Genomic DNA, 72,089 nt, shown 5'->3' with positions numbered 1-72,089 from the left:
TAGCCTGCTTGAACCAGTCGTTGGTTGACTAGCCTTCTGGATACAGGCACATTTGTCAGTTGATGGCACTCAGCCCTACGCCGATTAGCTGACTTGGTACGGCCATTGCAGACTAACCGGTGCAGCTGGCGATCATCTCTCCTTGTGGTTCTGCGTGGACGTCCTGGCCTCGGTATTGGAGTAGGGACACCCCTCTGCGCATTTCGTTTCAGGAAATTCTTTGACACCTGACCTTGAGTGATGCCATACTGCTGAGCAATAGCACGCTGTTTCATGCCAGAATTTCGTAAAGCCACCACTCCATGACAAACAGCGTTGTCAAGTTGACGGACCATCTCCAGAGGAAGCGGCAATAACTTTTGTAGACGTGCAGCAGTTGTTTTCCACTAATACAGAACGCAACAACCCTTGTATACCCGATTGTGAAGCCAATCGTCAAATGTACCTGTCCTTACATTTTGTCACGCCACCTGTGATATAATCCTGTTATTGACTTCTTGCTGCGAAAGACATTCAGTGACATGGTTCTTTCAACCAAGACATCACCGAAGGGTAAACAAAAACTCACCAGATTGATATACTGAGTTCAGAAAGTAAACCCAAGTCAAGAAAAAATAAATATTCCATATTAAATGCCAAGTCTGTATGTGACGCTCCACAGGATACAAGACACCGCAGCTGTGGTGGGGGTTTAGTGGCTAATTTTGATTCAATGTTCAATGTCCAGGGTCCAGATGCAAATCATCCCCCTTCTCTTTGCTCCTTTGGATGATGGTATTAAGTCCTCCATCGTCAAGATTCTGCCACTTCCAAGAATTGCGTGTGGATTTACAAGGGGCAAACAGGCAGTCCATGGTGTCTCAAAGTTTCACACAACCTGAAACAGAAAAATATTTCATCTGTTAAGGAAGTTATCAGAATGTTGTTCACATAAAACGTGAAACAGAACATTATTTATTGGGTTAAGGAAGTTAGCAGAATGTTAACAGAAGTTATAGCCGAATAGCTACTTCACCATATAAAACCAGCGGCCATCTTGGATTATGGTTTCCTAGTGTGAGGTATCTCGACAGACTACGATCGATTGTAGCACACGTTTATTGACTCTCCCGATACAGGCCCGATTCACCGCAGCGCCATCCGAGCTGGGGCGTAACTTCCAGAAAAACTAAAATAAACCCGCGGTCACAGTGTAGGGATACAACGGTGAATATTTGCAGCTTCATACATGACATCCTCCCCTTTAAGTCCAAAATTACCAAGAGCAATACATGCTAGATTTCCAAAATTGACATTTCAAAAGCAACATTTCCAAAACATGTGAAAATATGTGTGCAAACGATTATGAGAATAATGAAAATACGTGAAAATAGAACATGTGTCACCGTGAGAATAGAACGTGTGTCATCGTGAAAATAGAACATGTGTCAACGTGAAAATAGAACATGTGTCAACGTGAAAATAGAACATGTGTCAACGTGAAAATAGAACATATGTCAACATGAAAATAGAACATGTGTCAACGTGAAAATAGAACATGTTCAAAGATTCAAACGGTCGGGTGCTTTTCTCTCGCACATTGAGCTTTGGACCAGTGGATACAGAGTCTGAGGTGATTCCTTTGGTCTCCACGAAGGGTGTAGCGTTCGCAGAGGTTTTCGGGGCATCCGAGCCGGCTGGAGCGGCCACGACGATCTCCGGCAGTGGCGGGTCGAACTGTTGTTCTGACTGTGACGATGCTGCAGGCTCTATCGACTGACAGTGACGGTAGGTTATGTAGTCCCGATGTCGACGAATTTTGCGGCCGTCCTGCAGGCGAATCACGCAGGACAGTGGATCTGGCTTCACGATGATGTCCCCCGGTAGCCACGTCGCACCTGCACCAAAATTTCGGGCAAACACTGGATCTCCGATGTTGATACAGCGACTGTTGGACGACTTATCGTGCACCAACTTTATATTAAGCTGGCTCTAATAAACGTTTGATGATATGTCTGGTTTGAGATTGTCAAGTGTCGATCTCAAGTGTCGTTTCATCAATAACTCAGACAGAGCTGCACCGGTTGTTGATTGTGGCGTGATGCGGTATTTGAACAGGAGACGAGAAAGCTTTGTTTCCAGGTTTCCCTCCTGAAGTTTCTGCAATCCGGATTTGATGATTCCCACGGATCGTTCGGCCAAGCCATTTGAAGCCTGGTGATGTGGGCTGACAAACTTATGTTTGATGCTGTTCCGACGTGTGAACTCGGCGAACTCGGACCTGGAAAAACATGAACCGTTTTCACACGATCATCCTGGGCAGACCATGAGTGGTGAAACAGCGTCTGAGTCTTTCGATGACAATGGCTGACGTAGTACCACGCGTCACATAGGCATTGATCCATTTTGTGTGCGCATCGGTGATGATTAGAATCATGCTGCCGTTAATAGGCCCGGCATAATCGAGATGTAGGCGATGCCACGGTTCGCTGGGCCATTCCCAGGGATGCAGTGGCGCTTTCGCAGGTGTATTCCGGGTGCTCTGGCAGGGGTAACAATGTCGAACATGATGTTCGATATCAGCATCAAGATTCAGCCACCACACATACTTTCTGGCGAGTGACTTCATCTTCACAATCCCGGGGTGACAGTCATGGATTTCATCCATGACCCTGGAACGCAGATTTTCCGTGATCACGACACGACATCCCCAGAGTAGGCAACCATTTTCCACGCTGAGTTCGTTTTTACGTGCTTTAAAAGCCGCAAAAGCTGGGTCACCCTCAGGAAGCAATTGCCATCCAAGCTGTACAGCCTGGACAGTTCTGGACAGAACGGGGTCTCATTGAGTATGAGTGCGGATCTGGCCGGAATTGACAGCACAATTGTCCAGATGATCCATCAGTGCGATAAAGGATCCTGGTGCAGGCGAATCATCAATGGATTCTGGAAGGGGTAACCGACTCATGGCATCTGCATTTGTGATAGACGAACCGGGCTTATAACATATGGTGTAGTCATAAGCAGCGAGAAACAGGGACCAGCGGATGATCCTGGGTGGTAGTGTGTCAGATGTCGCCTTAGTTGGACCAAACAGACTGATCAGCAGCTTGTGATCAGTGCGAATCGTGAAATGATGTCCAAGAAGGTACTGGCGAAATTTGCTGATGCCGAAAACGATTCCCAATCCTTCCTTGTCAAGTTGGGAATAGTTCTTCTCTGCCGGGGACAACGTTCTGGATGCAAATGCAACAGGTCTTTCCATACCATCAGGCATCACGTGTGATAATACACTCCCCACTCCATACCGACAGGCATCGCATGTCAGCACAAGATCCTTCTCTGGATCAAAATGAACGAGAACATTGGACCATTTGAGCAGATCCTTGGAGGTCTGGAATGCTGATTGTTAAGTGGACCCCCAGCTCCAGGAGACTCCTTTCCTCAAAAGCCGATAAAGGGGGTCCAAAACGTCGGTCACATTCAGGATGTAACGACCATAGAACTGAAGCAAACCAAGGTATGACTTCAATTCGGTTATGTCTCGTGGAGCAGGAGCATCCTTGATAGCTCAGACCTTCTCATCTGTCGGTGTAGACCCTCGGCATCAATCGTATGACCCAGGTACGTGACTGATGGCACCATAAACTTGCACTTGTCTCGACGCAAACGTAGGCCGGAGTCCGAAATCTTCTTCAGAACTCTATCCAGGTTTTGTTGGTGTTCCGCGTCCGTACGACCAGTAACCAGAATATCATCCTGGTAACAAACGACGTTGCGTTCGGCGGCAAACAAACTGTCCATGACACGCTGATAAATTCCAGGTGCAGATTTCACTCCAAAACTGAGTCGGTAGTACCTGTACAACCCACGATGTGTGTTGATGGTAAGATACTGTTTCGAATTCTCGTCCAAGCGGAGCTGTAGATAGGCGGGTTTGAGATAGAGTTCAGTAAAAGTCTTGCCTCTCGTGAGACGAGCGTAGAGGTCTTCGATCCTCGGGATTGGATATTTATCCAATGCAGAACACTTGTCCATGGTCATTTTATAATCTCCACATATGCGGATGGACTGGTCCGATTTTATGACCGGAATGATGGGCGCCGCCCATTCGGCATACTGGATTTGCTCGATGATGCCCAGATTTTCAAGATGATCCAGTTCCTTGTCAATCCGCTCCCGCAGGGCGAAAGGGACTGGGCAAGCTCTGCAAAATATAGGATTGGCATCCCGGTCAACACTGAGTTTAGCCGTATGTCCTTTCAAGGTTCCAAGCTCATCCTTGAAGACATCCGGGTACGTATCCAGCACATTTTTGATTGTGTATGCTGCGGTAGGAGAAACGTTGGCTGCCCGGAGTTGATGAATGCTTTTCCACTTCAGTTGAATTATGCTCAACCAGTTCCTGCCGAGTAAGGAAGGGCCCTTTCCAGGAATGACGATCAGGGGTAGGTGAAACTCATGGGTATCGTAGCCCACCTGTCCATGACACACATGTACCGCAGGTCACATGTACCGCAGGGAACAATCTTCTCACCTGTGTAGGTGGAGAGTCCATAGGTAGTAGGTTTCAGATGGGGTCGGTCAGCATCACTCCACAGGTTTGTGAAGACAGCATGGCTGATGAGCGAGACGGCCGCATCAGTGTCGACCTCCATTTGCAATGGTCGATTGTTGATGACAACAGTGGCAAGAAGAGGGTCCCGCTTATCGTGAGAATCAATACAAAGCAGGTCATACGATTCTGAGTTGTCGGAAACAGAGCTCACCTGGTCAAGCTCAGTTTCCTCCGAACCGATAAACTGATGAATCTTCTTGTCAGCAGCTTTCCCTTTTCTCGTTTTGCGAGTGATGCAAGCTGGAGCAATATGGCCAGTTTTCGTACAGAAATGGCAGGTTGCATCTTTGAACCGACACGTTTCCGGAGGGTGCTTTCCGTTGCACCGAAAACATTTGTTGTGTGTTTGAGACTGCACTGGCGTCTGACGAGGAGACCTGGTACCAGTCGAGCGAGTGGCACCGATGCTTGTAGCGTTGCGTTCAGCACTTTCCATGGAAATGGCGGTGTCTCTGGCATTTTGGAACATCTACGAGTACGTCAGTCTACGAGTGCGGTCATCGGACATGCCAACCACCAGCAAATCACGGAGCATGTCATCAATCGTGTCCCCAAACTCACACAGATGTGACAGTTTTTTGAGGTGTGCAATGAAGTCTGCGATCGACTGACCTTGATGCTGTCTCCACATGTAAAAATTAAACCGACACAGGATCAGGATGACTGAAGGAGATGGATTACAATGTTCCTTCAAAGCGGCCTTGAGCTCTGCATACGTGAGCTCCTGGATTGTCCGAGGCCGAATCAGGTTTTTAACGAGTGTGAACGTCTCACCCCCGCAAACGGACAAGAAGACGGCCTTTATCTGGGCTTCGGTCGCGATGCCGTTCGCCTCCAAGTAGAAAGACAACCGCTCAGAATACGTGTCATATTCTCCCTCATGAGGGTCGAATTCATCGATATGGCCGAAAGAAGTCTTTAGCTCTTTCACGAGCCTCGATTCAGTATACAAAAAAAAAAAAAAAAGTCATGGTCTAGATGTTTATCCTCGTTGCCATGTAAGGTATCTCGACAAACTATTGTAGCACACGTTTATTGACTCTCCCGATGCAGGCCCCGATTCGCCGCAGCGCCATCCGAGCTGGGCCGTAACTTCCAGAAAAACGGAAATAAACCCGCGGTCACGGTGTAGGGATACAACGGTGAATATTTGCAGCTTCATACATGACACCTAGCAACATGAAAACCATAATTTTAGCCTTTCATTGCCTCTGCCATATGGGAAAACCTATGAGTAGATACCAAAATCAACCTTCTAGCATGATTCTATCAGAAGTTATGGCCGATTAGCTATATCGCCAAATCAAAACAGCGGCCATCTTGGATTATGTTTGTCTAGCAACATCAAAAACTTTTTTTGACACTTTCATTGCATCCGCCATGTGTGAAAACCTATGTGTAGGTACCAAAAATCATCCTTCTAGCTTAATTCTATCAAAAGTTATTGCTGATTTTCTATTTGAACCAAGGTCGGTGGCCTCCATCTTGGATTTATGCAAACTACGGAAGTTCCCCAAAGTTGCTGCAGCGGCAAGAGGTGGTTCTGTCATAGATACCCCTTAACCTTTACAAATCCACCAAAAAAACTTATAGTACCAACAATTTCCGGGTTCACATAGGGTTTATCATAGGTGGCAACTGGACTAAAACAGCAACAAGTACACATACATTCAAAGTACACCGCCCCCATGCCAAATAATTAAATATCCTACAGAGCGGCATTGCCGGGGCGCCCCCGGCAATACCGCAGTGCAGCTCATTGAGGCTGCATTGGGAGGGAGAGGTGTACACTAATTGATTGATTAATTGTATAATTAAAATCAATAAAAGATTATCACAAAATATTTTCATAATCAATTGGCTAATAGCATAACTAAACCACCAGTGCTTCATCCGAAGATGTATCTTTCAGAAATGTAATTAAATAAGTCATTAATAAAAAATTAAATAATTAATTGATTACTCAATAAATAATTAATCGATTAATCAATAAATAATTAATCGATTAAATGATTAATCAATAAATCAAAAATATCCTTGATAGCCACATCACTTGGTCACTCATGTCCAAATATTAGCTTCCCAGCTCAAAAGGTGCCTGAGATATTGGCCAAATGAGAAAGAAAATAAATAAATGATTAATAATGAAAATAAATAAATAATAATCATAAAAAAATTAAATTATTAATCAATTTGGTCAGAGAACACATAAACTACCACTATTTCATCAGAATCTGTAACTTAAAAAAAAAAAATTTTTTTGTCATTAATCGAATAATTAAATAATTAATCGATTAATTGATTAATTAATAAATCAAAAATATCCTTTGCAGCCAAATCACCTGGTCATTGGCATGTCCAAATGTCAGCTTCCTAACTCAAAAGGTGCCTGAGTTAATGGTCAGAAGAGAAAGGAAATTTGATTAATTAAATAAGTACTTAATTAATCGCTAATAATTAAATAACTCCTCAATTTATTGATTAATCAAAAAAAAAAATACCGTTTTTGACAAAAGACTTGCTCACTATTGTGCCGAAATTTCAGCTTCCTAGCTCAAAGGATGGCTGAGATATCGCCCGGACAAACAAGAAAGAAAGAAAACAAGTACACATACATTCAAAGTACACCGCCCCATGTCAAATAATTAAATATGCTGCAGCGCGGCATTCCCGGGGCGCCTCCGGCGCCCGGCAATACCGCAGTGCAGCTCATTGAGGCTGCATTGGGAGGGAGAGGTGTACACTAATTGATTGATTAATTGTATAATTTAAATCAATAAAAGATTATCACAAAATATTTTCATAATCAATTGGCTAATCGCATAACTAAACCACAAGTGCTTCATCCGAAGATGTATCTTTTAGAAATTTAATTAAATAAGTCATTTATAAAAAATTAAATAATTAATTGATTACTCAATAAATAATTAATCGATTAATCAATAAATAATTAATAGATGAAATGATTAATCAATAAATCAAAAATATCCTTGATAGCCACATCACTTGGTCACTCATGTCCAAATATTAGCTTCCCAGCTCAAAAGGTGCCTGAGATATTGGCCAAATGAGAAAGAAAATAAATAAATGATTAATAATGAAAATAAATAAATAATAATCATAAAAAAATTAAATTATTAATCAATTTGGTCAGAGAACACATAAACTACCACTATTTCATCAGAATCTGTAACTTTAAAAAAAATAATTTTTTTGTCATTAATCGAATAATTAAATAATTAATCGATTAATTGATTAATTAATAAATCAAAAATATCCTTTGCAGCCAAATCACCTGGTCATTGGCATGTCCAAATATCAGCTTCCTAACTCAAAAGGTGCCTGAGTTAATGGTCAGAAGAGAAAGGAAATTTGATTAATTAAATAAGTACTTAATTAATCGCTAATAATTAAATAACTCCTCAATTTATTGATTAATAAAAATAAAAAAATACCGTTTTTGACAAAGGACTTGCTCACTCTTGTGCCGAAATTTCAGCTTCCTAGCTCAAAGGATGGCTGAGATATCGTCTGGACAACCAAGAAAGAAAACAAACAAGAAAAGAAGAAAACAAACAAGAAACCAGAGTGAAAACTGAGTACTCTCTTTCAGCGTGCGTCACTGCCGAGCCCCCTTTGGTGCCCGGCAATGACGATTTGCAATGCCTGGAGATGGCATAGGAAAGGAGCGGTGTACAACAAGTACACATACATTCAAAGTACACCGCCCCCATGCCAAATAATTAAATATCCGACAGAGCGGCATTGCCGGGCCGCCTCCGGCGCCCGGCAATACCGCAGTGCAGCTCATTGAGGCTGCATTGGGAGGGAGAGGTGTACATTAATTGATTGATTAATTGTATAATTAAAATCAATAAAAGATTATCACAAAATATTTTCATAATCAATTGGCTAATAGCACAACTAAACCACTAGTGCTTCATACGAAGATGTATCTTTCAGAAATTTAATTAAATAAGTCATTAATAAAAAATTAAATAATTAATTGATTACTCAATAAATAATTAATCGATTAATCAATAAATAATTAATCGATTAAATGATTAATCAATAAATCAAAAATATCCTTGATAGCCACATCACTTGGTCACTCATGTCCAAATATTAGCTTCCCAGCTCAAAAGGTGCCTGAGATATTGGCCAAATGAGAAAGAAAATAAATAAATGATTAATAATGAAAATAAATAAATAATAATCATAAAAAAATTAAATTATTAATCAATTTGGTCAGAGAACACATAAACTACCACTATTTCATCAGAATCTGTAACTTAAAAAAAATTTTTTTTTTGTCATTAATCGAATAATTAAATAATTAATCGATTAATTGATTAATTAATAAATCAAAAATATCCTTTGCAGCCTAATCACCTGGTCATTGGCATGTCCAAATGTCAGCTTCCTAACTCAAAAGGTGCCTGAGTTAATGGTCAGAAGAGAAAGGAAATTTGATTAATTAAATAAGTACTTAATTAATCGCTAATAATTAAATAACTCCTCAATTTATTGATTAATCAAAAAAAAAAAATACCGTTTTTGACAAAAGACTTGCTCACTATTGTGCCGAAATTTCAGCTTCCTATCTCAAAGGATGGCTGAGATATCGCCCGGACAAACAAGAAAGAAAGAAAACAAGTACACATACATTCAAAGTACACCGCCCCATGCCAAATAATTAAATATGCTGCAGCGCGGCATTGCCGGGGCGCCTCCGGCGCCCGGCAATACCGCAGTGCAGCTCATTGAGGCTGCATTGGGAGGGAGAGGTGTACACTAATTGATTGATTAATTGTATAATTAAAATCAATAAAAGATTATCACAAAATATTTTCATAATCAATTGGCTAATCGCATAACTAAACCAGTAGTGCTTCATCCGAAGATGTATCTTTTAGAAATTTAATTAAATAAGTCATTTATAAAAAATTAAATAATTAATTGATTACTCAATAAATAATTAATCGATTAATCAATAAATACTTAATAGATGAAATGATTAATCAATAAATCAAAAATATCCTTGATAGCCACATCACTTGGTCACTCATGTCCAAATATTAGCTTCCCAGCTCAAAAGGTGCCTGAGATATTGGCCAAATGAGAAAGAAAATAAATAAATGATTAATAATGAAAATAAATAAATAATAATCATAAAAAAATTAAATTATTAATCAATTTGGTCAGAGAACACATAAACTACCACTATTTCATCAGAATCTGTAACTTAAAAAAAAAAAATTTTTTTGTCATTAATCGAATAATTAAATAATTAATCGATTAATTGATTAATTAATAAATCAAAAATATCCTTTGCAGCCAAATCACCTGGTCATTGGCATGTCCAAATATCAGCTTCCTAACTCAAAAGGTGCCTGAGTTAATAATGGTCAGAAGATAAATGAAATTTAATTAATTAAATAAGTACTTAATTAAACGCTAATAATTAAATAACTCCTCAATTAATTGATTATTCAAAAAACAAAAAATACCGTATTTGACAAAGGACTTGCTCACTACTGTGCCGAAATTTCAGCTTCCTAGCTCAAAGGATGGCTGAGATATCGTCCGGACAACCAAGAAAGAAAACAAACAAACAAGAAAACAAGTACACATACATTCAAAGTACACCGCCCCCATGCCAAATAATTAAATATCCTACAGCGCGGCATTGCCGGGGCACCTCTGGCGCCCGGCAATACCGCAGTGCAGCTCATAGAGGCTGCATTGGGAGGGAGAGGTGTCCACTAATTGATTGATTAATTGTATAATTAAAATCAATAAAAGATTATCACAAAATATTTTCTTAATCAATTGGCTAATACCATAACAAAACCACTCGTGCTTCATCCGAAGATGTATCTTTTAGAAATTTAATCAAATAAGTCATTAATAAAAAATTTAATAATTAATTGATTAATCAATAAGTAATTCATCGATTAATCAATAAATAATGAATCGATTAAATGATTAATCAATTAATCAAAAATATCCTTGATAGCCACATCACTTGGTCACTGTCATGTCCAAATATTAGCTTCCCAGCTCAAAAGGTGCCTGAGATATTGGCCAAATGAGAAAGAAAATAAATCAATGATTAATAATGAAAATAAATAAATAATAATCATTAAAAAATTAAATTATCAATCAATTCGGTCACAGAACACATAAAGCACCACCATTTCATCAGAATGTGTAACTGGGGGCAAAAATTTTTTTTTAGTAATTTATCGAATAATTAAATAATTAATCGATACATTGATTAATTGATTAATCAATAAATCAAAAATATCCTTGATAGCCACATCACTTGGTCACTCATGTCCAAATATTAGCTTCTGAGCTCAAAAGGTGCCTGAGATATTGGCCAAATGAGAAAGAAGATAAATAAATGATTAATAATGAAAATAAATAAATAATAATCATAAATAAATTAAATTATTAATCAATTCGGTCAGAGAACACATAAACCATCACTATTTCATCAGAATCTGTAAGTTAAAAAAAATTTTTTTTTTTGTCATTAATCAAATAATTAAATAATTAATCGATTAATTGATTAATTAATTAATTAATAAATCAAAAATAGCCTTTGCAGCCAAATCACCTGGTCATTGGCATGTCCAAATATCAGCTTCCTAACTCAAAAGGTGCCTGAGTTAATGGTCAGAAGAGAAATGAAATTTAATTAATTAAATAAGTACTTAATTAATCGCTAATAATTAAATAACTCATCAATTAATTGATTAATCAAAAAACAAAAAATACCGTTTATGACAAAGGACTTGCTCACTATTGTGCCGAAATTTCAGCTTCCTAGCTCAAAGGATGGCTGAGATATCGTCCGGACAACCAAGAAAGCAAACAAGAAAGAAAACAAACAAGAAAACAAACAAGTACACATACATTCAAAGTACACCGCCCCATGCCAAATAATTAAATATGCTGCAGCGCGGCATTGCCGGGGCGCCTCCGGCGCCCGGCAATACCGCAGTGCAGCTCATTAAGGCTGCATTGGGAGGGAGAGGTGTACACTAATTGATTGATTAATTGTATAATTAAAATCAATAAAAGATTATCACAAAATATTTTCATAATCAATTGGCTAATCGCATAACTAAACCACTAGTGCTTCATCCGAAGATGTATCTTTTAGAAATTTAATTAAATAAGTCATTTATAAAAAATTAAATAATTAATTGATTACTCAATAAATAATTAATCGATTAATCAATAAATAATTAATAGATGAAATGATTAATCAATAAATCAAAAATATCCTTGATAGCCACATCACTTGGTCACTCATGTCCAAATATTAGCTTCCCAGCTCAAAAGGTGCCTGAGATATTGGCCAAATGAGAAAGAAAATAAATAAATGATTAATAATGAAAATAAATAAATAATAATCATAAAAAAATTAAATTATTAATCAATTTGGTCAGAGAACACATAAACTACCACTATTTCATCAGAATCTGTAACTTTAAAAAAAAAAATTTTTTTGTCATTAATCGAATAATTAAATAATTAATCGATTAATTGATTAATTAATAAATCAAAAATATCCTTTGCAGCCAAATCACCTGGTCATTGGCATGTCCAAATATCAGCTTCCTAACTCAAAAGGTGCCTGAGTTAATAATGGTCAGAAGAGAAATGAAATTTAATTAATTAAATAAGTACTTAATTAAACGCTAATAATTAAATAACTCCTCAATTAATTGATTATTCAAAAAACAAAAAATACCGTATTTGACAAAGGACTTGCTCACTACTGTGCCGAAATTTCAGCTTCCTAGCTCAAAGGATGGCTGAGATATCGCCCGGACAACCAAGAAAACAAACAAACAAGAAACCAGAGTGAAAACTGAGTACTCTCTTTCAGCGTGCGTCACTGCCGAGCCCCCTTTGGTGCCCGGCAATGACGATTTGCAATGCCTGGAGATGGCATAGGAAAGGAGCGGTGTACAACAAACAAGAAAGAAACCAGAGTGAAAACTGAGTACTCTCTTTCAGCGTGCGTCACTGCCGAGCCCCCTTTGGTGCCCGGCAATGACGATTTGCAATGCCTGGAGATGGCATAGGAAAGGAGCGGTGTACAACAAACAAGTACACATACATTCAAAGTACACCGCCCCATGCCAAATAAATAAATATGCTGCAGCGCGGCATTGCCGGGGCGCCTCCGGCGCCCGGCAATACCGCAGTGCAGCTCATTAAGGCTGCATTGGGAGGGAGAGGTGTACACTAATTGATTGATTAATTGTATAATTAAAATCAATAAAAGATTATCACAAAATATTTTCATAATCAATTGGCTAATCGCATAACTAAACCACTAGTGCTTCATCCGAAGATGTATCTTTTAGAAATTTAATTAAATAAGTCATTTATAAAAAATTAAATAATTAATTGATTACTCAATAAATAATTAATCGATTAATCAATAAATAATTAATAGATGAAATGATTAATCAATAAATCAAAAATATCCTTGATAGCCACATCACTTGGTCACTTATGTCCAAATATTAGCTTCCCAGCTCAAAAGGTGCCTGAGATATTGGCCAAATGAGAAAGAAAATAAATAAATGATTAATAATGAAAATAAATAAATAATAATCATAAAAAAATTAAATTGGTAATCAATTTGGTCAGAGAACACATAAACTACCACTATTTCATCAGAATCTGTAACTTAAAAAAAAATTTTTTTTGGGTCATTAATCGAATAATTAAATAATTAATCGATTAATTGATTAATTAATAAATCAAAAATATCCTTTGCAGCCAAATCACCTGGTCATTGGCATGTCCAAATATCAGCTTCCTAACTCAAAAGGTGCCTGAGTTAATAATGGTCAGAAGAGAAATGAAATTTAATTAATTAAATAAGTACTTAATTAAACGCTAATAATTAAATAACTCCTCAATTAATTGATTATTCAAAAAACAAAAAATACCGTATTTGACAAAGGACTTGCTCACGACTGTGCCGAAATTTCAGCTTCCTAGCTCAAAGGATGGCTGAGATATCGTCCGGACAACCAAGAAAGAAAACAAACAAGAAAACAACCAAGAAAACAAACAAACAAGTACAGATACATTCAAAGTACACCGCCCCATGCCAAATAATTAAATATGCTGCAGCGCGGCATTGCCGGGGCCCTCCGGCACCCGGCAATACCGCAGTGCAGCTCATTGAGGCTGCATTGGGAGGGAGAGGTGTACACTAATTGATTGATTAATTGTATAATTAAAATCAATAAAAGCTTATCACAAAATATTTTCATAATCAATTGGCTAATCGCATAACTAAACCAGTAGTGTGCTTCATCCGAAGATGTATCTTTTAGAAATTTAATTAAATAAGTCATTTATAAAAAATTAAATAATTAATTGATTACTCAATAAATAATTATTAATCGATTAATCAATAAATACTTAATAGATGAAATGATTAATCAATAAATCAAAAATATCCTTGATAGCCACATCACTTGGTCACTCATGTCCAAATATTAGCTTCCCAGCTCAAAAGGTGCCTGAGATATTGGCCAAATGAGAAAGAAAATAAATAAATGATTAATAATGAAAATAAATAAATAATAATCATAAAAAAATTAAATTATTAATCAATTTGGTCAGAGAACACATAAACTACCACTATTTCATCAGAATCTGTAACTTAAAAAAAAAAATTTTTTTTGTCATTAATCGAATAATTAAATAATTAATCGATTAATTGATTAATTAATAAATCAAAAATATCCTTTGCAGCCAAATCACCTGGTCATTGGCATGTCCAAATATCAGCTTCCTAACTCAAAAGGTGCCTGAGTTAATAATGGTCAGAAGATAAATGAAATTTAATTAATTAAATAAGTACTTAATTAAACGCTAATAATTAAATAACTCCTCAATTAATTGATTATTCAAAAAACAAAAAATACCGTATTTGACAAAGGACTTGCTCACTACTGTGCCGAAATTTCAGCTTCCTAGCTCAAAGGATGGCTGAGATATCGCCCGGACAAACAAGAAAGAAAGAAAACAAGTACACATACATTCAAAGTACACCGCCCCATGTCAAATAATTAAATATGCTGCAGCGCGGCATTCCCGGGGCGCCTCCGGCGCCCGGCAATACCGCAGTGCAGCTCATTGAGGCTGCATTGGGAGGGAGAGGTGTACACTAATTGATTGATTAATTGTATAATTTAAATCAATAAAAGATTATCACAAAATATTTTCATAATCAATTGGCTAATCGCATAACTAAACCACAAGTGCTTCATCCGAAGATGTATCTTTTAGAAATTTAATTAAATAAGTCATTTATAAAAAATTAAATAATTAATTGATTACTCAATAAATAATTAATCGATTAATCAATAAATAATTAATAGATGAAATGATTAATCAATAAATCAAAAATATCCTTGATAGCCACATCACTTGGTCACTCATGTCCAAATATTAGCTTCCCAGCTCAAAAGGTGCCTGAGATATTGGCCAAATGAGAAAGAAAATAAATAAATGATTAATAATGAAAATAAATAAATAATAATCATAAAAAAATTAAATTATTAATCAATTTGGTCAGAGAACACATAAACTACCACTATTTCATCAGAATCTGTAACTTTAAAAAAAATAATTTTTTTGTCATTAATCGAATAATTAAATAATTAATCGATTAATTGATTAATTAATAAATCAAAAATATCCTTTGCAGCCAAATCACCTGGTCATTGGCATGTCCAAATATCAGCTTCCTAACTCAAAAGGTGCCTGAGTTAATGGTCAGAAGAGAAAGGAAATTTGATTAATTAAATAAGTACTTAATTAATCGCTAATAATTAAATAACTCCTCAATTTATTGATTAATAAAAATAAAAAAATACCGTTTTTGACAAAGGACTTGCTCACTCTTGTGCCGAAATTTCAGCTTCCTAGCTCAAAGGATGGCTGAGATATCGTCTGGACAACCAAGAAAGAAAACAAACAAGAAAAGAAGAAAACAAACAAGAAACCAGAGTGAAAACTGAGTACTCTCTTTCAGCGTGCGTCACTGCCGAGCCCCCTTTGGTGCCCGGCAATGACGATTTGCAATGCCTGGAGATGGCATAGGAAAGGAGCGGTGTACAACAAGTACACATACATTCAAAGTACACCGCCCCCATGCCAAATAATTAAATATCCGACAGAGCGGCATTGCCGGGCCGCCTCCGGCGCCCGGCAATACCGCAGTGCAGCTCATTGAGGCTGCATTGGGAGGGAGAGGTGTACATTAATTGATTGATTAATTGTATAATTAAAATCAATAAAAGATTATCACAAAATATTTTCATAATCAATTGGCTAATAGCACAACTAAACCACTAGTGCTTCATACGAAGATGTATCTTTCAGAAATTTAATTAAATAAGTCATTAATAAAAAATTAAATAATTAATTGATTACTCAATAAATAATTTATCGATTAATCAATAAATAATTAATCGATTAAATGATTAATCAATAAATCAAAAATATCCTTGATAGCCACATCACTTGGTCACTCATGTCCAAATATTAGCTTCCCAGCTCAAAAGGTGCCTGAGATATTGGCCAAATGAGAAAGAAAATAAATAAATGATTAATAATGAAAATAAATAAATAATAATCATAAAAAAATTAAATTATTAATCAATTTGGTCAGAGAACACATAAACTACCACTATTTCATCAGAATCTGTAACTTAAAAAAAATTTTTTTTTTGTCATTAATCGAATAATTAAATAATTAATCGATTAATTGATTAATTAATAAATCAAAAATATCCTTTGCAGCCTAATCACCTGGTCATTGGCATGTCCAAATGTCAGCTTCCTAACTCAAAAGGTGCCTGAGTTAATGGTCAGAAGAGAAAGGAAATTTGATTAATTAAATAAGTACTTAATTAATCGCTAATAATTAAATAACTCCTCAATTTATTGATTAATCAAAAAAAAAAAATACCGTTTTTGACAAAAGACTTGCTCACTATTGTGCCGAAATTTCAGCTTCCTATCTCAAAGGATGGCTGAGATATCGCCCGGACAAACAAGAAAGAAAGAAAACAAGTACACATACATTCAAAGTACACCGCCCCATGCCAAATAATTAAATATGCTGCAGCGCGGCATTGCCGGGGCGCCTCCGGCGCCCGGCAATACCGCAGTGCAGCTCATTGAGGCTGCATTGGGAGGGAGAGGTGTACACTAATTGATTGATTAATTGTATAATTAAAATCAATAAAAGATTATCACAAAATATTTTCATAATCAATTGGCTAATCGCATAACTAAACCAGTAGTGCTTCATCCGAAGATGTATCTTTTAGAAATTTAATTAAATAAGTCATTTATAAAAAATTAAATAATTAATTGATTACTCAATAAATAATTAATCGATTAATCAATAAATACTTAATAGATGAAATGATTAATCAATAAATCAAAAATATCCTTGATAGCCACATCACTTGGTCACTCATGTCCAAATATTAGCTTCCCAGCTCAAAAGGTGCCTGAGATATTGGCCAAATGAGAAAGAAAATAAATAAATGATTAATAATGAAAATAAATAAATAATAATCATAAAAAAATTAAATTATTAATCAATTTGGTCAGAGAACACATAAACTACCACTATTTCATCAGAATCTGTAACTTAAAAAAAAAAAATTTTTTTGTCATTAATCGAATAATTAAATAATTAATCGATTAATTGATTAATTAATAAATCAAAAATATCCTTTGCAGCCAAATCACCTGGTCATTGGCATGTCCAAATATCAGCTTCCTAACTCAAAAGGTGCCTGAGTTAATAATGGTCAGAAGATAAATGAAATTTAATTAATTAAATAAGTACTTAATTAAACGCTAATAATTAAATAACTCCTCAATTAATTGATTATTCAAAAAACAAAAAATACCGTATTTGACAAAGGACTTGCTCACTACTGTGCCGAAATTTCAGCTTCCTAGCTCAAAGGATGGCTGAGATATCGTCCGGACAACCAAGAAAGAAAACAAACAAACAAGAAAACAAGTACACATACATTCAAAGTACACCGCCCCCATGCCAAATAATTAAATATCCTACAGCGCGGCATTGCCGGGGCACCTCTGGCGCCCGGCAATACCGCAGTGCAGCTCATAGAGGCTGCATTGGGAGGGAGAGGTGTCCACTAATTGATTGATTAATTGTATAATTAAAATCAATAAAAGATTATCACAAAATATTTTCTTAATCAATTGGCTAATACCATAACAAAACCACTCGTGCTTCATCCGAAGATGTATCTTTTAGAAATTTAATCAAATAAGTCATTAATAAAAAATTTAATAATTAATTGATTAATCAATAAGTAATTCATCGATTAATCAATAAATAATGAATCGATTAAATGATTAATCAATTAATCAAAAATATCCTTGATAGCCACATCACTTGGTCACTGTCATGTCCAAATATTAGCTTCCCAGCTCAAAAGGTGCCTGAGATATTGGCCAAATGAGAAAGAAAATAAATCAATGATTAATAATGAAAATAAATAAATAATAATCATTAAAAAATTAAATTATCAATCAATTCGGTCACAGAACACATAAAGCACCACCATTTCATCAGAATGTGTAACTGGGGGCAAAAATTTTTTTTTAGTAATTTATCGAATAATTAAATAATTAATCGATACATTGATTAATTGATTAATCAATAAATCAAAAATATCCTTGATAGCCACATCACTTGGTCACTCATGTCCAAATATTAGCTTCTGAGCTCAAAAGGTGCCTGAGATATTGGCCAAATGAGAAAGAAGATAAATAAATGATTAATAATGAAAATAAATAAATAATAATCATAAATAAATTAAATTATTAATCAATTCGGTCAGAGAACACATAAACCATCACTATTTCATCAGAATCTGTAAGTTAAAAAAAATTTTTTTTTTTGTCATTAATCAAATAATTAAATAATTAATCGATTAATTGATTAATTAATTAATTAATAAATCAAAAATAGCCTTTGCAGCCAAATCACCTGGCCATTGGCATGTCCAAATATCAGCTTCCTAACTCAAAAGGTGCCTGAGTTAATGGTCAGAAGAGAAATGAAATTTAATTAATTAAATAAGTACTTAATTAATCGCTAATAATTAAATAACTCATCAATTAATTGATTAATCAAAAAACAAAAAATACCGTTTATGACAAAGGACTTGCTCACTATTGTGCCGAAATTTCAGCTTCCTAGCTCAAAGGATGGCTGAGATATCGTCCGGACAACCAAGAAAGCAAACAAGAAAGAAAACAAACAAGAAAACAAACAAGTACACATACATTCAAAGTACACCGCCCCATGCCAAATAATTAAATATGCTGCAGCGCGGCATTGCCGGGGCGCCTCCGGCGCCCGGCAATACCGCAGTGCAGCTCATTAAGGCTGCATTGGGAGGGAGAGGTGTACACTAATTGATTGATTAATTGTATAATTAAAATCAATAAAAGATTATCACAAAATATTTTCATAATCAATTGGCTAATCGCATAACTAAACCACTAGTGCTTCATCCGAAGATGTATCTTTTAGAAATTTAATTAAATAAGTCATTTATAAAAAATTAAATAATTAATTGATTACTCAATAAATAATTAATCGATTAATCAATAAATAATTAATAGATGAAATGATTAATCAATAAATCAAAAATATCCTTGATAGCCACATCACTTGGTCACTCATGTCCAAATATTAGCTTCCCAGCTCAAAAGGTGCCTGAGATATTGGCCAAATGAGAAAGAAAATAAATAAATGATTAATAATGAAAATAAATAAATAATAATCATAAAAAAATTAAATTATTAATCAATTTGGTCAGAGAACACATAAACTACCACTATTTCATCAGAATCTGTAACTTTAAAAAAAAAAATTTTTTTGTCATTAATCGAATAATTAAATAATTAATCGATTAATTGATTAATTAATAAATCAAAAATATCCTTTGCAGCCAAATCACCTGGTCATTGGCATGTCCAAATATCAGCTTCCTAACTCAAAAGGTGCCTGAGTTAATAATGGTCAGAAGAGAAATGAAATTTAATTAATTAAATAAGTACTTAATTAAACGCTAATAATTAAATAACTCCTCAATTAATTGATTATTCAAAAAACAAAAAATACCGTATTTGACAAAGGACTTGCTCACTACTGTGCCGAAATTTCAGCTTCCTAGCTCAAAGGATGGCTGAGATATCGCCCGGACAACCAAGAAAACAAACAAACAAGAAACCAGAGTGAAAACTGAGTACTCTCTTTCAGCGTGCGTCACTGCCGAGCCCCCTTTGGTGCCCGGCAATGACGATTTGCAATGCCTGGAGATGGCATAGGAAAGGAGCGGTGTACAACAAACAAGAAAGAAACCAGAGTGAAAACTGAGTACTCTCTTTCAGCGTGCGTCACTGCCGAGCCCCCTTTGGTGCCCGGCAATGACGATTTGCAATGCCTGGAGATGGCATAGGAAAGGAGCGGTGTACAACAAACAAGTACACATACATTCAAAGTACACCGCCCCATGCCAAATAAATAAATATGCTGCAGCGCGGCATTGCCGGGGCGCCTCCGGCGCCCGGCAATACCGCAGTGCAGCTCATTAAGGCTGCATTGGGAGGGAGAGGTGTACACTAATTGATTGATTAATTGTATAATTAAAATCAATAAAAGATTATCACAAAATATTTTCATAATCAATTGGCTAATCGCATAACTAAACCACTAGTGCTTCATCCGAAGATGTATCTTTTAGAAATTTAATTAAATAAGTCATTTATAAAAAATTAAATAATTAATTGATTACTCAATAAATAATTAATCGATTAATCAATAAATAATTAATAGATGAAATGATTAATCAATAAATCAAAAATATCCTTGATAGCCACATCACTTGGTCACTTATGTCCAAATATTAGCTTCCCAGCTCAAAAGGTGCCTGAGATATTGGCCAAATGAGAAAGAAAATAAATAAATGATTAATAATGAAAATAAATAAATAATAATCATAAAAAAATTAAATTGGTAATCAATTTGGTCAGAGAACACATAAACTACCACTATTTCATCAGAATCTGTAACTTAAAAAAAAATTTTTTTTGGGTCATTAATCGAATAATTAAATAATTAATCGATTAATTGATTAATTAATAAATCAAAAATATCCTTTGCAGCCAAATCACCTGGTCATTGGCATGTCCAAATATCAGCTTCCTAACTCAAAAGGTGCCTGAGTTAATAATGGTCAGAAGAGAAATGAAATTTAATTAATTAAATAAGTACTTAATTAAACGCTAATAATTAAATAACTCCTCAATTAATTGATTATTCAAAAAACAAAAAATACCGTATTTGACAAAGGACTTGCTCACGACTGTGCCGAAATTTCAGCTTCCTAGCTCAAAGGATGGCTGAGATATCGTCCGGACAACCAAGAAAGAAAACAAATAAAACAAGTACACATACATTCAAAGTACACCGCCCCATGCCAAATAATTAAATATGCTGCAGCGCGGCATTGCCGGGGCGCCTCGGGCGCCCGGCAATACCGCAGTGCAGTTCATTGAGGCTGCATTGGGAGGGAGAGGTGTACACTAATTGATTGATTAATTGTATAATTAAAATCAATAAAAGATTATCACAAAATATTTTCATAATCAATTGGCTAATCGCATAACTAAACCAGTAGTGCTTCATCCGAAGATGTATCTTTTAGAAATTTAATTAAATAAGTCATTTATAAAAAATTAAAAAATTAATTGATTATTCAATAAATAATTAATCGATTAATCAATAAATACTTAATAGATGAAATGATTAATCAATAAATCAAAAATATCCTTGATAGCCACATCACTTGGTCACTCATGTCCAAATATTAGCTTCCCAGCTCAAAAGGTGCCTGAGATATTGGCCAAATGAGAAAGAAAATAAATAAATGATTAATAATGAAAATAAATAAATAATAATCATAAAAAAATTAAATTATTAATCAATTTGGTCAGAGAACACATAAACTACCACTATTTCATCAGAATCTGTAACTTAAAAAAAAAAAATTTTTTTGTCATTAATGGAATAATTAAATAATTAATCGATTCATTGATTAATTAATAAATCAAAAATATCCTTTGCAGCCAAATCACCTGGTCATTGGCATGTCCAAATATCAGCTTCCTAACTCAAAAGGTGCCTGAGTTAATAATGGTCAGAAGAGAAATGAAATTTAATTAATTAAATAAGTACTTAATTAAACGCTAACAATTAAATAACTCCTCAATTAATTGATTATTCAAAAAACAAAAAATACCGTATTTGACAAAGGACTTGCTCACTACTGTGCCGAAATTTCAGCTTTCAAGCTCAAAGGATGGCTGAGATATCGCCCGGACAACCAAGAAAGAAAACAAACAAGTACACATACATTCAAAGTACACCGCCCCATGCCAAATAATTAAATATGCTGCAGCGCGGCATTGCCGGGGCGCCTCTGGCGCCCGGCAATACCGCAGTGCAGCTCATTGAGGCTGCATTGGGAGGGAGAGGTGTACACTAATTGATTGATTAATTGTATAATTAAAATCAATAAAAGATTATCACAAAATATTTTCATAATCAATTGGCTAATCGCATAACTAAACCACTGGTGCTTCATCCGAAGATGTATCTTTTAGAAATTTAATTAAATAAGTCACTTATAAATAATTAAATAATTAATTGATTACTCAATAAATAATTAATCGATTAATCAATAAATAATTAATAGATGAAATGATTAATCAATAAATCAAAAATATCCTTGATAGCCACATCACTTGGTCACTCATGTCCAAATATTAGCTTCCCAGCTCAAAAGGTGCCTGAGATATTGGCCAAATGAGAAAGAAAATAAATAAATGATTAATAATGAAAATAAATAAATAATAATCATAAAAAAATTAAATTATTAATCAATTTGGTCAGAGAACACATAAACTACCACTATTTCATCAGAATCTGTAACTTAAAAAAAAAAAATTTTTTTGTCATTAATCGAATAATTAAATAATTAATCGATTAATTGATTAATTAATAAATCAAAAATATCCTTTGCAGTCTAATCACCTGGTCATTGGCATGTCCAAATATCAGCTTCCTAACTCAAAAGGTGCCTGAGTTAATGGTCAGAAGAGAAAGGAAATTTGATTAATTAAATAAGTACTTAATTAATCGCTAATAATTAAATAACTCCTCAATTTATTGATTAATCAAAAAAAAAAAATACCGTTTTTGACAAAGGACTTGCTCACTATTGTGCTGAAATTTCAGCTTCCTAGCTCAAAGGATGGCTGAGATATCGCCCGGACAACCAAGAAAGAAAACAAACAAACAAGAAAGAAAACAAGAAAACAAACAAGAAACCAGAGTGAAAACTGAGTACTCTCTTTCAGTGTGCGTCACTGCCGAGCCCCCTTTGGTGCCCGGCAATGACGATTTGCAATGCCTGGAGATGGCATAGGAAAGGAGCGGTGTACAACAAGAAAACAACCAAGAAAACAAACAAACAAGTACAGATACATTCAAAGTACACCGCCCCATGCCAAATAATTAAATATGCTGCAGCGCGGCATTGCCGGGGCCCTCCGGCACCCGGCAATACCGCAGTGCAGCTCATTGAGGCTGCATTGGGAGGGAGAGGTGTACACTAATTGATTGATTAATTGTATAATTAAAATCAATAAAAGCTTATCACAAAATATTTTCATAATCAATTGGCTAATCGCATAACTAAACCAGTAGTGTGCTTCATCCGAAGATGTATCTTTTAGAAATTTAATTAAATAAGTCATTTATAAAAAATTAAATAATTAATTGATTACTCAATAAATAATTATTAATCGATTAATCAATAAATACTTAATAGATGAAATGATTAATCAATAAATCAAAAATATCCTTGATAGCCACATCACTTGGTCACTCATGTCCAAATATTAGCTTCCCAGCTCAAAAGGTGCCTGAGATATTGGCCAAATGAGAAAGAAAATAAATAAATGATTAATAATGAAAATAAATAAATAATAATCATAAAAAAATTAAATTATTAATCAATTTGGTCAGAGAACACATAAACTACCACTATTTCATCAGAATCTGTAACTTAAAAAAAAAAATTTTTTTTGTCATTAATCGAATAATTAAATAATTAATCGATTAATTGATTAATTAATAAATCAAAAATATCCTTTGCAGCCAAATCACCTGGTCATTGGCATGTCCAAATATCAGCTTCCTAACTCAAAAGGTGCCTGAGTTAATAATGGTCAGAAGATAAATGAAATTTAATTAATTAAATAAGTACTTAATTAAACGCTAATAATTAAATAACTCCTCAATTAATTGATTATTCAAAAAACAAAAAATACCGTATTTGACAAAGGACTTGCTCACTACTGTGCCGAAATTTCAGCTTCCTAGCTCAAAGGATGGCTGAGATATCGCCCGGACAAACAAGAAAGAAAGAAAACAAGTACACATACATTCAAAGTACACCGCCCCATGTCAAATAATTAAATATGCTGCAGCGCGGCATTCCCGGGGCGCCTCCGGCGCCCGGCAATACCGCAGTGCAGCTCATTGAGGCTGCATTGGGAGGGAGAGGTGTACACTAATTGATTGATTAATTGTATAATTTAAATCAATAAAAGATTATCACAAAATATTTTCATAATCAATTGGCTAATCGCATAACTAAACCACAAGTGCTTCATCCGAAGATGTATCTTTTAGAAATTTAATTAAATAAGTCATTTATAAAAAATTAAATAATTAATTGATTACTCAATAAATAATTAATCGATTAATCAATAAATAATTAATAGATGAAATGATTAATCAATAAATCAAAAATATCCTTGATAGCCACATCACTTGGTCACTCATGTCCAAATATTAGCTTCCCAGCTCAAAAGGTGCCTGAGATATTGGCCAAATGAGAAAGAAAATAAATAAATGATTAATAATGAAAATAAATAAATAATAATCATAAAAAAATTAAATTATTAATCAATTTGGTCAGAGAACACATAAACTACCACTATTTCATCAGAATCTGTAACTTTAAAAAAAAAAATTTTTTTGTCATTAATCGAATAATTAAATAATTAATCGATTAATTGATTAATTAATAAATCAAAAATATCCTTTGCAGCCAAATCACCTGGTCATTGGCATGTCCAAATATCAGCTTCCTAACTCAAAAGGTGCCTGAGTTAATGGTCAGAAGAGAAAGGAAATTTGATTAATTAAATAAGTACTTAATTAATCGCTAATAATTAAATAACTCCTCAATTTATTGATTAATAAAAATAAAAAAATACCGTTTTTGACAAAGGACTTGCTCACTCTTGTGCCGAAATTTCAGCTTCCTAGCTCAAAGGATGGCTGAGATATCGTCTGGACAACCAAGAAAGAAAACAAACAAGAAAAGAAGAAAACAAACAAGAAACCAGAGTGAAAACTGAGTACTCTCTTTCAGCGTGCGTCACTGCCGAGCCCCCTTTGGTGCCCGGCAATGACGATTTGCAATGCCTGGAGATGGCATAGGAAAGGAGCGGTGTACAACAAGTACACATACATTCAAAGTACACCGCCCCCATGCCAAATAATTAAATATCTGACAGAGCGGCATTGCCGGGCCGCCTCCGGCGCCCGGCAATACCGCAGTGCAGCTCATTGAGGCTGCATTGGGAGGGAGAGGTGTACATTAATTGATTGATTAATTGTATAATTAAAATCAATAAAAGATTATCACAAAATATTTTCATAATCAATTGGCTAATAGCACAACTAAACCACTAGTGCTTCATACGAAGATGTATCTTTCAGAAATTTAATTAAATAAGTCATTAATAAAAAATTAAATAATTAATTGATTACTCAATAAATAATTTATCGATTAATCAATAAATAATTAATCGATTAAATGATTAATCAATAAATCAAAAATATCCTTGATAGCCACATCACTTGGTCACTCATGTCCAAATATTAGCTTCCCAGCTCAAAAGGTGCCTGAGATATTGGCCAAATGAGAAAGAAAATAAATAAATGATTAATAATGAAAATAAATAAATAATAATCATAAAAAAATTAAATTATTAATCAATTTGGTCAGAGAACACATAAACTACCACTATTTCATCAGAATCTGTAACTTAAAAAAAAAATTTTTTTTGTCATTAATCGAATAATTAAATAATTAATCGATTAATTGATTAATTAATAAATCAAAAATATCCTTTGCAGCCTAATCACCTGGTCATTGGCATGTCCAAATGTCAGCTTCCTAACTCAAAAGGTGCCTGAGTTAATGGTCAGAAGAGAAAGGAAATTTGATTAATTAAATAAGTACTTAATTAATCGCTAATAATTAAATAACTCCTCAATTTATTGATTAATCAAAAAAAAAAAATACCGTTTTTGACAAAAGACTTGCTCACTATTGTGCCGAAATTTCAGCTTCCTATCTCAAAGGATGGCTGAGATATCGCCCGGACAAACAAGAAAGAAAGAAAACAAGTACACATACATTCAAAGTACACCGCCCCATGCCAAATAATTAAATATGCTGCAGCGCGGCATTGCCGGGGCGCCTCCGGCGCCCGGCAATACCGCAGTGCAGCTCATTGAGGCTGCATTGGGAGGGAGAGGTGTACACTAATTGATTGATTAATTGTATAATTAAAATCAATAAAAGATTATCACAAAATATTTTCATAATCAATTGGCTAATCGCATAACTAAACCAGTAGTGCTTCATCCGAAGATGTATCTTTTAGAAATTTAATTAAATAAGTCATTTATAAAAAATTAAATAATTAATTGATTACTCAATAAATAATTAATCGATTAATCAATAAATACTTAATAGATGAAATGATTAATCAATAAATCAAAAATATCCTTGATAGCCACATCACTTGGTCACTCATGTCCAAATATTAGCTTCCCAGCTCAAAAGGTGCCTGAGATATTGGCCAAATGAGAAAGAAAATAAATAAATGATTAATAATGAAAATAAATAAATAATAATCATAAAAAAATTAAATTATTAATCAATTTGGTCAGAGAACACATAAACTACCACTATTTCATCAGAATCTGTAACTTAAAAAAAAAAAATTTTTTTGTCATTAATCGAATAATTAAATAATTAATCGATTAATTGATTAATTAATAAATCAAAAATATCCTTTGCAGCCAAATCACCTGGTCATTGGCATGTCCAAATATCAGCTTCCTAACTCAAAAGGTGCCTGAGTTAATAATGGTCAGAAGATAAATGAAATTTAATTAATTAAATAAGTACTTAATTAAACGCTAATAATTAAATAACTCCTCAATTAATTGATTATTCAAAAAACAAAAAATACCGTATTTGACAAAGGACTTGCTCACTACTGTGCCGAAATTTCAGCTTCCTAGCTCAAAGGATGGCTGAGATATCGTCCGGACAACCAAGAAAGAAAACAAACAAACAAGAAAACAAGTACACATACATTCAAAGTACACCGCCCCCATGCCAAATAATTAAATATCCTACAGCGCGGCATTGCCGGGGCACCTCTGGCGCCCGGCAATACCGCAGTGCAGCTCATAGAGGCTGCATTGGGAGGGAGAGGTGTCCACTAATTGATTGATTAATTGTATAATTAAAATCAATAAAAGATTATCACAAAATATTTTCTTAATCAATTGGCTAATACCATAACAAAACCACTCGTGCTTCATCCGAAGATGTATCTTTTAGAAATTTAATCAAATAAGTCATTAATAAAAAATTTAATAATTAATTGATTAATCAATAAGTAATTCATCGATTAATCAATAAATAATGAATCGATTAAATGATTAATCAATTAATCAAAAATATCCTTGATAGCCACATCACTTGGTCACTGTCATGTCCAAATATTAGCTTCCCAGCTCAAAAGGTGCCTGAGATATTGGCCAAATGAGAAAGAAAATAAATCAATGATTAATAATGAAAATAAATAAATAATAATCATTAAAAAATTAAATTATCAATCAATTCGGTCACAGAACACATAAAGCACCACCATTTCATCAGAATGTGTAACTGGGGGCAAAAATTTTTTTTTAGTAATTTATCGAATAATTAAATAATTAATCGATACATTGATTAATTGATTAATCAATAAATCAAAAATATCCTTGATAGCCACATCACTTGGTCACTCATGTCCAAATATTAGCTTCTGAGCTCAAAAGGTGCCTGAGATATTGGCCAAATGAGAAAGAAGATAAATAAATGATTAATAATGAAAATAAATAAATAATAATCATAAATAAATTAAATTATTAATCAATTCGGTCAGAGAACACATAAACCATCACTATTTCATCAGAATCTGTAAGTTAAAAAAAATTTTTTTTTTTGTCATTAATCAAATAATTAAATAATTAATCGATTAATTGATTAATTAATTAATTAATAAATCAAAAATAGCCTTTGCAGCCAAATCACCTGGTCATTGGCATGTCCAAATATCAGCTTCCTAACTCAAAAGGTGCCTGAGTTAATGGTCAGAAGAGAAATGAAATTTAATTAATTAAATAAGTACTTAATTAATCGCTAATAATTAAATAACTCATCAATTAATTGATTAATCAAAAAACAAAAAATACCGTTTATGACAAAGGACTTGCTCACTATTGTGCCGAAATTTCAGCTTCCTAGCTCAAAGGATGGCTGAGATATCGTCCGGACAACCAAGAAAGCAAACAAGAAAGAAAACAAACAAGAAAACAAACAAGTACACATACATTCAAAGTACACCGCCCCATGCCAAATAATTAAATATGCTGCAGCGCGGCATTGCCGGGGCGCCTCCGGCGCCCGGCAATACCGCAGTGCAGCTCATTAAGGCTGCATTGGGAGGGAGAGGTGTACACTAATTGATTGATTAATTGTATAATTAAAATCAATAAAAGATTATCACAAAATATTTTCATAATCAATTGGCTAATCGCATAACTAAACCACTAGTGCTTCATCCGAAGATGTATCTTTTAGAAATTTAATTAAATAAGTCATTTATAAAAAATTAAATAATTAATTGATTACTCAATAAATAATTAATCGATTAATCAATAAATAATTAATAGATGAAATGATTAATCAATAAATCAAAAATATCCTTGATAGCCACATCACTTGGTCACTCATGTCCAAATATTAGCTTCCCAGCTCAAAAGGTGCCTGAGATATTGGCCAAATGAGAAAGAAAATAAATAAATGATTAATAATGAAAATAAATAAATAATAATCATAAAAAAATTAAATTATTAATCAATTTGGTCAGAGAACACATAAACTACCACTATTTCATCAGAATCTGTAACTTTAAAAAAAAAAAATTTTTTGTCATTAATCGAATAATTAAATAATTAATCGATTAATTGATTAATTAATAAATCAAAAATATCCTTTGCAGCCAAATCACCTGGTCATTGGCATGTCCAAATATCAGCTTCCTAACTCAAAAGGTGCCTGAGTTAATAATGGTCAGAAGAGAAATGAAATTTAATTAATTAAATAAGTACTTAATTAAACGCTAATAATTAAATAACTCCTCAATTAATTGATTATTCAAAAAACAAAAAATACCGTATTTGACAAAGGACTTGCTCACTACTGTGCCGAAATTTCAGCTTCCTAGCTCAAAGGATGGCTGAGATATCGCCCGGACAACCAAGAAAACAAACAAACAAGAAACCAGAGTGAAAACTGAGTACTCTCTTTCAGCGTGCGTCACTGCCGAGCCCCCTTTGGTGCCCGGCAATGACGATTTGCAATGCCTGGAGATGGCATAGGAAAGGAGCGGTGTACAACAAACAAGAAAGAAACCAGAGTGAAAACTGAGTACTCTCTTTCAGCGTGCGTCACTGCCGAGCCCCCTTTGGTGCCCGGCAATGACGATTTGCAATGCCTGGAGATGGCATAGGAAAGGAGCGGTGTACAACAAACAAGTACACATACATTCAAAGTACACCGCCCCATGCCAAATAAATAAATATGCTGCAGCGCGGCATTGCCGGGGCGCCTCCGGCGCCCGGCAATACCGCAGTGCAGCTCATTAAGGCTGCATTGGGAGGGAGAGGTGTACACTAATTGATTGATTAATTGTATAATTAAAATCAATAAAAGATTATCACAAAATATTTTCATAATCAATTGGCTAATCGCATAACTAAACCACTAGTGCTTCATCCGAAGATGTATCTTTTAGAAATTTAATTAAATAAGTCATTTATAAAAAATTAAATAATTAATTGATTACTCAATAAATAATTAATCGATTAATCAATAAATAATTAATAGATGAAATGATTAATCAATAAATCAAAAATATCCTTGATAGCCACATCACTTGGTCACTTATGTCCAAATATTAGCTTCCCAGCTCAAAAGGTGCCTGAGATATTGGCCAAATGAGAAAGAAAATAAATAAATGATTAATAATGAAAATAAATAAATAATAATCATAAAAAAATTAAATTGGTAATCAATTTGGTCAGAGAACACATAAACTACCACTATTTCATCAGAATCTGTAACTTAAAAAAAAATTTTTTTTGGGTCATTAATCGAATAATTAAATAATTAATCGATTAATTGATTAATTAATAAATCAAAAATATCCTTTGCAGCCAAATCACCTGGTCATTGGCATGTCCAAATATCAGCTTCCTAACTCAAAAGGTGCCTGAGTTAATAATGGTCAGAAGAGAAATGAAATTTAATTAATTAAATAAGTACTTAATTAAACGCTAATAATTAAATAACTCCTCAATTAATTGATTATTCAAAAAACAAAAAATACCGTATTTGACAAAGGACTTGCTCACGACTGTGCCGAAATTTCAGCTTCCTAGCTCAAAGGATGGCTGAGATATCGTCCGGACAACCAAGAAAGAAAACAAACAAGAAAACAACCAAGAAAACAAACAAACAAGTACAGATACATTCAAAGTACACCGCCCCATGCCAAATAATTAAATATGCTGCAGCGCGGCATTGCCGGGGCCCTCCGGCACCCGGCAATACCGCAGTGCAGCTCATTGAGGCTGCATTGGGAGGGAGAGGTGTACACTAATTGATTGATTAATTGTATAATTAAAATCAATAAAAGCTTATCACAAAATATTTTCATAATCAATTGGCTAATCGCATAACTAAACCAGTAGTGTGCTTCATCCGAAGATGTATCTTTTAGAAATTTAATTAAATAAGTCATTTATAAAAAATTAAATAATTAATTGATTACTCAATAAATAATTATTAATCGATTAATCAATAAATACTTAATAGATGAAATGATTAATCAATAAATCAAAAATATCCTTGATAGCCACATCACTTGGTCACTCATGTCCAAATATTAGCTTCCCAGCTCAAAAGGTGCCTGAGATATTGGCCAAATGAGAAAGAAAATAAATAAATGATTAATAATGAAAATAAATAAATAATAATCATAAAAAAATTAAATTATTAATCAATTTGGTCAGAGAACACATAAACTACCACTATTTCATCAGAATCTGTAACTTAAAAAAAAAAATTTTTTTTGTCATTAATCGAATAATTAAATAATTAATCGATTAATTGATTAATTAATAAATCAAAAATATCCTTTGCAGCCAAATCACCTGGTCATTGGCATGTCCAAATATCAGCTTCCTAACTCAAAAGGTGCCTGAGTTAATAATGGTCAGAAGATAAATGAAATTTAATTAATTAAATAAGTACTTAATTAAACGCTAATAATTAAATAACTCCTCAATTAATTGATTATTCAAAAAACAAAAAATACCGTATTTGACAAAGGACTTGCTCACTACTGTGCCGAAATTTCAGCTTCCTAGCTCAAAGGATGGCTGAGATATCGCCCGGACAACCAAGAAAGAAAACAAACAAGAAACCAAGAAACCAGAGTGAAAACTGAGTACTCTCTTTCAGCGTGCGTCACTGCCGAGCCCCCTTTGGTGCCCGGCAATGACGATTTGCAATGCCTGGAGATGGCATAGGAAAGGAGCGGTGTACAACAAGAAACCAGAGTGAAAACTGAGTACTCTCTTTCAGTGTGCGTCACTGCCGAGCCCCCTTCGGTGCCCAGCAATGACGATTTGCAATGCCTGGAGATGGCATAGGAAAGGAGCGGTGTACAACAAACAAGAAACCAGAGTGAAAACTGAGTACTCTCTTTCAGCGTGCGTCACTGCCGAGCCCCCTTTGGTGCCCGGCAATGACGATTTGCAATGCCTGGAGATGGCATAGGAAAGGAGCGGTGTACAACAAACAAGAAACCAGAGTGAAAACTGAGTACTCTCTTTCAGCGTGCGTCACTGCCGAGCCCCCTTTGGTGCCCGGCAATGACGATTTGCAATGCCTGGAGATGGCATAGGAAAGGAGCGGTGTACAACAAGAAAGAAAACAAACAAGAAAGAAAGAAACCAGAGTGAAAACTGAGTACTCTCTTTCAGCGTGCGTCACTGCCGAGCCCCCTTTGGTGCCCGGCAATGACGATTTGCAATGCCTGGAGATGGCATAGGAAAGGAGCGGTGTACAACAGCTAAGGAATGGCTGGCTTGGCAAGCGATAGCAATCTGATTGGTAAGGGAACACCCCACTGTTTATCAGCTGCCAGTGACGTGTTGAACACACTGATCTAGTATAGAGATCAGTGGTTGAACAACGTCTGATTGAACAACGTCATTGAACCGGAAACCTCAAGACGCCGAAGCATAATATTAAAGCGCGGCATTACGCGCGCTGCTTGCGAGCAAGGAGGAAGCGGACAAGCGGTAACTTATAAGCGTCTTTATTTCAGGAGCTCACTGTAACACTCACCCGCTCCGGGCTGCGCGCCCGGTGTATATCATGAGGCCACGCCTACCCCTCGGGCGTGGCCACCGCCCACTTGGTGCGCGGAATGATGTCACCACACCAGTGGGCTTTTGTGTCCGCCACATGCGCCCCCCCAGAATTCCCGCGCACCTGGAGGGCCAGTTTGCGGGGCAGACGAATGACCCGGCCGAAGCGCCCCCTGGCGATCGGCGGCGTCCGGGGTGCAGGGATGCCAGGTGGGATTCCCCTGGCTGCCCCTGGGATGGGTGCAGGACCGGGGGGTGGCGTGGTGGCGGGGCTGGGCGGTGCCGGGGGTCCGCCCACAGGGGGGCGGCCCCGACATGAGGGTCGGGCCACTGGCGGTGGGTGGTCCACGTCGAGGTGGGCCGGCTTGAGACGGTCTACCGAAACGCGGTCAGGAGTACCGCCGATGTCCAGGGTGAAGTGCTTCGCCCCGGTCTCCAGCACGTGGAAAGGCCTGTCGTACGGGGGCCGAAGTGGTGTCCGGTGGGCATCGTGGCGGACGAAGACGTACTCCGCCGTGCGAAGCTCCGGGGCGACATGCGTCGGTGGGTGCCCGTGGCATGCCGTTGGCACCGGGGCGAACCTCTGGGCGGTCTCTTGCAGAGCGGAGCGCTGCTGTGCCGCGGACCATGGTGCCGTGGAGTCGGGGAGGAACTCGCCCGGCACCCGCAGCGGTTGCCCGAAGACCAACTCCGCCGCGGATGCGCGCAGGTCCTCCTTGGGTGTCGTCCGGAGGCCCAGCAGGACCCAGGGGAGCCTGTCGACCCAGCCGCCATCGCGGAGGGTGGCCCGGAGCGCGGCCTTCAATGAGCGGTGAAATCGCTCACACAGGCCGTTAGCCTGGGGGTGGTAGGCCGTGGTTCGGTGCAGCCGGACCCCGAGCCCCTGCGCGACCGCCCCCAGAGCTCCGAGGTGAACTGGGGGCCGCGCTCGGACGAGATGTCTGAGGGGGCGCCGAACCGGGCGACCCAGGTGGCGATGAAAGCCAAGGCGACATCGGCCGCCGTTGTCGACGCCAAGGGCACGGCCTCCGGCCACCGGGTGGTGCGGTCCACCATGGTGAGGACGTAGGTGAAACCCCGCGAGGGGGGCAGCGGTCCCACCAGGTCCACGTGGACGTGGTCAAACCGGCGTTCCGGCACCGTGAACGGGGCCAACAGGGCCTGGGTGTGCCGGTGCACCTTGGCGCGCTGGCATGCGAGGCACGTCCTGGCCCAGCCGCGGACGGCCTTCCGGAGGCCATGCCAGACGAACTTGTCGGCGATCAGCCTTTGGGAGGCCCTCGCGCCCGGGTGGGACAGGCCGTGGATGGCGTCAAACACCAGGCGCTGCCAGCCCGCGGGCACGATGGGGCGAGGCCGCCCGAGGGAGACGTCGCACAAGAGGGCCGCGTCCGCACCGTTGAACGGCACCTCGGTGACGCGGAGGCCCGTGACGGCGGTCCGCAAGGCCTGGACGTCAGGGTCAGCGGCCTGGTCCGCTGCCATCCGGGCATAGTCGATGCCGAGGTGGACTGCGTGGGCGATGGCCCGGGAAAGGCAATCCGCCACCGGGTTGTCCTTCCCCGCGATGTGCTGGATGTCCGTCGTGTACTCGGACACGGCCGAGAGGTGACGCTGCTGCCGGCCGGGCCGACCACGGCTCGGTGACCTTGCCCATCGCGAAGATCAGCGGCTTGTGGTCGACGAAGGCAGTGAACGCACGGCCCTCGAGCAGATGGCGGAAGTGCCTGACCGCCAAGTGAAGCCCGAGCAACTCGCAGTCGAAGGTACTGTAACGGCGTTCGGGCGGGCGAAGCTGCCGGCTAAAGAACGCCAGCGGTTGCCAAGCTCCACGCACCCATTGCTCGTGCACCGCGCCCACCGCGTAGTCCGAGGCATCGGTGGTGAGGGCGATCGGTGCATCGGGCGCCGGGTGCGCGAGCATGGTGGCGTTAGCCAAGGCGAGCTTCGCGCCCATGAACGCCGTGTCCATCTGCTCGGTCCAGGTAACGTCGCCTTTGCCCGGCTTACCTCGGAGAGCTTCGTGCAGGGGGCGCAGGAGCTGGGCGATACGGGGCAGGAACCGATGGTAAAAGTTCACCATGCCCAGGAACTCCTGCAGCCCTCTGATTGTGCGGGGGCGCGGAAACCCCTTCACCACCTCCACCTTGGCCGGCAGGGGGACGGCTCCGTTCCTGGTGACACGGTGCCCCAGAAAATCGATTATGGCGGCGCCGAACCGGCACTTTGCGGGGTTCACAATCAGGCCATGCTGGCCCAGGCGTTCGAAGAGCGTGCGGAGGTGGCATAGGTGCTCTTCGCGGGACGCGCTGGCGACGAGGATATCGTCCAGGTAGACGTAGACAAAATCCAAGTCGTGCAGGACGCTGTCCATCAGTCGCTGGAACGCCTGAGCCGCATTCTTCAGACCGAAGGGCATGCGCAGGAACTCGAAGAGTCCGAATGGCGTGATGACCGCCGTCTTTGGGACGTCCTCCGGCCTGACGGGGACCTGATGGTAGCCGCGTATGAGGTCCACCTTCGAGAAGAAGGACATGCCCGCCAAACGGGCGGAAAAGTCCTGAATGTGGGGGACGGGGTAGCGGTCGGGAGTCGTGGCGTCATTGAGACGGCGATAGTCCCCGCACGGTCGCCATCCCCCGCCGGGCTTCGGCACGATGTGCAGCGGCGACGCCCAAGCGCTCTCTGAGCGCCGAACGATGCCGAGTCGCTCCAGGATAGCGAACGCCGCTTTTGCCACCGCCAGCTTCGTCGGCTCGAGGCGGCGTGCCCGGGCGTAGACCGGTGGCCCGACGGTGGGGATGTGATGGGCCACCCCGTGCTTGACGGCCCCCGCCGAGAAGGTGGGCCGCGTGAGGGCCGGGAAGCCGGCAAGGAGGCGGGTGAATGCGTCCGCTGCCGGAAGCGTACAGACCAACGTGGCCGGAACCGAACCATTCGGCAAGCCGCTTGGCAAGCCGCTCGTTGAGCTGCTCGACGAGCTGGGCAACGCACAAGCGAGCGAGCTGAACGTCTCGGCCTGGACAAGACGTCTGCGCTTGACGTCGACCAGGAGCCCATTAGCGCACAGGAAGTCCGCGCCAAGCAGTGCCATGGGCACGTCCGCGGTGACAAATGTCCATCGGAAAACCTGCCCTCCGAACCGCAGAGAGAGGCAGCGTTTTCCGTACGTACGGATGGGCGTCCCGTTCGCGGCAAGCAGTGCGGGGCCCCCACCCGCGGCGTGCTTGTCTGACGTGCCAGCGGGAACGACACTCACCTGCGCTCCCGTGTCGCACAGGTAACGGCGCCCGGAGAAGGTGTCCGTTATGAACAGCAGGCTGCTCGAATGGCCGGCGCTCATCGCCACTATTGAGCGCCGGCCCGGGCGTTTCCCGACCTGTTGAAGGAGCATGGTGGATGACACTGCCGAGCTTCGTGGCCGAACTTGGCGTGGAACCAGCACCAGGTGGTGGAGCTGGAGGAGCGCGGCTGGCTCCGCCAGGCCGGTGGAGTTGGCGGGTTTCCCCGCGGTGGCGGTTTTCACCGCGGCGGTGGGCGGGGCGTGGCGGCGGTCACGAGGTGCGTATCAGCATGCTGCGTATGCTGTATAAGCTGATGCTGTGGATCAGCAGCATCAGCAGCATCAGCAGCATCAGCCTCGAGGGCCGTGACGGCCACGCCGACTCTCGCCCGCGTGTCCGAAGCGGCGAAGTACCTGTCCGCCTCGGCTGCCAATGCTCGGGGTTCCGTTAGCCCGGTCCCGGCCAACGCGAGGCGAACCTGCGCTGGAAGTTGGCGACGGAAATGCGCCCGGAATAGAGAACCGGGGGCTTCGTCGCCCAACAGTGACAGCATATGGTCCATTCGGACCGACGGGCGCGTGTCACCGAGCTCGGGGAGATCCAGGAGGCGGTCGGCCCGTGCGTCGTCCGTGAGGCCGAACGTGGCTAGGAGTAGCCGCTTGAGTGCCTCGTACTTGTGGCCGTCCGGTGGGTGGCGAAGGACGGACACAACTCGAGCGGCCGTGCCGGGCCCGAGGGAGGCGACGACGTGGCAATAGCGCGTGTCATCGCCGGTGAGGCGCCGAAGCTGAAATTGGGCTTCGGCCTGGACGAACCAGACTTCGGCCTGAGCCTCCCAAAATTCGGGAAGTTTGATGAAGTTGGCCATGGCAATGGCGTCGCGTGTGGAAGGATCGCTCCGGCAGATCCAACATCACGTCGGGGTCACCAGTAAAGCGCGGCGTTACGCGCGCTGCTTGCGAGCAAGGAGGAAGCGGACAAGCGGTAACTTATAAGCGTCTTTATTTCAGGAGCTCACTGTAACACTCGCCCGCTCCGGGCTGCGCGCCCGGTGTATATCATGAGGCCACGCCTACCCCTCGGGCGTGGCCACCGCCCACTTGGTGCGCGGAATGATGTCACCACGCCAGTGGGCTTTTGTGTCCGCCTCAATATTTTATTTTCTGTTGCGCAGTTTTCATGAAATCCCCCAAGTCATTCAACAGTATTAATCAGTTAAAATAACAATTTCGGTGCTGTTAAGGTTGTGTGGTACGAAGCATTTGTAAAATTAACGAAAAATCGAATTGCTTTAAATTAAAATGAAGAGAATTCATTTACCATCATCTGCTGTTACAAGTGAGCCTGTTCTTTCATTGCTGTTGTAATGACGTGTGTTCTGGAGGATTCTCACAAACACGACGGAGGAACGACGTGGAAGTACATACAGTACCGTGTTTGCTTCAGGAATTGTTTCGGGCATTCTGGCAATAGGATTTTTACTGCATAGTTTTTGTTTAAAATAATTCCTTCATAATATGTATTCGTATTGATATTGGTATGCAATACCATTTACAAGCAGGATTACGCGTTATGAGTTTAATTTTATTTATGTTTTTTGTGGCATTATTAAAGGTGTACCTCAACAATTTATGTAGCTCGGTTGGTACCTTCCTCATCGAACGGGGGGTTTTTTTCGTTCACTAATCCAATAATAATTTTAGATGTAGGTTCAGGGAAATGTTTTTAATATACTCAAATAATCTATAAAACTTGATTTTATTCTAATAGCGATGCAAGATATTAGAAAGGATGAAATAAAGTGAAACGTATTCGTCAAACTTCGCGGCACAAGTACAACAAGCGGACGCCTCGACACTGGATACGAGGAGTGACGCGAAGGGCCCTCTGTTGTGTTGGAGCAGCCATTGTGGGATTTCGAAAGGTCTGAAGTCGGTCTGTGATTGCGTTTCCGTACTGAGCGATCAGAGCGGACGCCATGTCGGCCTCGGCCGTGTTCATACTGGACCTCAAAGGGAAGGTGAGAATGTGCGATGGTTATAATATGTAATCATTAAATCGTCCAACCGCTCGAAAATATCGTCTTGTGATTGTGCAATGTGCCTCATCGGCTGCAGTACCCGCCGGTTAAAGCTTCCAGCTCACGTTAAACACCATGCGGCAGGTACTGATCTGCCGGAATTACCGCGGAGACGTGGACACCTCCCAGATCGAGCACTTCTTACCGGGCCTCACGGACAAGGAGGAGGAAGGAAACGTCTCACCCATCCTGGCTCACGGTCCCGTCCGTTTCCTATGGATCAAACATAACAACCTTTACCGTATCCTCACTCCGAGCAGGGCCCCCGGGTTAACATCCGCTCAATGTGAAATGTGACTACAAGTCCTCAACCCCTTTACCAAACCCGTCATCAACCTTCCCCTCCAAACCCCAAATCCTCAACCTTCCTCCCCCCCAACCCTAATGCTTAAATCCCTTCCCCACTCCAATCCTTCAGACACTGTTTGAAAACAATTGCACTGACCCATAGACCGACACCAAAGGACTGAACCCTGATGAGACTCACTGTTGTCTTTACAAATACAAGGCCCATGACTTGTATCGTTTCACGCTGAAAGGAAAACTTGTAGGGAGGGCATGGCGATTGTGAATATCACAGCTCCGTAGATGTCTTTGGCTTCGTATAGATCATAGCGGCCATATGTTTTTCAGGGGACAATTGTGGGTGGAGTCAGGCCAGATGTCCAACCAATGGGTGCAAAGGAGCATTACACACAGACAGACAGACAGACGGACGAACAAGCGTGTTCTATACATTATGTTCCCATTGTTTGAGTTTGCGTATTTTGCGGTTCATTCGTGCATAGAGGTTTTTTTTCAGGCTCTAAGGCTTGTGGTGGAGCTTACAAACACATACACACACGAAGGTGGATACTTTGAGACACTCTGTTACATCTTCTGAAACCTGCATATGGAGTTAACAACCAATGACACACACACACACACACACACACACACACACACACACACACACACACACACACACACACACACACACACACACACGACTGCCAGACTATTTCTCACCTCCTTTTGGGGTTGGCTTGGATGGACATTTCTGGCCCAAGTCTTTATGAAACCGGATGGCCAGGCCTGACATTTGACTGGTGTGAATTTGTAATTTGTTCAGTGTGTCGGCGATAGCATGCCGACCCTTCATAGAAAATATCATGAGACCTTCAAGTCCAACGACCATTACTGGCAGAGACCTCTGGTTCAAATCCCTTCCGAGGGATGGTGCACACACACTGATGCCTCGCGCTGCATACAAATCACCAGGGTGACAGTTTATAGTGGGCCGATATTCTAACCCATGCTAGACAGCTCACAGGCAAGCGTGCGTACCTTTAAGCTATCTTCCCAGCCCATAATCCTAACCACCGTACTGAATGCTAATTGGCCATTTTCATTTTGAAATGGAGAATTATTCTGTAGAAATCCATTTTTGTTTTCCGCAGCTAATTTGGTGCAAACTTTCGTCAACTACATTCTTTTTTTCCTCTTGTTCCTTTTCATAATGATATGCTGAATAAACCTGAGTATGGATCTAAATACTGGTTAAAAACTGTAATACAACAACAACACAACGTGCATTGTAAGGCCATTTTCCCTGCTGGAGCGGGGGTTAGCCTTGCGGTCCCCATGACAATCTTCTCCATCTTGCCCTATTTTCTGCATCTCTCCTTGCTAACCCCCTTGCCCGCATTTCTTCTTCCACCATCTTTAGCCAAGTCTTTCTCGGTCTTCCCCGTCCTCGACTTCCTTCTGCATTCATTTCCATCACTCTTCTCAACCAGTCACTTTCATCCTTCCTCAACACATGACCAAACCATCTCAACCTGTTCCTCTTCACAGCATCAATCACAGGCTCTATTCCCATCATCTTTTGCAATTCATCATTTGTCTTCCTCTCTCTCAACGATACTCCGCACATCCATCGAACCATTCGCATTTCCACCCTTTCCAACCTTCGTTGCTGCTCTACGTTCATTACCCATGTCTCGCTCCCATAAATCATAACACTTCTCACACATGCAGCATACACCTTTCCCTTCAGCTTCAACGACACTCACCTCCTCATCAGCACGCCACTCAGTTCCCAAAACTTCTTCCATGCACATCTCACTCTCGCAACCGTTGCCGAGTCTGATCCACCTTCTCCATTCAGCATGTCTCCGAGGTAGCAAAATGTTTTCACACCTTCCAGCTTCACGCCGTCTCCAAGATCCAACTCAACATTTCCTCCATCTGCAGCTCCCTCTGTGCACACCTTACATTTGAATGTAGCTGCCACACTGGTTAATGACCCTCTCAGACCACTACATTTTTGATGAACCCACTCAGCGCACATTGTACATTGAATGGAGTTCACTCCGACACCCTTCCTGCACACAGCACAGGGCTAAAAACTGTAATACTGACTTGAATATGTGATGTCGATATGTCAGAGTGCCATTGCCTGCCTTTGGGAATACTCTGAATGCTTTCTCAATCTCTAATGACAATGGTGACACTTCGTCGTTAAATAAATAAAAAAGAGGATTTGTTGGATGTGTTTTTTTTTTCTCCTCCCCACAGCAAGTAATTTCTTACTATTTAAACGTCTGACTATTCATTCCTTGACTGTTTTCCTCAGTTGTAGCAACAACCAAGAAAAACGCCAATGTAGCTCTGGTCTTTGCCTTCCTTTACAAGCTGGTCCAGGTAAGTGAATGCTGCATATGGTACTTTGAATTTGTTGTACCTGTTGCTGCATTTAAGCTTTGGAGAAGTGAATTCTTACAAAAACGCGTCTTGTGAAGCTCTGTTGGCTGTGTCTGGATGTGTTTGAGGGTAGAGGAGTAGCAGCTCAAATCCAAATACTATCCAAGTTTCCCCTGCTGACTCGATCTATGCTCTTTCCTTATTTGGGTTCCTTTTTCATTTGATTTGAAACTGCATTTCATTTTTCATTGAGCCAATGAAAAATGCTGTGAAATTTCAATTTACTGCCAAGTAAACCAAAGTAAACTTGATATTTGAACGTCTGAAACTTTGTCTTGAGTACTCTTGCCTTTATTTCTCCCTATTTATATATGCCCTGAAATTGTGAGAGTATTAAAAATATATATAGAGTTAAGTTTCTAATTTGTTTAACTACAGTTTCAAAATAATATTTTGCAGTTTTCTGCTGTCACACATTTTCTTGGTGGTCCCCAAGTGGTTTTAGTTGTATGTACAAATATCGCTTGTGGGAGTTTAATAAACCAGATGTAGATTTTTTATTAGACGAAATGGATACATCATGTACATTAGATGGTTTCTCTGTGTGCACCAATGGTTCCTTGCATGTAGCAACATGTACATCTTCTTCTTATTATTTTGTATGCAACACATGGCTGTCATTAGCCTCATTGGCTGAGAGAGCTGTACCCCTGCACATAAGGGCAGGAATTTGGCCATTTTGCCAGTGATAGCTCTCTTACTTTTTTGCGAAGAACACTGGGGTTTTCAATGTGGCAGACAGGAGGCTCGTTTACCATCAATCTGAGGCATGGCACACACATTGAGCCCTCACCCTGCCTTCAAAACACCAGGATGATCGTTTGTAGCTGGGCCAATATTCATTCCCAGGCTAGATGGCCTGGAGGCGAGTGTGCATGCCTCTATGTTATCTTGCCAGCCCAACTTGTGCATGTAAATACGATGATATGCTGGTGACTTGATGGGATAAGGATTTATTTAATTGCATTTACCCACCTGATGCTTTATCACCTCTTTTTGATTTTTTTTTGAATTATAATACCACATCAACAAACACATCGCTCCCATCATCAATTCCTCCATGGCCCAGCTTCCTCTTGTACTTCAACTGTGTTCCCAGTTTTAGAATCGTTTGGGATCTCTTGTGTCTTCCAGACACGTATTTGGCAATGAGTACACAATTTATTTTTTCCAAATCGAAAGCCAAGTGATGGAATCCTCACTGTCGTTTTTCTTGAAATTGTTTACAAGCTACTTGTTCTCCATCCATGGCTCTTCGAAGGATTGCAACACTCACGATAGGTCCAAGTAACACCAGGATAGAAAGGTAGGGAAGGTGCCCTTTGGTATAGAATGTATACTGAAACGCAAAAGAAACTTACCACCTTTGAAACCTTTAAATATCAACAATAACACCGTGTAGTAAATGTGTGAACTTATTTGTGGACAATAGTGTCCTCACTGTCAGACAAAACGGTCATGGATGGTCACTTGAACCTTCAATGGTCACTTCATAGCACAGCTGTTGAACAGCCGTTTTGACTGTCAGTGATTAGCCAAGGGGTACGGGATGATTTTAATGAGCTGCACGTGATGTCTTGATATTGGCTTTAAAAAGGCCATTGCAAAATGGGCATTTTGACCAAAAAATTTGACCATTTTGACCAACTTCAAAAAGACCGAAAACGCAAAAGAAACTTACCACTTGTTTGAAATGTAATAAAATTGTAACAGTTCAAAATAAAACAAACCAACAATTGATAATTGAAACATTGGCATTTTATTGATGACATGTCAAGTTTTTGACCAAGATACACCATCTCATCAGTTTGTTCTACAGTACAGAACAGCACAGGGTGCAATGTCAGTCCCCTTTCAATAGCGTGTGTGGCCACCATTGTTTTGGATACAGGCAGTGCATCGTCGGCGTATACTGCCTACCAGTCTTTGGATGGATTGCTGCTGGATTCTGTCCCACTCAGTCCTCAATGTCTGAAGCAGCTCTGCCCATGTCCTGGCCCTGCCAACTACGCGTCTCCCAAGCTCATCCCACAGGTGCTCTATGGGATTCAGGTCAGGGGAGAACGCAGGCCACTGCATGGTGTTGATGTTCTCGCCTTGGAGAAATGCAGTGGTAAAGCGAGCAGCATGGGGACGAGCGTTGTCATGCTGAAAGGTTCTCAGTTCTGGGTGGTCTAGCAGGAATGGCAGCAGATGAGGTCGCAGGATGTTATCCACATACCGCTGGGTGTTAAGATTCCCATCCACAACCACCAGTGGCATCCTGTACCGGCCTGATGTGGCGGCCCACACCATCACACTTGGGCCACCCCACCTGTTGGCTTGACGCACGCAACAATCGGCATATCGCTCGCCAGTTCTTCTCCAGACACGCTCACGCCCATCAGGACTGTCCACACAGAACCTTGACTCATCACTGAAAGCGACCTCGTTTCACTGCACCAAGGTCCACCGCTGATGCTGCTGGCACCATCTCTGTCGGTTGCGGCGATGGGCAGCCATCATCACGGGGCCTCTGTATGGTCTTCTGGCAGTCAGACCATAGTCATGCAGTCGTCTTCGTGCAGTATCATTGGAGATCCGTGGTTTGCATGCCCCGGAGTTTCTGCCGCAGTGCGGGATGCTGGACGGAATCGATCCCGCAGGTGACTTCGGACCATCTGCCTGTCCTGCCTTGCAGTGGTGACTCTTGGCCTCCCTGATCGAGGTCTGTCATCTGCAGAGTTGTGGAGGGTGTCTCTGTCCACCAGGGCCGATATCGTCTGGTGTGAACAGCCAAGGCGACGTGCCACCTCACGGTAGCTCAGTCCGCCTTGCAGTATGCCCAGGGCACGCTGCCGTTTATCCCTTGACAATCGTGGCATGTTGATTGAAATGCCCATTTTGCACTGGCCTTTTTAAAGCCAATATCAAGACATCACGTGCAGCTCATTAAAATCATCCCGTACCCCTTGGCTAATCACTGACAGTCAAAACGGCTGTTCAACAGCTGTGCTATGAAGTGACCATTGAAGGTTCAAGTGACCATCCGTGACCGTTTTGTCTGACAGTGAGGACACTATTGTCCACAAATAAGTTCACACATTTACTACACGCAGTGTTATTGTTGATATTTAAAGGTTTCAAAGGTGGTAAGTTTCTTTTGCGTTTCAGTATAGTTAAACTGCAATGAAATGCATATGGTTAAGCTTTACTTATCAGCTTTCATTTAAGCTAAAAATCATCTTCACGTCAATAAATTAGGGCCAAAGAAAGATTAAAAGATGCTTTTGAGGTGAACATAAATTGGCACTAAATTGGTCTTTCTTTATTTTGGTCCATCTTTGAAGTCTATCTTTCTATAATTGGTCTAGCTCAGAAGCTATTTTGCCTTCAGGCCTGAAATCTTGAAACTGTACATTTTTCAACTCAGCCAATAATTTTGTTATATTTCATACAAATCGAAGGAGGTTGAGAACATTGCTCATTGATTTGACATGGAATGACCCATCAGCTGCAGCTCCTCAAACACAGGATGTGTCTTTCTACAGGTTTTTACTGAGTATTTCAAGGAGCTGGAAGAGGAGAGCATTCGGGACAATTTTGTGATTATTTATGAGTTACTTGACGAGCTGATGGATTTTGGATTTCCACAGACAACTGATAGCAAGATACTGCAAGAGTGAGTCCCTGCAGTTAAATCTCGATTTGAAATACTATGTGTGTATGCTGGTGTGGCATAAATTCAACTCCACACTGAGCTCAACATTCGGCAACAAAAACTGAAACTTGTATTTCTGGCAAATACATTGTTTTGTGGGTTGTTTTTTTTACTACCACTGGTGACATTTTGCATTTGTGGTGGGAACATTTTGGCTTTGCCATTATTTTTGTGGCAGCCCTCTGCCTCCTTCCCCTGTCATTAACATCTATAATCCACATCTCCTTCGCCATTCTTACAATGTGGATTATCATGTCACAAAAGGCATATGTCCCATTTTGTACTTGCAAAGTTTTCCAACAAGGCCGTCCATTGGTCTCGATTCGATGTTCAACAAGCTGATCGCCTGTTGGCCTCGATTCGGCAATCAACAAGCGGATAATTTGTTACCCTCGAGTGGGTAACAATTTGTTACCCTCCTAAAACTGGGTGCTCAACAAGCGGATCGTCTTGGTCTCGATTTGGTGCTTAACAAGAGGATCGCCCATTGGCCTCGAGTGGGTGCTCAACAAGCGGATCGTTCGTTGGCCTCGAATCGGCGCTGATTACTCGGATCGTCCTTGGTCGTGAGTGGGCACTCAACAAGCAGATCGTTTGTTGGCCTCGAGTCGGCGCTCAATATGCGGATCATCCTTGGCCTCGAGTCAGCACCCAAACAAGTGGATTGGCCGTTGGCCTAAATTCAGAACTCAGCAAATGGAAATGAGTATTTCTTTGATTTCGTCATGCTGTTTCCCTTGAAATACGTTTTCCCTTTGATTTCATGTTTTTTCAAAATCTCACATTCGTGAGGTTTTCACTTATTTTTGCATGTTCACTCCTGCACACTTTATGTAAAATATCTCTCTCCGTGGCATGGCAATGCAAACTCTTGGCAAAGCATGAAGTAAATTGAAGAATGATTTCTGGGTTCTTTAAAGGTACTAATTCCAAACCTACTTTTGAACTGCTCGAATTAAAAAGACCCCACTCTAAAAACAAAACACCATCTAGAAAGGGAATTGGACAAATAAAGACATATATAAATCCAAGTTCGATAATATGAGCAATTCATATGTCACAGGAGAAAAATAAATTAAATGTGGTGAAGCAGACACTCACTTGGCTATAAACATTTAAAAACTAGTTGGCCAGAAAATGAAACTTCCATGCGGGACTCATATATATGGTTGCTTTAATTCACAACTTGCTCTCCATGAAGGGCTGTTTTACTCTGATGGCATTGCTGCAAATGTCCTGACTGGGAGGAATTTCAGAGAACATTTATGTAGGTGGTGTATGGCGTGCATGTGGGATATATCGCAAAATGGAATGTCCATCTTTAGTGTCTGTCTGTGGAAGCCACTGACATGCCAATGGCTAAAACCAGTCGGAAGCTACACTACTACCCGTAGTACAACTCAATGTATGGCAGTAACAAGCGCTGCTTCACTGTGATGTATTTTTCCTGGTTATCAATGCATTGGACTCACAATTTACAAAAAAAAAAGTCTTTTATTTTGGAAGGGGAAGCAAAAAAACAAAAACATTTTTGTATTGCTGCTATTATAGAGACCCAACCATTGCTAAGGATGTCCATTGTAATGCGTGTGACAGTTGTACAAATTTAAATGCCTATCATTTACTCATAAGGTTATTCGGGGAAAATATTTACATCCACCAATTAGAACGGCACTTGGAAGAGTGCACACCTCTGCCAGGCTGAACAGTTGTTTTGGATCTGGATTCAGACCTGAACCAAAATCGAATCGGCTTGTTCTTGTCACTTAACCAACTCGTCCACATCGTTTTGTCATAACTCGTCCTTAACTTTTTGAAATATAATTTTTGGCCCCATCTCTCAATGGTGAAGGATCCCTTAGAAAACTAGATGGTATTCATAGATTACTTACCCTGCATAGTCAAATTTGTGCCAGTCAAATCTCCTGTTTTTAAGGTTGTTGTTTTTCTTTGATCCAAGATGGCTGCCAGATCACATGAGCGAAGACCTCATAAATTTATATTCTCTAATATAATTGTTGCGTAGATCACGCTCAATAAATTTAAAACTGATCAGACGAAGCGTTGTCCCTGTCGAATTATGATGTCATAATTAGGGCACCAATGACATCATCGTTAACAACACTTATTCCCCATGCAGAGTTCTTTACAATGAGCCACATTTAAATTTTTTCCATGGAGAAGTTTCGGAGATATAGAGGTGCAATGTTTTTCAGCCTATACCATGTGACTTATGACTCATAATTATCATTTAAAAATTCTACAGGAGGAGGCACTCCTATGCTGAAAATTTAATGTCCAACAGTTGCAGAGAAAAAAAATTCATACTGATCGGATGAAGCGTTATACTTGTCGAATTATGATACAACAACAACAACATGCATTTTAAAGGCCATTTTCCCTTCTAGAGCGGGGGTTAGCCTTGCGGTCCCCATGACAATCTTCTCCATTTTGCCCTATTTTCTGCATCTCTCCTTGTTAACCCCCTTGCCCGCATTTCTTCTTCCACCATCTTTAGCCAAGTCTTTCTCGGTCTTCCCCGTCCTCTACTTCCTTCTACATTCATTTCCATCACTCTTCTCAACCAGTCACTTTCATCCTTCCTCAACACATGACCAAACCATCTCAACCTGTTCCTCTTCACAACATCAATCACAGGCTCTATTCCCATCATCTTTCGCAATTCATCATTTGTCTTCCTCTCTCTCAACGATACTCCGCACATCCATCGAACCATTCGCATTTCCACCCTTTCCAACCTTCGTTGCTGCTCTACGTTCATTACCCATGTCTCGCTCCCATAAATCATAACACTTTTCACACATGCAGCATACACCTTTCCCTTCAGCTTCAACGACACTCCCCTCATCATCAGCACCCCACTCAGTTCCCGAAACTTCTTCCATGCACATCTCACTCGAGCAACCGTTGCCGAGTCTGATCCACCTTATCCATTCAGCATGTCTCCGAGGTTGCAAAATGTTTTCACACCTTCCAGCTTCACGCCGTCTCCAAGATCCAACTCAACATTTCCTCCATCTGCAGCTCCCTCTGTGCACACCTTACATTTGAATGTAGCTGCCACACTGGTTAATGACCCTCTCAGACCACTACATTTTTGATGAACCCACTCAGCGCACATTGTACATTGAATGGAGTTCACTCCGACACCCTTCCTACACACAGCACAGGGCCACTTCCTAGTTATTTCCACCTCACCACATGCTTTACTACTTGCCATCACCTTCGTCTTTCCGATATTCACCTTCAGACCTTTTGTCTCCATACATTACTTCCACTTGTTCATCTTTTCCTTCAGTCCATCCATACTTTCCGCAATCAACACCAGATCATCTGCATACAACAACTCCCACGGTAAACCCTCCTTTACGTTCTGAGCCAGCACCTCCATCACAGCTACAAATAGTAGTGGACTTAGTACCGACCCCTGATGCACTCCCACCTTCACCTCAAACTCACCACTGTTCCCGTCCTTCGTCCTTACAGCTGTGCGCGCTCTTTTGTACATTGCCATCACTACTCTGATCAACCATTCCTCCACTCCTAACTTCCTCAATGCCCACGTCAATACTTTGCGTGGAACCCTATCGAATGCTTTCTCCAGATCAACAAACCCAAGAAACAACTTTTTCCTCTTCTCCATGTACTTCTCCTGCAACTGCCTCACAATGAAAAGTGCGTCTGTCGTTCCTATTCCTGGCATAAATCCAAACTGCATTTCGTCGATCTTCACTTTATTCCTCATCCTCCTCTCCAACGCCCTTTCCAATACCTTCATTCCATGCTCCAATAACTTTATCGCTCGGTACGAGCCACACTCCAGAAAGTCACCTTTCCCCTTGTATAGAGGGACGAGGGTACTCGGTTCCCAATCCACTGGAATGCGGCCTTCTTTCACCACCAGTTTACAGATCTCTGTCATTCTCTTCACACCCCAACTTCCTGCTGCCTTCAACATATCTCCCACAACTCCCGTCGGCCCTCCCGCTTTTCTACCCTTCATTGCTTTTATCGCTTCCTCAACTTCCTTCTCAGTTATCTTCTCTGCCGGTCCTAAAACTGAGTTACTCTCTATGTTGCCATCCCATTCATTCTCTGTATTCAACAGCATTTCCATATATCTTTTCCATCTTCCTTTAATTCCATCTGGGTCGACAACGATTTGTCCCACTTCATCCTTTAAGCAACTCACCCCCATCACATCACACCTCTCTTTCGCTATCTGCTTTGCAATCCTGAATACTGCTTTCTGACCCTCTTCCGAATCCAAGCGTTCTCCGAACATTTTCCTCCATGCCTCCTGCGCCTTTGCTACCTCTTTCTTTGCAGCCTTCCTGGCTGCCTTATAACTTTCATGCTCTGCTGTTTCTGCTCCCGTACCCTTCGCCTTCTGCCACTCCTTGAACTTCTTCCTCTTCTCGTCAATCCTCTTTCCAACTTCATCATCCCACCACCATGTTTCCGAGTGCCTCGGTGGTCCTTTTGTCCATCCACATACCTCACCAACGGCACCCAACAGACTAGCTTTCATTGACATCCAACCACTTTCAAGCTCAACCACATCATCCTCGACCCTACTCAGCCTCTCTTTTAATTCCTCCCTTACTGTCACCTCTTTCAACCTCCACACCTTCATTCTCGGTTGGTACTTCACCCGTCGAGCTCTCCTCGCACCTTTCACCCTTATGTCGCAGACAACCAAGTGGTGCTGTGAAACAGCCTCCTCCCCCGGGATCACCTTTGTGTCCCGGAGGTGCCCCTATCTCGCCTATGCACCATCAGGTAGTCAACGGTTGTCGTCGACCCACCTGACGTGTATGTAACAAGCTTATTATCCTCTTTCTGGAACTGAGTATTACAAATCAACAAATCAGCTCCATCAGCAAACTCCAAAATCCTTTCACCTTCTCCATTTCTCACACCATATCCGTAACCCCCATGAACTCCGTCAAAACCATCCATACTCCTTCCCACATGTCCATTTAGGTCTCCTACCACAACAACTTCCTCATCTTTCACGTTTTCCATCAGCTTCTCTATCGCACACCAGAACTTGTCCTTCGCTTCATCGCTTCGACCAACCTGCGGAGCATATCCCGAGATGACGTTCACCAAGAGCTTTCCAATCATCATTTTCACCATCATCAACCTATCACTCACTCTAGTCACAATCACCACACTGTCTACAAACTCCTCAGAAAACAGGACACCAACACCATTCACGCGCTCCAGGCACCCTTGCCACATAAACTTGTATTTCTGTCCCTGCCTACCCTTCACCATTCTCACACCACTTCCCTTCCATCTCGTCTCTTGCACACAACATATGTCCACTCTTCTTCTGACCAATACTTCCACCAATTCTCCTGATCTCCCTGTCATTGTCCCTACATTCCATGTCCCAAACCTCAGAAACCGATCTCCACTTCGGGCTGTACCCTGCCCATATGTAGTTGTAATTGTCATGGTTCTGTTTTTGAGGCAATGATTTTATGGCCGGATGCCCTTCCTGACGCCAACCCTCTTAGTTGTCTCTTACGACACGCAGGGATACGGTGTACCTATTCTACTCCGGGGTACACACTAGGAAACGTTTAAAACATGGAAATGCTGGGGGGGGGGGGGGGGGGGGGGGGGGGAGAGAAGAGAGGGAAGGCGGCGGTTTAAACATATTTAAATAATATTTAAACAAAACAATGAAAAACAATCTGGGAAAAGTCTCTAAGTGAGAACGTGGATTTGAGAAAGCAGGAGCAGAGGTGGAAGAAAAACGAGATATAGGGGGCGGGGCACAAGTCGAGACGAGAAGGAGAGCAAACAAGCACGTGTCCGGGAGGAGAGAAAGAATTAATATCGAATTTTTGGTTTGTTTGTTTGTTCTGTTTTCAAAACGCTGGACAAAGGGTAAGATGTTCGTGAGAGGTAGGGGGGAGAAAAGAAAATCAAAGAAACAAGCAAATACTATGAAGGAAAGAACTTATATTCACAAAACACTGACGGGGGGGAGGGAGCCTGGAGAGACCAGGCCGCACGAGGCGCGAACAAAAAAACGACTAATTACACACAAATTTGCAACAACTACAAAACCAAAACCAAATAGAAACACACAATAACACATACGCAACAAATTACCCAGCGGAAATTTGACAAAGAAACGAACGGGAAAACACTCAAACTTTGATGCCGTGGAGAGATCGAAGCAAGCCTCGTCGCTCGAGGGACCGGAAGTGCCGCCATAATTAATGCACCGATGACATCATCATTAACATATTGTTACGGTCCGTGGTTAAGGATGTTATGTTGGCCGAGCGGAGGCCCCGTGACCTAACAGTTTCCCCGATTCACCCGATTCACTCGAACGTTGGCCGTATCACGCCACAGCTATTCAATGAGGGAAAAGACAAAGACGACGGATGTGAAGAAAAGGAATAAGAAGACGAAGCAAAGGTTGAAAATACTACTAAATTTATTTACTATGTACAGGCTCAAAATAACCAAGGAGAAGGAAAGATAAGAAAATAATATACAGAAGCTTTTAGAGACACAGTGAAAATACTAGCTTATCTAACAGGCTTAACTTATTCCCAGGGACAAGACAAAAGACAGACTACGAACACACTTACATGGGGAATGATGATAGGAATGGCAGGTGGATGTTTTGAGGGAGAGGGAGGTCCAACGGGTCCTGCAGCACGATCGGCGCGTTGGGCAGCCGCCGTTCCTTCGCGGCCCTGCTCCAAACTGCCGTCCAGGCCCCACGCTGCTGTGGCTGCAGTTTTGGTGGCTCAAGCCGCTGTGGATGCAACCGCCACTCTTGTCATGGACCTCTCTTTGTCATGGACCTCTCTTTGTCATGGACCTCTCTTTGTCATGGACCTCTCTTTGTCATGGACCTCTCTTGTCATGGACCTCTCTACGCAGCTTTGCTCTGACGACTTCCTCCTTTTCACTCTTGCGCCCGCGCTTTTATAACGCCTCCGGCGATTAAGCCGCCGGCCTTCAGGACACGCCCATCGGTGTGCTCACCTCGGCCATGGTTGGTCGCGCGACCCTCTGGCTCCGCCCTTGATGACGACGGGCGGGCACGCCTTTCTTCCCCGACCCAAGCACATGTTCAATGGCGGCTTTGGAGGGGATGTAATTGGCAGATTGAGGCTTGGCCATGACGAAAGGGGAAATGGAGGTTTTTGGGAATGGGAATGAAGGGAATCTATCTATTTCACTTGGTGCAATGGAGTGTCATTTTAATGGAAGACAAGGCCTTACCTTAAAACACATAATAAAGATATAAGCTACTGAACAAGGGTTTTATAGTGTCCTTCAATGGATGCTTTATGGAATTAACTACCGGAACTCCCTTTGACCTTTACACAACACTGGAGGCAGGAGGGGCCAGACTCGAGCAATAATAATAATACACACAATCAAAAAAATACAGTCCTCATATCCGCAACAATATATTATTCCCCATGGGAAGTACTTGACAATGAGCCATGATTCCATTTTTTCCATGGAGTGATTTCTGACATTCAGAGGTGCAACGTTTTTCCAAGATGGTGCCCGTACCATGTGACCTTTGATGTTTTAATTACCACTAAAATTATACAGGCAGAGGAGCTCCTATGGTGAAAATTTCGTTTCCATCAGACTAACAGTTGCAGGTAATAAAAAAAAATTCATACTCATCAGATCATAGCCTGGTGTTGGCTTAGCGGTTAGGGTGCCGGCTTGGGATCCGAGGATCCTGGCTTCGAATCCCGGGCGATCGCTGAATTAACGCCAGGGGGGTTGACTCAGCCTGTCATCCTTCCGAGATCAGCAAATTGAGTACCAGTTTTTTTTTGTTTGTTTTTTTTTTGTATACTGAATCGAGGCTCGTGAAAGAGCTGACAACCACGAGGGAAAGACAGCACAGGGGGACCACAAGGGAAAGACAGCACAGGGGGACCACGAGGGAAAGACAGCACAGGGGGACCGCGAGGAAAAGACAGCACAGGGGGACTGCGAGGGAAAGACAGCACAGGGGGACCGCGAGGGAAAGACAGCACGGGGGGACCGCGAGGGAAAGACAGCACAGGGGGACCATGAGCGAAAGACAGCGCAGGGGGACCGCGAGGGAAAGACAGCACAGGGGGACCGCGAGGGAAAGACAGCACAGGGGGACCGCGAGGGAAAGACAGCACAGGGGGACCGCGAGGGAAAGACAGTACAGGGGGACCACGAAGGAAAGACAATACAGGGCAATACAAAGACAATACAGTTGTTACTGACTGCGGATTAGGATGTTATTTACCGAGCGGTGGTATTACCGCGGCCGAACAGTTGCTCCCCTTTTCTTCCCTTACACTCACCCGATTCACCCAGACGTTGGCCAAATCGCGCTATGCTAAATCAATGATGGAAAGGACACGACGACTGGGATAGATGAAACGACGCAAGGGGTACAGTTCTCAAGACCTCTGGAGGAGAGTATAATTACAGTGGTGGAGAAAAGGGGGTAGATTTACAAGGCAGAGTGAGATAAAAGACACAGAAGAGATGGGCACTTAAATACCGTCTTATCTTATCCCGGACAGACCACGGACAAACGGACAAGGTAGACTTACACAGGGATTGATGGCAGGAAGGGACAGGTAGGTCGATAGCACAAGGTGCGCCTTGGCTCGGGGACAGGATAAAGCACGGTCCAAAAGATGCAGGGAGGCCTCACAGCGCTCGGAGGTGGTCTTGCTTGCTCCATGCTCAGCGCGCATCTGACGTCACCTCCCTCTCACTGCGCATGCTCAGCGGGGAGTGACACGCCCTCGGCTGGTTGGTTCCGCCCCACTGGGGCCGGTCCGCCGCTCTGGTAATTCACTGGCTCTGGTAATTCTGGTAATTTACAGTTCACTGGTAATTCCCTGTGTGTCGCAAGAGGCAACTAACAGGGTTGGCGGCAGGAAGGGCATCCGGCTGTAAAACATTGCTTCACAAATGGGACCATGGTGCCCGAAAAGGCCAACCCCCGCTCTGCAGGGAAAAATGGCCTCCAAAGGTGGTTCTATACTCATCAGATCAAGTGTTGTACTTGTCAAATTATGATGTCATAACGAAGGCACCGATGTTATCATCATTAACATATCTTATTCCCCATGGGGAGTACTTGACAACGCACCGTTTCAATTTTTTCCATGGAGTGGTTTCAGATATCGAGGTGCAACTTTTTTTTTTCCAAGATGGCGTCCATACCACATGACCCATGACGTCATAATTATGAATAAAAAAAATTCTACAGGCAGAGGTGCTCCTATGGTAAAAATTTTGTGTCAATCGGACCAACTTTTGCCAAGAAAATTAATTTTTAAAATGCAGACACTCATACACATGTCCACAACTGATCGCCTAACCCTGCTTTTCGCTTTGCGCGCAGGGTAATTAAAGAATTTGTATCCAGATTTGCATCTGGGTCTGCGCCCTCAGCCAATTATGCTATCCTTTCGCCTTGTGCAGCATATGAACGAAGACGACTTTTAGTATCCAGATCCAGAGCTTCATCAAAATCGAATCGATTTGTTCTTGTCACACATCCAGCCTATCCACCAAGTTTTGTCCAAATCCATCCATAACCTTTTGCCATATTGTGCTCACACACAGACAAACAGGTGAAAACGTAACCTCTGTCTACCTTCATTAACAGAGGTAATAACTACCTCCACCTTTTGGGGACACTACAGACTACGGTGCATTATCAAGATTCATTCGCAATGATTTCTTACGACCGTGCAAAGACTAGGTCAATGAAAATGATAATCCCAGAAGTCTTAATAATTTAATGTTGTGGTATTTAAATGTATAAACAGGTTTGAGGACTTTATACCCTGTACACTCTCTCAGATACATCACACAAGAGGGCCACAAGCTAGATGTTGGTGCACCTCGCCCTCCAGCTACTGTCACCAATGCTGTGTCGTGGCGCTCTGAAGGTATCAAGTACCGCAAGAATGAGGTCTTCCTCGACGTGATAGAGTCTGTAAATCTGCTGGTATGTTTCTGGGTTGTTTTTATTCTAATTTTTTGCGCGGCGCAAACAGCAGCGGTCTTCCTTAAACGCCGGTTCTTGATTGACTAGATTCTTGACTCGATTCTTGATTGACTAGATTCTTGACTCGATTCTTGATTGAATAAAGCTAGGCTATACTCGGTCTACTTTCTCGACAGTCCATAAGAGAAATGGCCCATTATAAATGTGGACATGGGCTGTAAGATATTTTGCGTTATTACTATATCCCACTGTCTGTGCACAGGTGAGCGCCAATGGAAACGTTCTGCGCAGTGAGATTGTGGGCTCCATCAAGATGCGCGTCTTTTTGTCTGGCATGCCTGAACTACGCCTCGGCCTCAACGACAAAGTTCTCTTTGAGAACACTGGGCGTAAGCTCCTCCAAACTCTTCCAAAATAGAAGTACATGCCATAATATCTTAAATTAACATTGAGGTGTTGGAAACTAATTTAACCATGTACAGTCACGTGAAAATGTAAGTACACCCCATGTAAAGTTTTGACTTTTTCAACATATTTAAACATACAGCTATTTGATCTTCATTTCAACAATATTGATAGATAAAAGTGATATAATATAACAAATATCATGAAACATTTACATTTTGTAGTCCATTGTATAATTTAAATAAACATAAATGCAAATTTCGCATGTGGAAAAAGTAAGTACACCCCTACATTTATCACTACTTCAAATACCTAAAATTAGAATCAGGTGCACCAGCTCAGGTGCAAATGATTAGAACATCGTTAGAGAGGATCTTGGAGGAACCTGTTTTATTTAAACCTCAGACATTTAGTTTGGTTTCCTCTTTGTTGTTGAAGTGTGCGGCGTCACCATGCCTCGATCAAAAGAGCTCTCTGAGGCCTTCAGAAAGAAGGTTATAGATGCCGATGAGTCTGGGAAGGGATTTAAAAAGATCTCCAAACAATTTGAAATCAATCATTCGACTGTACGGAAGATCATCTCCAAGTGGAGAAGATTCCAAACAACTGCCAACTTGTTCAGGCCAGGCCGCCCCAGCAAGTTCAGCCCGAGCGCAGACCGTAAGATGCTGAAAGAAGTCTTTAAGAACCCCAGAATGTCATCACGGGACCTACAGGTAGCTCTTGCCACTGTTGATGTCAAAGTGCACGAGTCTTCCATTAGAAAGAGGCTGCACAAATTTGATCTGCATGGGAGGTGTGCCAGGAGGAAACCTTTGCTGTCCAGAAAGAATGTCAGGGCAAGACTGAAGTTTGCCAATGATCACCTTGGCAAAGACCAGCACTTTTGGAACAATGTGCTCTGGACAGATGAGTCAAAGGTCGAGCTATTTGGCCACAGTACCAGAAGACATGTTTGGCGAAAACCAAAGACAGCATTTGACCACAAGAACCTGATACCAACTGAAAAGCATTGTGTTGGAAATATTATGGTTTGGGGCAACTTTGCTGCATCAGGGCCTGGGCAGCTCACCATCATAGAATCCATTATGAATTCTTCATTGTACCAGAGGGTGCTTGAGGATAATGTGAGGCCATCTGTCGGAAAGTTGAAGCTCAACCGAAGCTGGATCTTGCAACATGACAATGACCCTAAACATACCAGTAAATCCACCAAGGAATGGCTGAAAAGAAAGAAACGGAGTGTTCTGGAATGGCCAAGTCAAAGCCCGGATCTAAATCCCATCGAGATGTTGTAGGGGGATTTGAAACGAGCTGTGCATGCAAGAAACCCCTCAAACATCGCCCAGCTGAAAGAATTCTGCATGGAGGAGTGGGCAAAAATTTCTCCAAGTCGATGTCAGAGACTGGTAGACAGTTATAAGAAACGCCTACTTGAGGTTGTTTCTGCCAAAGGGGGCAATACCGCCTATTAGAGCCAAGGGTGTACTTACTTTTTCCACATGCGAAATTTGCATTTATGTTTATTTAAATTATACAATGAACTACAAAATTTAAATGTTTCATGATATTTGTTATATTATATCACCTTTATCTATCAATATTGTTGAAATGAAGATCAAATAGCTGTATGTTGAAATATGTTGAAAACGTCAAACTTTACATGGGGTGTACTTCCTTTTTCACGTGACTGTATATGGCAGAGTATACGATTGGTACCACATTTCTTTCCTGGATGGAGAATGGGCTAAGTATTTTGAAGCAAAGTATGGCGACCAGCAGGAAATAAGTCAGCAGAAAAGCACTGAAACCATTGGTGCAACTCCCTTTCCTTGCATATTGTAATAATATGGATGTGTAATTAACAGCATATCTGAAATTGTTAAATGTATGAAGTTGAGAGGTAAGGTAAACAGCAAGATTGCTCGAGAAGCAGCAGATAAGATTAAACTTTTACATTTAAGGCAGAAAGTACAGCGATACCGATGTTTTTTATGCCTCTGCAGCCTGAGGCATTATCATGTTTTTGGGTTGTTTGTACAGCTTTGCGTCTGTCTGTCCGTCTGTCTGTCCGTGTGTAGCAGATTTTCGTTACCGTGATAACTTGTGAACTACTTAAGGGATTCCAACCCACATATATTGTTGCGGATCTCCCGAAGCCCGTTCACGTTACAAAGGGGGGATTAAACCCCTTTTTCCCCTTGGGTCTTCGTGTCCACGAGGCCAATCGCCACTTCCGCAGCAAGCGTGAGAAAGGGTATCGGGTCGACGCCGCACGTACCTTTGGTACCTACGCTGCTACGAAAACGGGGGTCGGACCTCGCACAAGCCATGCTTATCGATTACACCCGAGTTATACTTTGTGTATCATTTAATAGTTATAGTTATACTATTTATATAGTTATACTATTATACTTTGTGTGCGTATCACGTGACTTGTGCCGTTACTTTTTATGGAACCCGATTCGAGCGGTTCTATTCGTACCACGCAAGGCCAATTAATTGTGGAATCAAGTGCGTATCACGTGACTTGTGCCGTTACTTTTTATGGAACCCGATTCGAGCGGTTCTATTCGTACCACGCAAGGCCAATTAATTGAAGGGACAGGAACGGTCAAATAAGAGGAATAACACTATTTATTTACACAATGTGCAGGATTCGGATAAAGGAAAGGGGACACAGAGCAGAAGCTTAACAATGTTACTTATACCCAGACACAGGGCCCACTCGTGCACATGGGGAAATGGAAGAAGAGCAGGTTCGCGCGCCAAACGCGCCTGGCGTCGGTCGCTCCGGGACAGCTCGCCCTGCGTGGCCCTTGGTTGTTCACGGCACGTGTGCTGGAGAAGGCAGGCAGGAGGATCGGGCGTCTGTGGCCTGGCACGAGTCGTCTTCTCGGGTGCGCGATTAATACAGCACAGAGCGCAGGGCATGGGGCATGGGGAAAGTTCGTGTACAATCTCGATAACCGGCAAAGCAATTGACTCGTTCTCTTGCGCGTTCTCTCTCCCTGACTCAATCAATGCCTCGACCCGAACTCCAACTGACTCGCGATACTCCCCGGCTCTGACTTCTCGTGCGTTCTGACTCCAACTTGCTCTCGCTCTCACTTTTTCTGAGGCGGGGGGCTCGGAGCAGCGTTTTATGGCTCCGCCCCGGCCTTACCCGAATGTTTTATGCTCCGCCTCCATTTGCCGTGGTGAGCCACTCCCCTCGAGCTCTGATTGGCGGCTCGCGGCTCACCGGCCACTCCCTCTGCAGCGCCTCCCTTCGGCCTTACCAGACTTGTTGAAGGCCTACCACGTGGCATTTCCAGCCTAAGGGACCGCCCTACTCACGGGCCTGCTCAACGCAAAACTAACACAGGAAAGGAGACTACCTTACATTCACTAAGAAATAACTATACTACAGCGAGGCTACATGTTGTGGTGCGTCTACCTACGGGGGGGGGGGGGGGGGGGGTCGTCGTCGTCCTTTATTCTCAAAACCGCAACAATATATACAGACGGATCCCGCTATTCGTGGGGGATACGTTCCTGGAAAATCCGCGAATAGCGAGGAACAAACCGCGAACAGCGAGGCAATATCTGCGAATGGTGACGCAAATCCTGAGAATGTCGACGATAATCCGCGAAGGTCGGTGAAAGTCCTGGAAATGGCGAGACAAAACCCGCGAAGGTCGACGAAAATCCGCAAAGGTCAATAAAAATCCCGTGAATATATGCCGCGGCATTGTTTCAATGGGGAAAAGAGGGATACGTTATCGGTACTCGGCGATTCCTGATTCATAGAGGAAAATTTTTAAAGCTTAAAATGTTTTCTACTGCAAATGCACATTATTACAGTTTCACAAAAAATGCTTTAAAAAATTAAAAAGCGACAACACCAGGTACCATTTCCAATTTATTGAAGGAATGCGCTTTCAGTTTATTAAAAGTGCTTAGCCATACCGTACTGTGAAAGTAAAAAAAAAAAACACAACACCATCATGTACTGTTTAAAATTTTTATTTTGCAAACACACACAGCTTTCAAATGATGATGTTTTTTTTACTTTTACTCAAAACTTGGCACACAGATAATGAATGATGGGTTACTTCTGCACGTCATATTTTTTCAAGAACAGATCCAAGATGGCCACAGGACACCATTTTGTTACTTAAGCATTTCCCCAACCATTCCTTGAACATGTATTGTCCGATTTTCTTCAAACTTTGCACAAAGACAATACATGAGTATACATATGCAGAAGATTTTGTTTTGTAATCTGACCAAAGATGGCCGACTGACGGCCTTTAACTCAGTACAGCAAAATTACTAAAACCGCGACCGGTGTTATGACATTTTATGTCTTTTTCTTCTTGTTATTTTAAATCTATTGTTGTTTTTATTAAGTTTTGGTGTTATTTATAAGTTAATTTGATATTTCCTCTTCACTTCGTACATAGGAGGGAAAAGCAAAGCAGTGGAGCTTGAGGATGTGAAGTTCCACCAGTGTGTGCGTCTCTCTCGTTTTGAGAACGATCGGACTATCTCATTCATTCCACCAGATGGGGAGTTTGAATTGATGTCTTATCGTCTGAACACTCACGTAAGATTATCTTTCTTGATTGTCTTGGTTTAGGTGCAAATAAATTGTTAATCACGGAGTAATCTTCATTCAGGTTGAGTAGAAAATTTCTGAAATTATTTGGCTTTGTCTGATTCAGATTAACATTTGAAGGAAAAAAAAAAACAACAACTTTTTTTTCCAGGTGAAGCCCTTGATATGGATCGAGTCAGTCATTGAGAAGCACATGCATAGCCGAGTGGAGATCATGATTAAGGTATGTCTGCTTGAGCTCTTCAGTTCATTTTAACAAAGGTGATGTACTGTGTTTATGAATGAATGAATGAATGAATGATCGTTTTAAGGCCATTTTTCCCCGCTAGAGCGGGGGTTAGCCTTGCGGGCCCCATGACAATCATGGTTCCCTGTTTGAGGCAATGTTTTTATGGCCGGATGCCCTTCCTGACGCCAACCTTTGGTCACGCTCTTACGATGCGCAGGGATACAGTGTGCCTATTCTGAATCGGGGTACACACCGTGATCATTCATCCCAGCAAGCTGGTACTCAATTTGCCGACCTCGGAAGGATGACAGGCTGAGTCAACCCCCCTGGCGTTAATTCAGCGATCGACCGGGATTCGAACCCAGGATCCTGGGATCCCAAGCCGGCACCCTAACCGCTAAGCCAACGCAAGGCTGTGTTTATGATTGCTGCATATTTGCATTTGCTAAAAATTTGAATGATACTGTTACGGACATGGGGTTTGGGCTTTACCATCAGGGGGAATTATTGGGCTCCTCCCAAACTAAGGCTCTGCAGGCCGCTGCACCATGGATAAGTCGCATCAGGTTGGCAAGCAGCTTTGAATGCCGATTGATACAGCCAAACCTGGCAGGGTCCTCGCTCTTTTACAAATGCGTTACCTTTCTTGTGGGTTTGGCAATGCTAATTGGGGCACGGACCATCAGTAAGCACTCATATATTTATTATGTATGGCCCAATAAAACCGTCTTTCATTTCTTATTTATTTCCCTATTATTATTTACACTTTTCTCCCAGTTCCAGCCCCTTTGAGTTGGAACCCCTGAACCCTGACCCTCCCTGTCAAAATGATCATCCTCAGCCCACATACTCCCTGACCTCTAATCAGCTCTCAGCCCCTCATACCCCCTGCGGAAAAGCCGATCTCGGCCAAGTAATACGCAAGAGCTGCAACAAATGCTACTCCACATTCGGCAAAATCTGGATCAGGCTTGCACGGAATATCTTTGATTCGATGCCTTCATGGATTCAAGCAATGAATGATCCCAAAGGATGAGCTGCCAGATACCAATATGTGTCATCCACATGATTGTGTTTTCATCACAGATTGTTCGGTTTGTTCACAATCGCTGTTAATTTTATTCTGGCAGAGCACTGTCCATTTGATTAAAATTATCGAGGGCGATTAAAAAAAGAAAATAATGAAAATTCATTAAATTGCTGCATTCTGATTTGCCATCAACTTCTATCTGCAGGCAAAGAGTCAGTTTAAGCGTCGCTCAACTGCAAACAACGTTGAGATCCAGGTGCCTGTTCCCAACGATGCGGATTCACCGAAGTTTAAGACCAGTGTGGGAACAGTGAAATGGCTGCCTGAAGTTGGCTCCATCTTGTGGTCCATCAAGTCATTCCCTGTGAGTTGGGATAGAGAGGGGTTGCTGTAATGTTGGTATTTTTGCTGTTTCATGAAATTAGTTTTGTTGTGATTCTTTGTGCATCCAGCACATGCAACTTTTCAATCTTTTTTTTTTTTTTTTTTTTTTTTTTTTTTTACAATTCAATCGCCATTCAAATTCCATCATGGGATGTCTTTTTGGCATATGTTTGACAAGATTATCAGTGCTGTTCACTGTTTCTAGGCAAATGTGCTGATTTAAATTCTCACTGTTGGACAGAAACTCACTTGATGCTTCAACATCATATTGATAGATGAGATTAAACATATGACTTGCATCACAACTTCAAATACAGCCTTGAAAGAGATACCAATTGTCATGGATTATATGTTGTGGCTCCTGAAATTGAGCTAGCAATAGGGGTGTCTCAAATGTCACGACTATCGAAAATGTTCTCATTGTTTTTGTTCCTCCTCAACTCCTAGTCCTTTTCCTCCTCTTCTTTCTTCCACATCCTCTTCTTTCTTCCACCTCCTCTTCTTTTTTCCACCTCTTCTCCCGCCTGCACTTCTATTTGTTTTCTCGTAACCATTTCTCTTGACTGGAGTTTTTTTTTTTAATTGATATTTTTAATCAGTATAATCTTCAGTGCTGCTACTAAAATTCCAAAGAATGGGTAAACATCTAAGCTTTAGGCCTCTTTGCCTTTTCCAATTGATATTGTGTCAAGCTGAACTCCTTTCACCCCCAAACCCTGGTCCCCATTACGTGAGTGCAGGGCGGGAAGGAGTTCCTGATGCGAGCGCACTTTGGCCTGCCTAGTGTCGAGGCAGACAACCAGGAGGGCAAACCACCCATCACCGTCAAGTTTGAGATACCATACTTCACCACCTCTGGCATTCAGGTTTGTCACCTTTCATTTTAAGAACAAAGTTCTTCATAGATGGGTAATTGTTTTGCCACAAACAGCATCCTTATAATGCACCTTCTTTTTTTTCTTTTTCTTCGTAAAATGCCCTTGTTTCTTCAAAAACATGTTTGCACATTTAGGGGGTGCATATTCCATACATATACATTGGTGTTCTGTTTTTACACCCAAGGAGAACTCCATCACAAACTTGTTGGACATAGAAAGTATTGTTACAGATCTCAGAGACGGCACTCCCCTTAGCAAGGGGGGGTTAATCCCCTTGGCCTGTTAAGCTGGCCGTCTCTAGTCCTGGTACTTGTAACGCTCCTTTGTGGGGTGAAATTGGTCAGGGTTATTGGTCAAGGTGTTCTCCCGAATACCTTTACCAATCCCTCTGCAAAGCAGGGAGACAAGTACCGCTCAAACCACGGACAAGATGGTATTTGCCGAGCGGTTTCGCAATCCGCAGCTTGAGCCATTAACAAAGGACTAACCCGACTCCGAGCGTTTGGCCAAAATCGCACCACAGGTATTCAAGCAGGGAAAACACTAAAGCGACCGGATGAGAGGAAAACCCAAAGAATAAGAAGGAACAGGTGTAATTTATTAATTATGTACAAAACCAAAGAAGAAGAAGAAACGAAAGTAATATACAGAACGAAGAAGAAGAAGAAGATACACCGGGCAGCCTTAAACAGTCTTATATTATCAGCGCCCAGGACAGACAAACAGACTTACACGACAGGGAATGGCAGGCAGGAATGACTGGAAGAAGGAGAAGGGTCCATGCAGGTGACAGGGTAGGAAGGTCCGGGCCGGTGCGCAGCGTCGAGCTTGGCTCCAGTCCACGCTCCGGGCTCGAGGCCAAAACCCGGCGGCAGTTGCACGTATTCGTTCATGCGGTAGGGGCTTTTCAAAACAGCTCGTCAGAGGGCTCCGCGCAGCTTCGTCTCTCTCAGCCAGACCCCACCAAGCGCCGTCTCCAAATCCAAGCCGACTCTCTGAACCTTCTCACTCGACTCTCAACCGTACCTTCTCACCCGACTCTCAACCGTACCTTCTCACCCGACTGTTCAAGCAGTCCCTTTCAGCCGCTTTTATCGTTCGTGTTGGAATCAAGCCGTCGGCTCTGACACGCCTACCGGTTCGCTCACCGCGGCGCTGGATGGTCGGTAAGGGCTTGCTGACTCCACCTCCGATGACTAGTCGACGTGCCACACCTTGTTCTGGTGGCTCCGCCCCCTTCTTCCTCAGCTTGACCGCATGGCTTATGGCGGTTTGGGGCCAACAACCGAATCAAGGCAAGGAGCAGCGAACGCTGCCCGACTGTTACTTTGAAGCGCGGGTGAGGCGATTGGGGAAATTGAAAGGGGCCTATCTTATTTGATTAATGCAACGCAGATTCAACTATTGGGAACAGATCCTTAACTGAAACACATAATAATGAAATAACTACGGAGAGGTCCTATGGTTCGCTACGTGTTGTACATGGACTAACTAGGGTGCGATCTTTAACAAGCCACTTGATGGGGATATTTACAGGGGAACATTTATAAGGGAAACATTTACTAAAATTTATTAGTGAAGGTTCTAAAAACCGTAACAGTATCTTATAGCTCAGATGGTTTGGCCAAGGCCAAGCAAAACGAGGTTGAGGCCATTTATTCCTGATGCGTGAAACACCCTGCAACCCCTGTCTACAGAAAACAGACTTTTGGAAACACCAGCCACATTTTCCATCCAATTATCATGTATATATACAGTCACGTGAAAAAGTAAGTACACCCCATGTAAAGTTTTAAATTTTTCAACATATTTCAACATACAGCTATTTCATCTTCATTTCAACAATATTGATAGATAAAGGTGATATAATATAACAAATATCATGAAACATTTACATTTTGTAGTCCATTGTAATATTTAAATATACATAAATGCAAATTTTGCATGTGGAAAAAGTGAGTACACCCCTACATTTATCACTACTTCAAATACCTAAAATTAGAATCAGGTGCACCAGCTCAGGTGCAAATGATTAGAACATCGTTAGAGAGGATCTTGGAGGAACCTGTCTTATTTAAACCTCAGACATTTAGTTTGGTTTGTTCTTTGTTGTTGAAGTGTGCGACCTCACCATGCCTAGATAGGAAGAGCTCTCTGAGGCCTTCAGAAAGAAGGTTATAGATGCCTACGAGTCTGGGAAGGGGTTTATAAAGATCTCCAAACAATTTGAAATCAATCATTCGACTGTCCGGAAGATCATCTCCAAGTGGAGAAGATTCCAAACAACTGCCAACTTGTTCAGGCCAGGCCGCCCAGCAAGTTCAGCCCGAGAGCAGACCGCAAGATGCTGAAAGAAGTCTCGAAGAACCCCAGAATGTCATCACGGGACCTACAGGTAGCGCTTGCCACTGTTGATGTAAAAGTGCATGAGTCTACCATTAGAAAGAGGCTGCACAAATTTGGTCTACATGTGAGGTGTACCAGGAGGAAACCTTTGCTGTCCAGAAAGAAGATCGGGGCAAGACTAAAGCTTGCCAATGAACACCTAGGCAAAGACCAGCACTTCTGGATCAATGTGCTCTGGACAGATGAGTCAAAGGTAGAGCTATTTGGCCTCAGTACCAGATGACATGTTTGGCGAAAACCAAAGACAGCATTTGACCACAAGAACCTGATACCAACTGTAAAGCATGGTGGTGGAAATATTATGGTTTGGGGCAGCTTTGCTGCATCAGGGCCTAGGCAGCTCACCATCATAAAATCCACTATGAATTCTTCATTGTATCAGAGGGTGCTTGAGGATAATGTGAGGCCATCTGTCGGAAAGTTGAAGCTCAACCGAAGGTGGACCTTGCAACATGACAATGACCCTAAACATACCAGTAAATCCACCAAGGAATGGCTGAAAAGAAAGAAACGGCGTGTTCTGGAATGGCCAAGTCAAAGCCCGGATCTAAATCCCATCGAGATGTTGTAGGGGGATTTGAAACGAGCTGTGCATGCAAGAAACCCCTCAAACATCGCCCAGCTGAAAGAATTCTGCATGGAGGAGTGGGCAAAAATTTCTCCAAGTCGATGTCAGAGACTGGTAGACAGTTATAAGAAACGTCTACTTGAGGTTGTTTCTGCCAAAGGGGGCAATACCACCTATTAGAGCCAAGGGTGTACTTACTTTTTCCACATGCGAAATTTGCATTTATGTTTATTTAAATAATACAATGGACTACAAAATGTAAATGTTTCATGATATTTGTTATATTATATCACTTTTATCTGTCAATATTGTTGAAATGAAGATCAAATAGCTGTATGTTGAAATATGTTGAAAAAGTCAAAACTTTACATGGGGTGTACTTACTTTTTCACGTGACTGTACATATATATGTATTTATATATATACACTCACACTCACACACACTCGCACACTAGGAAGAGTAGCAATCCCAAGTGATGGGAAAAGCTAGCAAAAGTATCCCCTTCCTCTCTCTCCCTCCCCTTCTCCCCCACTCTCCTGTCCCTTCCCCACTCCCCTCTCTCCACCACTTACCTCTCTCCTCACTCCCCTCTCCCTCTAAAGTAGTCCTTGAACAACATGAAAAATAACTCGACAAGTACAGCACAAAAGTTACGACTTAACACGGAATATTGGACAGGATATAAGGCCAAGTAAAAAAAATAAAAATGTTTCTCGTCCCCGCCCGCTTCCTTTTTGGTCGCCGCCTACTTTTATTTCCTATTTAATACTATTTTTTTAAAATATATAATGTACTTGTTTAAAAAAAAATCGTTTTGCGAAGAAACTCGGTCTAAAACTTGCCGTTTCCGGGCGTTTGCTGATCGTATCTTGTGCATTGATGATCTGAACTATTATGGATCCCGCCCTCTAACGGAACTTCCTGGTTAATACATGCTCGGCTTAACGCAGACACTTTGTGCTAAAGACGGTCAATTCTCGCAGCGGTTGTGCACTGGGCAAGTGCAATTTACATGTAAAAATCTTGCATTTCATACTTTTAATGATACAAATTTGAGTAAGGAATATGACTATATTCGTGTGTGTAAGCATACGTTCGTATGTTAAAACATATATTTATTTGCTAATTTGGAAATGAAATTGCAGGCCTTTTGGTAACAATCAACACTGGCATGTGTCACATTACATTGGACAAACTATAGAGTCTTTAAGTCAGCCACAGTGGTCATTCAATTAATGGCAGCCATGTTGGAAAAAAAATATCAAAAAAAATGAAAATAGTAAATAGTAAGGGCCTCCCTCCTCCTTTTTTCAAAAAAGTCCGGACGAGAAACATTTTTTTTTTTTTACTTGGCCTAACAGCAACACAGGGACGAAGATATAACAGAACAAGACTGATAGTCTAACTATTATGTACATCATCATCATCATCATCATCATCATCATCATCATCATCTTTTTACGGCTGTTTCCATGCTTGCATGTGTAAGCCGTACAGCCGGTTCGTGAATTACTTGGGTTAAAAAAAAAAAAAGCGGTGAATGGCAAACGACGAACCAATAAATTCCACATTCCTGGGCCACCTTTAGTTGAACGTCAAGCATTGACAGCAGGTTCTCTATATTTTTATTCCAAACACCATCATTCATCATTGCAATCGCAAATTAATACCAGTGTTAATATATCGAAATATAATGTTAGATCGCCATTGTATTGAGATATCAAACCAGCGAACCGTCATCTGTTCACTTCCAGATTTGGGAGCAATAAGATCCGTGTCAATCGCATTTCAAAATCATAATTTTATTGACGAATATCTGAAACCTCCTACCTACCTTACGACACCCGCTGGGTCCCCAAAACGTTTCACATAAGTTTATTATATTTCCTTTTCGTAAAATATATAACTGTAATGGTTACTAAACATGTCCAGATCCTCAGCTCTGATTTGTTGTACGTTTGTGGGGACATACGGACAGACAAACGCTGTTGTAGATGGCATTGTCCTTTGGGCTACGCTGTAAAAATACGACGAATCTAGTTCGGAAAACTTAGTCTTAATGAGGTGGAAGCGGGAGCAGCAGATTCGATCAACACGTGGAAAAAAATCCCTGAACCAGAAGATATTTTGTGTTAACCTAGGACTTTTGGATTATTTGGGCAGGAATAAAAATGAAAACAACCACAATCAAAAGACAGATTATGGGAAACATTGCAGAATGTATGGAAGAACCTCCCAATGGAATTTCCCCAGAAATTGCAGGAAGGTTTTCCAAAAGGGATATCTACTTTTTGTATGAAAAGGTGATTACACCAAATATAGAAATTTCATTAATATTGTAAAATACAATTCATTTTTGTTTTTTAAAATAAAACATTATCATTGTAACACCTTTTACTTATCAAAATAATCTCAATGTGACAATAAAAATGTTTATTTTCAACTTGCCTTAAAGAGTCTGTGTGTCTGTGGCTTTGTGTGTCTTTGTCTGTTTGTCTTTGCTTTGTCTGTGTGGCTTTGTGTGTGTGTGTGTGTGTGTGTGTGTGTGTGTGTGTGTGTGTGTGTGTGTGTGTGTGTGTGTGTGTGTGTGTGTGTGTGTGTGTGTGTGTGTGTGTGTGTGTGTGTGTGTGTGTGTGTGTGTGCGTGCGTGCGTGCGTGCGTGTGTGTGTGCATGCGTGCGGGCATTTACTTGAGATAACTGATATGCAATTTCAACAATTATTGTGTATTTTTGTAATCACTCGCTATGATGCCTTTTCTTTTCTATCACAGGTGCGGTACCTCAAGATTATCGAGAAGAGCGGTTACCAGGCTCTTCCGTGGGTTCGCTATATCACGCAGAATGGAGGTGAGCCTTGTGTCCGGGTAAAATAAAGACAGAAAGAACTGTGTTAATACGACAGCAGCATTCGATGTGCATCCCTTTGTTTTTAAAGTTTGAGTTCCAGGTTGAACACCTCCACCGTTACGGTATGATGCATCATGTTGATATGGTTTGTGCATCTCGTATCATCGTTTTGCTTTGTTAATATACATCTTATCTCACCGGTGTTTCAGACTACCAGCTGCGCACGCAATGATGAACATACTCGGCTGAAGGAATATTTTTTTTTCGGTACAAACGCTGGGCAGAGCCAACTCTCTGAAGGTTGCACGGAATTTAAGTACAACACATCCCTTTTCCGGACAGAGACGGAGTACAGCTCATTCGACTTGACCTCACTGCGATCCTCATTTTATTGCACCATGGTGCGATGGAGCATTAAACTTGTGGGAGAGGCTGGAGTATGTGTATTTATATATATTTGCCAGATATACACATTTCTTCATTAGTGTAAACATTTTCAGAACCAATGCAAGACTGGTTTGTCCATCTGTCGTTCATTTTTACAATTTCTGGTTTGTTGCATGCAATTGGCTTTAACCACTGTGAGCACTAACTTATTGATTACGTTTAGAGATGTGCTTGGAGTTCATGTTTCGTTTTGCTTTTATGACCTTCTGGAGTGACCATCCTTTCTGTCTCTCTATATATCCTTTGAGTCATTAGTTTCTTTAGAAGACCGTTTTTGATCATCCACTGCTTTGGACAACCAGTTGCTTCGGAACCACAGTTGGTGCAGAGCGGTGATTTTTATTTTTTTAAAGGGTCACCTGCTTTGACTGACCATGTTTTGGTTACAAATGAGTCTGCTTGAGCAAAGCGGGAATTGCTGTTTGGTTTCAAATTTCACTAACTGCGTGTTAAAAGGAGATCAAGTTACTTTGAGTTTATGTATCATGCTTGTCTTGGTGACAGTTTGGAGGCAAGTTTACTGTGGTATTAGCATAACTAAATCTTGACTAGATTTTAATTTAATATTTTCCTCCTCTAACATTCCTCCAGCCAAGCTGCTGTATTACCAGTAGTTGTAAATTTTCATGCCATTTCAAAGCAAAAAAAGATGTTTCTGATTGTTTTATTTTAATTTCTTGTCATATATCAGGCTGATGCAGGGGACTGTAAATACAGTTTTGACGGAAAATGATACAAGCAGCTAGCAGATAATTAAAATGGCCGGAGAGATATTTTTGAAGGATCACATTTTCAGGATTGATGACAAAAAGTCCAAGAAATAATAAAACTTTAATGAACTTCCAATTTGAAAGAATTTGGTAAAGCAGCTGCTGAAAACAATTAAAAGCAATTTGTGTTTGTGCATCGGCATGCTTGGTTCTATTGTTTCCTTCCCTGTGCACTTCTTCCCTACATTTGTTTAGTTTTTCTTTTCTCTACTCTCTTTACACATTTCCCCTACATGCTCCTCTCTCCCTTATTTTTCTCAATTTACCCTTCATAATCACTTCCCCCTCCTTTCAGACTTCCTTCCCCATCCCTTACCCCTTCCCCACGCCCTTTCCTCCTACCCCATCCCACTCCCTTTCCTCCTACCCCATCCCACTCCCTTTCCTTCCACCTCACTTCCTTTCCTCATTCCCTCCGCCATACTCATTTTCCTCCCACCCCCACCACTCCCTTTCCTCCATTTATTTTCCACTCCTCCTTTTTCCCTTAATTCCTCCTTTTCCCTCTAATCTCCCTCCCCCTCCCTCATCTTTTCCCCCATCCTCACTTTTCCTCCCCCCTCTCATCCGTTCTTTTTTTTTTTTTTTTTTTTTCCTCATTCCCCCCCCCCCCCCCCCCCCACGTGTCCCTTTCTCTCATCTTCCCCTTTCCTTTCACCCACCCCTGCTCACAGACTCTCCCTCAACCACTTCCCATATGACGTATGTAGTATGCACCGCACTTACGGTGCTACTCCTCCATCCATTACTTATTGAAGCTGCACACATGTTTTGCATTTGTTGCTTTCAAGCATGCAGGTGTGTGCTTGCAGTGAAATTTAAGAGTTGTTTGTTCACCTTGCATGGATAGTCGATGGGATGCATGGGTATTTGGAATCTCCAAGATTTTAATCTGCTAGAGCATCGGTAGGTGGCTAAACCTACAAATCGTATTTTTACAATAAGTCTACAAGATTCTTGTCGTGCTATGGTAAGTGAATGTCTATCTCATTGTGTCTCTCCCCCTCTCCATCTCTCGTATTGATCTTGTCCAATTAAACAAGATCATTCTCCTTTAAGCCTTGATCTTGTGATGCTCTGAACCAGGCAGTTCTGCTGCAACTGAGGAAACTGAGGCAATGGCAATGAGGAAACTACCATCTCTTCTGCTGCACCTCTATATCATTAATTAATTTTAATGCGTCACAGACGTTATTTGGAATCATTCTCACGTTTTTTAAATTTTGCATAAAATGTTAGAATAATCACCCCTCTACGCCCCCCCCCCCCCCCCCCCCCCCCCCCGCGCAATCCCATTCATACCCCCCAATCTCTCCCTCTCGCTTAGATTTTGAAACCATGCAATATATTCACCTATTACAGGTGTATAATGTCAACAAACAGTTTGTGTGGTGCTTATGTTAAAGTTTTTTCAAATCCGAACACAAAATTGCTTTCTTACCTTAAACCTCCTCTTTTGTTGATGTGCAAGCACAAGGTCATACCTCAATTGGTTGGTTGGTGATTGAAAGTATTTTGGAAATGTAGGGAGGGACAGGAAGTGGTATTTTGAAAAATAATAAATACTATCAAGGAGGGTAGTAGATTCTGGAGCATGTTTCATTCTGTGCCCTGCATTTATTTATTATCCTTTAACTTTGGAAAGTCAGGAAGAGTGCATTTTGGAGATCAGAGCTAAGTCTGCCTCAAGTCTGCTTTGCGCAGTCTCCCTATTTGTTCTGTGCATCTCATACATTCACGTGTTGTTGCCAAAATGCTTTGGAATTTATCGTTTTAGTTTCCTTTTAGACTGATGAAAGTTTGGAATTGTTTTCAATATATTGGGCTCCCGCCCCACAGCCCTGAACCCACTTTAACTTCTGACCAAGACTATATCTATGTTTGTAAAATCGGAAACACTTTTTTGTTGTTATTTGCTTCAAGTTATGGCACTTTGAATATGATCAGGGATTGTATTATAAAATATTGGTAAATTACTAAGATCCTCCTTCATCGTATTGATCAATGCTCGATCCGATACAGCCATAGTAATTGGTTTATGGATTAAATTGCTTCCCCATCCCCACTATTTTCAAGTGACTATCTTGTCTCTTATAACGTGCCAAAATGGCTTGTCCCGACCCTGGACGTTTTACCCTGTGCATTCGGCCTCACCTTTTAACCACGGAGCTTGCTGCTATGATGTCAAGTTGCATCCACTGGAAATAAGGTACAAAGTTGAAAAATGTGTGCCTGTCTTGGTACCCGTATTTGGAGAAATGCTTATTTGGTTCTTTCTGAAAATGTAATAAAACACAAAATTCTGCAGTTCTTCTTCCTCTATTGAACACGTCTTGATGTTTTACCAAAATGGTATGTATTTATGTATAGATATTATAATGTATTGTATGTATGTAATGTACAGTGCATATGGAAAATTTATACCCCTTTCAAAATTTTCACCATTTGTTGCCAGGTAGCCTGGAGTTAAATTGCATTGAATCAGACATTTCCACCTTTATTTACACATCGTAACCCACAACTTACAAGCGAAAAACAAATTCTACAAATTTCAGAAAACTAATTCAAATACAAAACCAGAATATCTTGGTTGGATAAGTGTCCACCCCCCTTATAATTGCAATTGTAAATTAGCTCAGGTGTAACCAATCAACTTCAAAATCCCAAATCAAGTTAATTGGCTTGTGTTAAATTGTAGTGATTCTGATTATTTCAGAATAAACTCAGCTGTTCCTGTCTGTTTCCTTTGCTGGGTAGTGCATTTCACAGCAAGGACTCAACCATGAGCACCAATGAGCTTTAAAAAGTCTCCGGGATAAAGTTGTGGAAAGGCATTGATGAGGCGATGGGTGTAAAATATTTTAAAGGCCTTGAATATCGCTTGGAGCACAGTCAAGATGATCATTAAGAAGTGAATGGTACCACCAAGACCCTGCCTCGATCAGGCCGTCTCTCCAAACAGGATGACCCTGCAAGGAGGCGACTGATCAGAGAGGCCACCAAGAGGCCAATGACAACTTTGAA

The 72,089-nt window shown here is 41.0% G+C and overlaps 1 protein-coding gene across 2 annotated transcripts; it reads left to right on the top strand.

Annotated features, from left to right (window-relative positions):
- Positions 1 to 37,753: 37,753 nt before the first annotated feature.
- On the top strand, positions 37,754 to 69,199 carry LOC137413373 (AP-1 complex subunit mu-1). 2 transcript variants are annotated; one of them, XM_068098776.2, is made up of 12 exons: positions 37,754 to 37,949; positions 38,094 to 38,250; positions 40,627 to 40,694; positions 44,285 to 44,415; positions 54,349 to 54,496; positions 54,759 to 54,885; positions 59,350 to 59,492; positions 59,656 to 59,727; positions 60,969 to 61,127; positions 61,888 to 62,013; positions 67,773 to 67,848; positions 68,058 to 69,199. In XM_068098776.2, the coding sequence occupies exons 1-12, from the start codon at positions 37,908 to 37,910 to the stop codon at positions 68,078 to 68,080; spliced, it is 1,272 nt and encodes a 423-aa protein (XP_067954877.1). In that variant the 5' UTR covers positions 37,754 to 37,907; the 3' UTR covers positions 68,081 to 69,199. The 2 variants fall into 2 exon arrangements, with proteins under 2 accessions (XP_067954877.1, XP_067954878.1); XM_068098777.2 differs by having other exon boundaries at positions 37,804 to 37,949; positions 38,047 to 38,250.
- Positions 69,200 to 72,089: the final 2,890 nt, after the last annotated feature.

Source organism: Myxine glutinosa, chromosome 1, assembly GCF_964187855.1.
Source record: "Myxine glutinosa chromosome 1, kmMyxGlut1.1, whole genome shotgun sequence".
Lineage (NCBI taxonomy): Eukaryota > Metazoa > Chordata > Myxini > Myxiniformes > Myxinidae > Myxine > Myxine glutinosa.
This window is presented reverse-complemented; position numbering and strand designations above follow the sequence as displayed.

Coding starts and splice junctions, on each gene's coding strand:
- LOC137413373 (XM_068098776.2), top strand. CDS start 37,908: ATGTCGGCCTCGGCCGTGTTCATACTGGACCTCAAAGGGAAG. Junction 44,416..54,348: donor GATAGCAAGATACTGCAAGA/GTGAGTCCCTGC, acceptor ACACTCTCTCAG/ATACATCACACAAGAGGGCC. Junction 61,128..61,887: donor GGTCCATCAAGTCATTCCCT/GTGAGTTGGGAT, acceptor ACGTGAGTGCAG/GGCGGGAAGGAGTTCCTGAT.